Raw genomic sequence first — 72,089 nt, 5'->3', positions numbered from 1 at the left:
CCCATTTCCTGAAGCTCCCAAGTAACAGTTCTGGTACTGACGGTGCTTCCAGATGCAGTTTGGAAGTCGATAGTGAGTGTTGCAACCGAGGACAGACGATTTTTATGCACTGCGCGCTTCAGTACTCGCCGGTCCCGTTCTGTGAGGTTGTGTGGCCTACCACTTTGTGGCTGAGCCGTTGTTGCTCCAAGACGTTTCCACTTTACAATAACAGCATTTACAGTTGACAGGGTAGCTCTAGCAGGGCACACATTTGTAAAACTGACTTGTTGGGTTCCCGAGTGGTGCAGCGGTCTAGACACTGCAGCGCAGAGCAAGAGGCGTCACTACAGTCCCTGGTTTGATTCCGGACTGTATCACATCCGGCCGTGATTGGGAGTCCCATAGGGCAGCGCACATTTGGTCCAGCGTCTCCTGGATTTGGCCAGGGTAAGCCGTCATTGTAAATAAGAATTTGTTCTTAACTGACTTGCCTAGTTAACTAAATTTAAAAAACGTTAAGGTGGCATCCTATGACGGTGCCACGTTGAAAGTCACTGAGCTCTTCAGTAAGGCCATTCTACTGCCAATGTTGTCAATGGAGATTGCATAGCTGTGTACTCGATTATATACACCTGTCAGCAACAGGTGTGGCTGAAATAGCACTAATTTGAAGGGGTTTCCACATACTTTTGCATATATAGTGTAGATACCAATACTATTATACTAAAAATATGATACGTATATGATACGTATATGATATGTATATGCCGGTGAATTACAGTACCGACCACAGAAGGTTATTGGCACCTTAATTGGTGAGAACAGTGTTAATGACTGGAGCGGAATTGGTGGAATATTATCAAGTTTCCAGGTGTTTGATGCCATTCCATTTGCTCCGTTCTGGACCTTATTATGAGCCGTCCTCCCCTCAGCAGCCTCCTGTGGTGCCGACAGCCTAAAGATAAAAGGGCACCGATATTGACTTGCTGAAATCAAAGAAGTGATGACTTGGCTTGGGTCAGGGTTCGGTATGAGGGAAGGTCTGAATTAGCTGCAGCGAGGAGAACTGTTCTGAACATACCATGAAATTGAATGTCTTCCGCTGTTCTTCCGCTGCAGTAGTCTGGTTTCAAAGCACCACTGTGACTTGATCTGAAACTTCGCCTCTTTTTATCAGCCCAATCGCACGGGGTGAAGAGAAAACATATTACATTTTTTTGGTATCCACATTTTTTCAGAAGGGGGTTACAGGTGCAGGTATAACATTAAAAATCGTATTGAATCAGATATATTAATACATTCAGTTATAATACGTGCATTTCATATTTCATACTTTCAAACAATCAGAGAAATGCATACAAAGACAGAATACAAAGACAGAATACAAAGACAGAATACAAAGACAGAGAACAGCATCAACAGTTTTATAATATTCTGTATTCACGGAAAATAAACAAAATTGGCTCTTGTTTAAGAGATATACAGTATCAATGAACACCACTTCTTCCAGGGCAATGGGAGCCTCCATATTTGTCTCTGTTCTCAGCCAGGCAGTGGAAGAGTCATGTCTAAGCCAATTTATAATTTGGTGAAATGTTAGTGCTTGGAAATACAATTTAAAGTTTGGAAAGGATATCCCTCCTGCGTCTTTCCTTGTCTCTAAATGTGCTAGTTTAATCCGGGATCTCTTACCTTTACATATAAATACTGAAAATGTGCTGTGGATTCTATCCCAATAGCCGGACGGGGGAGACATAGGAAGCATTAAGCGCACAAAAATCAACCATTCATTTTCACAATTGAAATTCTGCCGGTTAGAGCGACTGCGATGTTAGTCCATCTACTGAGGTCTGATTTAATCAATTAGAACATTGTGTATAATTTTTTTGCAATGATTTTACCTAAAGAAGGTAAAATATCCATTCCTAAATATTTAAAACGAAAAATTATTAGGATTCCATAAGTAAAGACAGGTTCAGAAAATGGCTGAAGAATTGTAACATTTACCTGGAGCTAACTCTGCAAATAGCACTGCTGGATGATTTGAAGAGCCATAGTTATATCAATAATATAACAATACTCTTAGCAAACATTTTCATCTTTAATTTACAATCTGTAGAATCAGTGAGAATAGAAAGGTTTACAGCACAGTTGAGAAATCGAAGAAAAATCTAAGATGTGCGAGGGTGAAAACACTGGGTGGTGTCCTTACCTTTTTTTAATAAAAGCTAAATTAGTGTTTATATCCATTTATATCCATTCCAAATGAACCTTTCTGAACGCCTGTGTTAATCATTGAGTAATAGTTGACTTAATTTGTTCCAAAGAGTTCAATAGACCCCAGGAGGAGTACTGACCAAACCAGGTGATATGCCTTTATTCATGCTATCCAATGCCCTTTTAAATTCATGGAGAGAGATTTGAGCTCCCAGGAAACCAGCTTCCTCAGTTGAGAGAAGAGGAGTTCTTATATATTTTTAAAAGGACTCAATCTGGTTTGGTGTGGATTTATAATCAGAGGTGTAGAATTCTTAATAGAATCTTGAGTTGATTAATTTGGGTTCTGATAGTAATTCACCTGATTCAGATTCAATGGTTGCGGTATCCACTAATTGATCATTACTGTGAAGATTGTTAGCCAACAAATTGTTTATTGAGAACTCTGTAACATCATTAACAACTTTTTCCAATTCTGATATCTTCTTTAATTGTGATTTATTCAGCCCAGATGTAAATGCAGTTGCATTGTTCTTTAATAAAACCTTTGATGGCGTCACATAAAATCTGAGGATCGTTGTTTGTTAATCGTTATGAGTTAATTCAATTCAGTTTCAAGTTGTTCACAGAAAGTAGGATTTTGTAGTAAGTAAACATTAAAGCGTCATCTTGTGTCTCTTTTAGTAGATTATAAAATGTGTAACTGGCAGTAGCATAATGATCAGATAGGCTCATATGTTGAATTTATATTTTCTGGATTAAAGAAAATAGAGGACTAGATAATAGTAATTCGATTGAGGAGAATGTTTTGTGCCTGTTGGAATATAAAGTGTACTCTTTGACTTTGAGGTTATGAGTTTGCAAGGTGTCAGTGAGGTTGTAATCAGAGAGTATTTGTTAGAAAGCATTAATTCCCTGTGGATTGTAGTTGGTCTTATTAGATGTGTCCAAAATGGCATTCAAGTCTGTCCCGCTAACTAGTTGGAATTCAGTTCATTCTAACAATATGCTATTCTGAGAATATATTTTTTTGAGAGGGGGTCATATCAATTTAGAGCATACACATTTATAAAGGCAATTTTATTTTTATTATGGATACATTTAAGGGAAGTGATTCTGCCTTTTTGGTCTTCACCTTTACCAGCGATCGCTCTGCAGATCCTAAGATGGCGCCGAAGAACATAGCTGACGTTTTATATTCTCCCAACCAGTTGTGCTATTTTGTTATTTTTCTTGCGTTTTGTGTAACTTATTTTTTTACTTATTGTGTACATAATGTTGCTGCTACCGTCTCTTATGACCAAAAATAACTTCTGGACATGAGAACAGCAATTACTCACCGCGGACTAGAAGAAACGTTTTAATTTAACGAGTCTGACGAGAAGGATATCCTGCTTTCACTGGAACAGGCCCAGACCCACGTCTTTTGCGTGAAGAAAAGATGCAGGAAAAAGGGCCGCAGATCGGGCAGCCTTCTGAGAATCCATAGGCAAGCGAGTAAACTCTCATCGCTATCCGTTCTTCTTGCTAACGTGCAATCATTGGAAAATAAAATTGATGACCTATTATTAAGATTATCCTACCAACGGGACATCAAAAACTGTAACAGCTTATGTTTCACCGAGACGTGGCTGAACAACGATACAGACAATATAGAGCTGGCAGGTAAGACGAGGGGTGGGGTTGTGTGTCTATTTGTCCATAACAGCTTGTGCGCGACGTCTAATATTAAAGAAGTCTTGAGGTATTGCTCGCCTGAGGTAGAGTATGATAAGCTGCAGACCACACTATCTATCAAGAGAGTTCTCATCTATATTATTCATAGCCATCTATTTACCACCACAGAACGAAGCTGGCACTCTCAACCAACTCTATAACGCCATAAGCGAAGAAGAAAATGCTCACCCAGAAGTGGCACTCCTAGTGGGCGGGGACTTTAATGTAGGCAAACTTAAATTAGTTTTACAAAATTTTTACCAGCATGTCACATGTGCAACCAGAGAAAACAAAATCCTAGACCACCTTTACTCTATACACAGAGATGCATACAAAGCTCTCCCGTGCCCTCCATTTGGCAAATCTGACCATAATTCGATCCTCCTGATTCTTGCTTACAAGCAAAAACTAAAGCAGGATGTACCAGTGACTCGCTCAATATGGAAGTGGTCAGATGACCCAATGCTACACTACAGGACTGTTTTGCTACATTTTCAACCACTCCCTGACCAAGTCTGTAATACCTTCATGTTTCAAGCAGACCACCATAGTCCCTGTGCCCAAGGAAGCAAAAGGTAATCTGCCTAAATGATTACCGCCCCGTGGCACTCATGTCCATTGCCATGAAGTGCTTTGAAGGGCTGGTCATGACTCACATCAACAGCATCCTCCCGGACACCCTAGACCCACTCCAATTCGCATACCGCCCCAACAGATCCACAGATGACACAATCTCAATCGCACTCCACACTGCCCTTTCTCACCTGGACAAAAGGAACACCTACGTGAGAATGCTGTTCATTGACTACAGCTCAGCGTTCAACACCATAATGCCCACGAAGCTTATCACTAAGCTTAGGCTCTGGGACTAAACACCTCCCTCTGCAACTGGATCCTGAACTTCCTGATGGGCCGCCCCCAGGTGGTAAGAGTAGGCAACAACACATCTGCCACGCTGATCTTTAACAATGGGGCCCCTCAGGGGTGTGTACTTAGTCCCCTTCTGTATTCCCTGTTCACCCACGACTACGTGGTCAAACACAACTCCAACACCATCATTAAGTTTGCTGATGACACAACAGTGGGAGGCCTAATGTCTGAGTCTTTGAATGAAATTAAGTTTATGTATATATAATTTGATATACAGAAGAATATACATAACTGTCTTATGATTTCTATTATCTTGTTTGATATTGTAAATTTAATTGGCCCTGGCCTATAGGGTGGAGGTCAGAGAACTGGCAGTGTGGTGCCAGGACAACAACCTCTCCCTCAATGTGAGAAAGACAAAGGAGCTGATCATGGACTACAGGAAAAGGTGGTCCGAACAGGCCCCATTAACATTGACGGGGCTGTAGTGGAGCGGGTCGAGAGTTTCAAGTTCTTTGGTGTTCACATCACCAATGAACTATCATGGTCCAAATATACCAAGACAGTCGTGAAGAGGGCACGACAAAACCTTTTCCCCCTCAGGAGACTGAAAAGATTTGGCATGTGTCCCCAGATCCTCAAAAGGTTGTACAGCTGCACCATCGAGAGCAACCTGACTGGTTGCATCGCTGCCTGGTATGGCAACTGCTTGGCATCTGACCAGAATGCGCTACAGAGGGTAGTGCGAATGGCCCAGTACATCACTGGGGCCATGCTTCCTGCCATCCAGGACCTATACAAAAGGCAGTGTTAGAGGAAAGCCCTAAAAATTGTTGTTAAGGGATTTTTTATCAATAATGACTAATTATGTATACATTTCAATCAGGACTGACTAATCAGAAAACGATTATGTTACTGTATAGATGTATGAATTTTCTTTTAACCTTAGTACTGAATATAATGTGTGTAAATATAATCAAGAATTAGAACAATGACTGTCTGTTCCTTGGTATAAATGAATGAACTTATTGCCAGACTGGCTAGAATGCTTATCTACACAGGCAGACCTTGGCTTGGGTCGTAAATTATCTTAGTAGGGAAAGACGATGTGGGAAGGCTTGAGAACTATACAGCCATTGTACTGCTGGTTGATGAGACGGGGTAGTACGAAAACTAATGACGTCATTTTCAGTTTATAATCTGTGGTAAACTGTATCATGTTCAGTACTCTCGAGAATAAACGCTGCTGGTTGATTTTTGAGACTGGTCTCTGTCCATTTTATGCAAATAAGAGTCTTACAAATTCTTAGGAATTGACAGAGTGTTTAATTTTAATTGGGTATTAAAACATAGAGGACTATAATTCCTGTAACAATTGTCAGAGACTCCATTCACCCAAGTCAGACTGTTTTCTCTGCTACCGCACGGCAAGCGGTACCGGAGCACCAAGTAACAGCTTCTACCCCCAAGCCATAGGACTGCTGAACAATTAATAAAATCGCCACCGGACAATTTACATTGATACCCCCCTCCTTTTTTGTATACTGCTGCTACTCGCTGTTTATTATCTATGCATTGTCACTTCACCCCTACCTACATGTACAAATTACCTCAACTAACCTGTACCCCCGCACCCAGACTCGGTACCGGTGCCCCCCATATACAGTATAACCTCGTTATTGTTATTCTTATTGTGTTACTTTTTATCATTACTTTTTATTTTAGTCTACTTTGTAAAATACTTTTTTAACTCTTCTTGAACTGCACTGTCCTGCAGTTCAAGAAATTAGTTAAGGGCTTGTAAGTAAGCATTTCACGGTAAAGTCTACACTTGTTGTATTCGGCGCATGTGACAAATAAAGTTTGATTTGATTTTGAGTTTCTGATGTATCATAATGATTACACCCTTAATTTTATTTGGGGCTGATGAAAAAGCAGCCCGTTTGTACAAATGGTTCTCTATTCATTGTGCGTCAATTTGGAGCAGGTGTGTTTCTTGGAGCATTGCTATATCGATATGGTTTCTTGTTGGAATATCAAGACAGCTGGAACATTTAATTGAATTATTGAGGCCTTTCAGATTCCACGAGAAAATAGCTAGAGTTGCCATTGTTTTTCTAAAATGTAATTGTTATCTAGAGTTGAAATAAACCCATGGATGTCAAATAAAAAGCAGGACCCACAGGGAAACCCACCCATTGGTCGCTCACCACTCAGAAGATCCTCTCTACAGGCCATTGCCCCTCTCCCCTTCCCTGCATCGTTCTTCCCTAGCCCCCAGCTCCCCCTCCCCAGTTCCCGCCGCCCTGCACTATCATTACAAGGTTGCAGCATAACGGCGAGTGGCAGCCTTAAACATTAAATTTCTTTAGCAGCATTTCTTTGGGTCTGAAGGTATTAAGATAATAAAATAATAATAATGAAGTAAAACATAAAATAAGTAACCAATTCAGACCTTTACAGTTAACTTGACGGGTAAGAGTGGGTATTAAAATCTAATAAAATATTGAAAACAAAAATAATATATGACATAACTATGTAGGTTTAAGGTAATTCAAATAATATTGCTAATAATAAATGAAGATGTATTTTTGACTAAAAAATAGGACAGCTGTAGGACCAATAGCACTTAATCCATGATTTTCATTTATAATCAGCAATATGCTTTGAATTACCTTAAACCTTCATTTTCCCTCTAAGTTCTATATACTCTGCACACAAAAAGAACAAGGTATGGGCAAAAAGGGGGACAGGAATCAACGAGAAGAAGAGAAAAACTCATTGTACCTGTAAATTGTTCTAGATAAGAGGGTCCAATGACTAAAATGCAAATGTAAAAGCAAAAAAGCAATTCTCTAGTAGTTGCCAATATGTGACTGGCCATCTCTTATTGCCAGTAGCAAAAAATATAAATATAAAATTAAATAAAAACTAGTAGAGGAATAGCTACCAATTTATATTGCCATATTTGGCCCACATATATTCAATGCACTGTAGCCACACAAGAAAGCAGTCCCATGACATATGACACCTCCATATATGGTGCATTGTTCATTAATTAGCATGGTGTCATCACTGTGTAAATGCCCTAGAACACAGGCAAAATAGCAAGTTCAATGCTCAGCATCAATAGTTATATTGTTCTTTGTACCCAAACATGAGAGGTGTCCTCATCCTAGTCTTATGCTGAGGGCAGCATCGTAGCCATAGGCTAGGCTGCTTGATTGTGCATGGATAGCATACCTGAATAATGAGCCAGCCATGGGGTACCATCTGTCAGCTTGTCCCCTTGTGTGTTGGGTTTGATGTGCTTCTCAAAGAAGTCTTGAGCTTCCTCTGCAGTGGAAAATGTGTGTGTGTTGTGTTCTGGAAGGTCAAGATGAGTTTTTCCTGGTGGATGAAGCCTCATCTCAGGTATAGCTTGTTTAGATGGGATCTCACTTCATGGATACCTATTGGATACCTACCTGCCATGGATACCTACCTGCAAGGCAAACAATTCCGCTTGACTTCAAAGCTGTGGATCCGTACAATCATACAGCAAGAGCAGTTGTAGAGTTGACCCATGCGGTGCGCGATGTTAAACAGCAGCATGGAATTCAGCTTCTCCTGCACGAACAGTTCACAGAAAATATTACTTATGAAAGACGTTGCCCAATTCCACACCAGTTTCAAGTCCTGAGACCCGCAAATTGAATTTACGTGAATTTTTGAGGGATTCCGTTTTGTCTATTAGGACTTTGATGATCGTTCCTTTGATGATCCTGTTTCCAGGTCATGGAGTTGTACTGTACCTCTGTTACATTGGCTGTCTTCTCCAGTCTTTCCACTTTAGTTGAATAGGTATCCATAGTGAGCACTGCCAATTATTAATTTACTGGTTTTAATTGTAAGTCGAGGGCAAACCCCTCACGAACAATCTCTCGTATAGTAGCGCTCAGCTCTTTCTGTTGTCTGGTGTTGAAAGCCGCCATGTTCCCACAGTTGAATTGTGGATGGGCAAATTCTAGCTGCTGAAGGGAAATAGACCTGCTAGTTATTACCTGTCACACAATTAATGTCCCACACGTTAATATGATGTTTAGTATTGACAAGTTTTAGGAAACAAGTCTTTTAATTCATAGTCATTTGCTAAAGAACCCACCGGAACTGAATATCCAGATGGTGTCCTACTTCAGAAAATATATTTTTAGAATCTGAACACTTGCTGAGTTTTGTTGAGGTTTTACCGGGGATATTCTGAGCTCTTTCCATACAGTGACTGATTCAAACGTCATAGTAGGATTTGGTATGAGAATAAAATAGCATGACAAACTGTCAACATCAAGCTATGGATTCACCCACCAGAATAACCCAGCACCCATAATCCCTCAACTGTGTCAAGTATATTCCAAATTATGTGACAATTGACACTTCCATCACAGGAGTGGCCCTCTCTCTCACACACACTCTCTTGCTCTCCTTGATAGCTATCATATTGAAACATTGAATATTTACTCCTTCGTAAGAATGAAAAATTCCCAATGACATAAGTATAGTATTGTGCCTGTACGTACACATAACAGGGGCACCTTCTGTCTTTGTATTATGTGCTCCTGTAAATGTCAAAGGGATTGCAGAGAGGCTGCTTGACAACAATTTAAGCACCCACAGCTATCATGTGACTGCTACTTGAAGTGTAGTGTAAAATGTCAGAATCACAACCAACCATCAGCATTTTTTTTATTCAAAGAACAGTTCATAATTAAATGTGTGTCATAATGTAGCTTTTATTTTCTGTGTTCATTCCATACAGTGACTGATTCAAACATCATACTAGGATTTGTTATGAGAATAAAATAGCATGTCAGTCAACACCAAGCTATGGTTTCACCTCTCAGAATACCCCAGCACCCATAATCCCTCAACTCTCAATAATATTCCAAATTATGTGACAAATTACACTTTCATCACAGGAGTAGCCACCTCTCACTCTCTCTCTCAATACTCTCTCAATTCAATTTCAATTTAAGGGCATTTATTGGCATGGGATACATATGTTTACAATGCCAAAGCAAGTGAAATAGATAATAAACAAAGTGAAAAAATCAAGAAAAAATGTACAGTAAACATTACACTCACAAAAGTTCCAAAGGAATAAAGACATTTCAAATGTCATATTATGTATATATACACTGTTGTAATGATGTGCAAATAGTTAAAGTACAAAAGGGAAAATAAATAAACATAAATATAGGTTGTATTTACAATGGTGTTTGTTCTTAACTGGTTGCCATTTTCTTGTGGCAACAGGTCACGAATATTGCTGCTTTGATTCCACACTGTGGTATTTCACACAATAGATATGGGAGTTTATCAAAATTGTATTTGTTTTCACAATCTTTGTTGGTCTGTGTAATCTGAAGGAAATATGTGTATCTAATATGGTCATACATTTGGCAGGAGGTTAGGAAGTGCAGCTCAGTTTCCACCTAATTTTGTTGGCAGTGTGCACATAGCCTGCCTTCTCTTGAGAGCCAGGTCTGCTTATGGCGACCTTTCTCAATAGCAAGGCTATGCTCAGTCTGTACATAGTCAAAGATTTCCTTAATTTTGGGTTAGTCACAATGGTCAGGTATTCTGAAACGGTGTACTCTTTGTTTAGGGCCAAATAGCATTCTAGTTTACTCAGTTTTTTTGTCAATTCTTTCCAATGTGTCAAGTAATTATCTTTTTGGTTTTTCATGATTTGGTTGGGTCTAATTGTGTTGCTGTCCTGGGGCTCTGTGGCGTCTTTGCGAACAGAGCTCCAAGACCAGCTTGCTTAGGTGACTCTTCTCCAGGTTAATTTATCTGTAGGTGATGGTTTTGTTATGGAAGATTTGGGAATCACATTCTTTTAGTTGGTAGAATCATTTTCTTGATATTGATAATTAGCGGTTATTGGCCTAATTCTGCTCTTCATGCATTATTTGGTGTTTTATGTTGCACACAGAGGATATTTTTGTAGAGTGCTGCATGCAGAGATGCAATTTGGTGTTTGTCCCATTTTGTGAATTCTCGGTTGGTGAGCGGACCCCAGACCTCACAATCATATCTGATTCAATAATTTTTAGCCAGATCCTAATTGGTATGTCAAATTTTCTGTAGCTTTTGATGGCATAGAAGGTCCTTCTTGGCTTGTCTCTCAGATCGTTCACATCTTTGTTACCTGTGGCGCTAATTTTTAGGCTGAGGTATGGACAGTCTTTTGTGTGCTCTAGGGAAATGTTGTCTAGATGTAATTTGAATTTGTGGTTCTGGCAACTGGAAATTTTTTGGAACCATTATTTTTGTCTTACTGAGATTTACTGTCAAGGCCCAGGTCTGACAGAATCTGTGCAGAATATCTAGGTGCTGCTGTAGGCCCTCTTTGGTTGGGGACAGAAGCGCCAGATAATCAGAAAACAGTAGACATTTGACTTCAGATTCTAGTAGGGTGACGCCGGGTGCTGCAGGTTGTTCTAGTGCCCTCGCCAATTCATTGATATATATGTTGAAGAGGGTGGGGCTTAAGCTGCATCTCACCCCCCAGTCCTGTGGGAAAGAAATTTGTATTTTTTGCCAATTTTAACTTTTCACTTGTTGTTTGTGTACATGGATTTTATAATGTTGTATGTTTTTCCCCCAACACAACTTTCCATCAATTTGTACAGCAGACCCTCATGCCAAGTTGAGTCAAAAAGCTTTTTTAAAGAAAGCAAAGCATGGGCAAAGCAAAGCATGAGAAGACTTTGCCTTTCTTTGTGTTTGTTTGTCAATTAGGGTGTGCAGGGTGAATACGTGGTCTGTCATACAGTAATTGGGTAAAAAGCCAATTGGACATTTGCTCAGTACATTGTTTTCGCTGAGGAAATGTACTAGTCTGCTGTTAATGATAATGCAGATGATTTTCCCAAGGTTACTTTTGATGCATATCCCCCGGTAGTTATTGTGGTCAAATTTGCCTCCACTTTTGTGGATTGGGGTGAGCATTCCTTGGTTTCAAATATTGGGGAAGATGCCAGAGCTTAGGATGATGTTAAAGAGTTTAAGTATAGTCAATTGGAATGTGAGATCTCTATATTTTATAATTTCATTTAGAATACCATCATTTGTATTATGTGCTTCTACAAATGTCAAAGGGATTGCATAGAGGCTAAAGAATAAAAAACAGAGGTATCATGTGTGATGCTACTTGAAGTGTACAAAATTATCCTTAACCATCAAAATGTCTTAATTCAAACAAACATGGCACTTACAATTCCCACGGGGGACCAGTACAAACAGATATGAAAATGTACTGAATGCACTCACTACTGTAAGTCACTCACTCAGATAAGATCAGATAAGATCATCTGCTAAATGACATAAATATAATCCAAGATGCATTTCAATGTGGGTGCTGGACTGATCTACTCCCGTATAGTTCAACGTAACTGTTAAATCAGTCATCAAGAGCCAGAGGAGCCACAGGCATCATACAATATGCATTTCAATGTGAGTGGTGGACTGGTCTACTGTTTATCCATCTTGGTTTCACTAGAGAGTAGTGCTAAGGTCGACAGCACCTCCCATTTCTCATTTGGAAAGTAATTATGCTGGACTTACACCTGTTATATTCCTTAAGAACCAAGTGCATTAATGAGCATAGTAACATTGTCAAAGCTTAGTATGGTGTACCATAACATCCATCCTACAGTCTTTTCCTGTTTTATTCAAGAAACTTGTCGAGAAACCTGTCAACCAGTCAATATTTCCTCATTTTATGACAGAATACCCACGCTATAAGCAAGGATATCGTTCCAATACAATCAGGTCTATGGGTTGGACTGACTGGCAGAAATATTTTTTGTTAGACGTTTTCCACTCCTCTGTTGAGGTTTTTATCATGCTGCAGAGGACCTGCGTTGACATGGGGAGGTGTCTGTAGGTGGAGAGCCTTGTTATTTTCCCACCCTGCACCTCATTAGTGTACTTGTGACCTTTCCAATTGAACAGAACAATGTTCAGGAGCCTTTTTAAATACTGAAATCTATCCCCCTGACATTTGAGAGAGAAAGAAAGGACATTTTCCTGGATTCTGCCACCCTTAGTTTAGTTTGGGCTATTCGAGGATAAAGGCTAGAATTTTTCTGACACCTTCAGCCTTTGTAGTCCAAACATTTCTCAGTATTGAAAAGTCAAGGTGAGTCAATTACGAGACACATCAGGTAAAGACAAACCCTACTACTGACAAATTTAACCTAATTCAAATGTTTGGACTCCCATGCTAGATGTCTCTCATGCTAGATGGCATAATCCCAATCAATGGGGTATTCAATATTGAACTGTAAAGAATCATCAGCTTTTTCCACATTGTTCAAAGGGATAACTTCCAATGCCCAGTATACTCAGTACAGAAATGGCTACCGATCCATTCCAAATATCGCTTCCTCTGCACTCGGCTGTAGTGTTGTCTCGTCTTTGACCTTGATAGTTTGTTCTCCACTTTGCATTGTGCATCTAATTAGAGCAAGTAGGACTTGTCGCCTCTCAATCCCTATCCCAGTCTGCTGTCCCCACATGCTTCAAGATGGTCACCATTGTTCCTGTTCTCAAGAAAGTTAAGGTAACTGAACTAAATGACTATCGCCCCATAGCAATCGCTTCAGTCCTCATGAAGTGCTTTGAGAGATGAGTCAAGGATCATATCAACTCCACCCTACCTGTCACCCAAGACCCACTCCAATTTGCTTATCACCCCAATAGGTCCACAGATGATGCAATGACCATCACACTGCACGTTGCCCTATCCCATCTGGACAAGACGAATACCTATGTAAGAATGCTGTTCATTGACTACAGCTCAGCATTCAACAACATAGTACCCTCCAAACTCATCATTAATCTCGAGACCCTGGGTCTCGACCCCGCCCTGTGCAACTGGGTCCTGGACTTCCTGACGGGCCGCCCTCAGGTGGTGAAGGTAGGAAACAACATCTCCACTCTGCTGATCCTCAACAATGGGGCCCCACAAGGGTGAGTTCTCAGCCCTCTCCTGTACTCCCTGTTCACCCACGAATGCGTGGCCATGCATGCCTCCAACTCAATCATCAAGTTGGCAGACGACACAACAGTGGTAGGCTTGATTACCAACAACGATGAGACAGCCTACAGGTAGGGGGTGAGGGCCCTCGGAGTGTGGTGTCAGGAAAATAACCTCTCACTCGATGCAGGCAAAACAAAAGAGATGATTGTGGACTTCAGGAAACAGCAGAGGGAGCACCCCCCCTATCCACATTGATGGGACAGCAGTGGAGAAAGTGGAAAGTTCCTCGGTGTACATATCACCAACAAACTGAAATGGTCCATGCACACAGACAGTGTGGTGAAGAAGGCGCAATAGCACCTCTTCAACCTCAAGAGGCTGAAAAAATGTGTATTTTTGTCACCAAAACCCTCATTAATTTTTACAGGTGCACAATTGAAAGCATCCTGTCAGGCTGTATCACCGCCTGGTACGGCAACTGCACTGCCCACAACCGTAGGGCTGTCCAGAGGGTGGAACGGTATGCACAAAGCACCACTACCTGACCTCCAGATCACCTACAATACCCGATGTCACAGGAAGGACAATAACCACCCGAAACATTGCCTGTTCATCCTGCTTCCATCCAGAAGGTACAGGTGCATCAAGCTGGGACAGAGAGATTGAAAAACAGGTTATATCTGAAGGCCATCAGATTGTTAAACATCCATCACTCACACAGAGGCAGCTGCCTACCTACAGACTTGATATCGTTGGCCAGTTTAATAAATGGAACACTAGTCACTCTAATAATGCCACTTTAAGAATGTTTACATAGCTCACGTTACTAATTTTATATGTACAGTTGAAGTCTGAAGTTTAAATAGTTTAACTTAGGTCAAACGTTTCAGGTAGCCTTCCACAAGCTTCCCAAAATACATTGGGTGAATTATGGCCCATTCCTCCTGACAGCTGGTGTAACTGAGTCAGGTATGTAGGCCTCCTTGCTCGCACACACTTTTTCAGTTCTGCCCACAAACTTTCTATAGGATTGAGGTCAGAGCTTTGTGATGGCCCCTCCAATACCTTGACTTTGCTGTCCTTAAGCCATTTTGCCACAACTTTGGAAGTATGCTTGGGGTAATTGTCCATTTGGAAGACCCATTTGTGACCAAGCTTTAACTTCCTGACTGATGTCTTGAGATGTTGCTTCAATATATCCACATAATTTTCATCCCTCATGATGCCATCTATTTTGTGAAGCACACCAGTCCCTCCTGCAGCAAAGCACCCCCACAACATGATGCTGCCAACCCCGTGCTTCATGGTTGGGATGATGTTCTCCGGCTTGCAAGCCTCCCCCTTTTTCCTCCAAACATAACGATGGTCATTATGGCCAAAAAGGTAATTTTGTTGTTTCATCAGACCAGAGGACATTTCTCCAAAAAGTATGATCTTTGCCCCCATGTGCAGTTGCAAACCGTAGTCTGGCTTTTTATTGGCTGTTTTGAAGCAGTGTCTTCTTCCTTGCTGAGCGGCCTTTTAGGTTATGTTGATATAGGACTCGTTTTACTGTGGATATAGCTACTTTTGTTTCCTCCAGCATCTTCACAAGGTCCTTTGCTGTTGTTCTGGGATTGATTTTCACTTTTCGCACCAAAGTACGTTCATCTCTAGAAGGCAGAGCGCGTCTCCTTCCTGAGCGGTATGACGGCTGCTTGGTCCCATGGTGTTTATACTTTTGTTTGTACAGATGAACATGGTACCTTCAAGCATTTGGAAACTGCTCCCAAGGATGAACCAGACTTGTGGAGGTCTACAATTGTTTTTTAAATATTTTCCCATATTGTCAAGTAAAGTACATCCACAAGTACACCTCCAATTGACTCAAATGATGTCAATTAGCCTATCAGAAGCTTCTGAAGCCATGACATAATTTTATGGAATTGTCCAATCTGTTTAAAGGCACAGTCAACTTTATGTATGTAAACGTCTGACACACTGGAATTCTGATACAGTGAATTATAAGTGAAATAGTCTGTCTGTAAACAATTGTTGGAAAAATCACTTGTGTTATGCACAAAGTAGATGTCCTAACCGACCTGCCAAAACTGTAGTTTGTTAACAAGAAATGTGTGGAGTTGTTGAAAAACAAGTTTTAATGACTCTGACCTAAGTGTATGTAAACGTCCGACTTCAAATGTATATACTGTATACTGTATCCTTCACTATCTATTCTTTACTATCTATTGTATCTTATCCATATATTTGATATGTATATATTCTTATCCCATTCCCTTACTAGATTGTGTGTATTAGGTTTTGTTGTGGAATTTGTTAGATATTAGGTTTTGTTGTGGAATTGTTAGATATTACCTGTTAGATACTGCTGCACTCTCAGATCTAGAAGCATAAGCATTTCGTTATACTTTCAATTACATCTGCTTACCATGTGACCAATACAATTTTATTTTATTTTATTTGATTGTGGTCTGGTCTGTCCCCGAGGCATTCAGACATGGTTCCTAATAAGTAGTGCTAGTTTGGCAGCATAAGACACTGAAAAGGTTAGCCTCCTCTGGCTCAACAGGCCACTCATTAAAGCTGGTACCCTAATGCAAGACAGTGGGGGCAAAAGATGGGTAATTGAGAAGCTGGTGGCCAGTGATACAGAGGCCCAGTCGGTAATTGAGTGCACATTTAATTTCCCCCTGTAAAAGATACTCAGACACAGTGATTCCTGGATACACATCTCTAGATCTGAGAGATGCCCTTGGCAGGATGTCACTATCTCGCCCCTCTTTGGTCAGAGAGACAGACACAGGAGGAACTAGCCATGGGATAATGTTTCAGGAAAATGAGGAATGTCTGCACTCAGTGTTTTCAGTGAAAGGAAGAAAAATGTATTCCATCTTCATTTGACAAACGTTTCGCCCTTTTCAGTAACAATGTGTACCGACACTGTAGTTGCATTGTTACCGTCTATGTAATAACACAGTTTTAGACTTTATTAGGCATATCCAGAGGGCATAAACTGTATGATTAGGTCAATTGTTGCGTAATGGGTTATCATAACAATATGTGACTAGATGTTCTCCCACGACTGTAGATACATACACGATTCTTTGCATAATGTGACTTTGTCCTCCAACACTCGTTGCCTGGCATTCCGAAAATGTTCTGCAAAATAGAAAAATCTACTTTAATTTCCGGAAGACCTATTTACCACTGAGAGATAGAACATGTAATAGATCAATACATTCCAAGGTTTTATTTCCAATTTCATGCTTTTCTGACTCTATCAAAAATGTGTTCCTCACTGATAAATCCCTTCCATAACTACTCCACTGTCGACAGGATTTATAAGCCGAATCCTGACTGTCATTTCTCAGGTGTCTCATCCTAACAAATTCAGGAAACCTATTTATTAATCAAACACACTAATATGGGCCATAAGTAATATGCCATGGTTTTGGACATGGATACATATTTTCATTCAGGCAGTAGATGGAGAAAATGGGACAGCCGTATGATGGAAGACCTTGCAGCAATGGTCTATCAAGCTAGCACATGCAAGGAAGTGGGGGGAGAGACTACCACTGCATGGCAATCCATCTTGGTAAATTTCCATTGCATTTCTCAATCTGTGAAAAACATCTAAATAGTTAATTCATGTATTATGAAATAAACACTACGGGCAATGATAGAATTGTTTCTTTGCTTTATTTGCTTTCAAATATGTATGATTTGAAAAAAAAAACATGTAAGTAAGTTATTCACCCCCGTGGGACATAAACACTCACTTTAAAATGAAAACCAGATATGGTGACTTTATTCAATTGAGTTACAAAGACTGAACAAAAAGATAACATTGGTTTTGTACTGAAAAGAAACAATATATTTTCTCTCACAACATCTCCATAATACAGTCTTTGATTGTTGCCCGTATTGAAAAGTTGCTTCTGATGAAGTGCAGTACAAACATTTTCTTCTTAGAGCTCTGGATTGTGTCAAAGTTGTGAATGTCTGACTGTGGGATTCAGTTGGAACGGGAGCCAAGTTACTCTACATATTTCCCTTGGTGGAAGTGTCCCATACTGATGTTCCTATAGTGCATCATAAATGAATAGTCCAAAGGGAACCTTGCTTCCTATAGTAACCCAATTAGAAAAACTGTCCACTCCCCACTAATCCATGGGCCATCATTATGATGAGCCTGACAGCTCTCCTTTTCTCTGCAGGGTCCCAAATACAACCTCAATTAAGACGTTCCCCAGGCACATCCTCCAGCGATGTGTCCTGTGATGTCAGTCCTCTTTTCATATAGACAGTTTAATTCCACACACTTTGGTTTTCTATGTAAAATCAGGTCATTGATTGATGGTAATCTGGGATAATCTCTGCGTCGATGGAGAATCCTCATGATACATGCTTATCACTTAATTTAATCTTAAATACTGCTTCTTTTCCTGAGGGTGGGCAGAAATATCCATGAGAGTGAGAGAACACTGTTATGCTTGGCAAAAGTACCACTATTAGCAACTGTAACATCAACGACGATTACAAGAGCTGGCATACTTTCTTCTTGTTAATGCTTGACACAGTAGCTCCAGTATTTGCAATTCACTCATTAGCAAAAGCTAATTATCTAATTATCTGTATCTAAACCATGTCTGAGTGATTTTGACTCCGTTTACCTTACAGTAGCCAACATGTCTAGTACTGTGTTAGGAGATGGAAGTGAGATTATTTTTCTTAGATATTTGTGTGAGAGATAAAATAGGGAAGCACACACGCATCGGGGAAAAACACCAAAGGAGCTTTCACAAAAATAGCACCCGCACTTCACAAACTGGAGAAAGGTATTGAATCATGACATCAGTTGCAGAATGTCATTCATATCTCTTCTCTTCATGGGGCCTCTGCATATACCCAGAATAATGACCTGGCGGATGTCTCCCTCAATTGAAAAGTGAAGTCTTAAAGTGCTCCTGTAAAATCTCACTACGGTCTAGGAATACATGGAGATAGAAACTGTATGACACCTCCAGAGATGATTGTCAGGCAGCTCACGAAACCCCTGGGGGAAAAATGCAGGAGCAACACCGCAAAATAAAGAAGTAGTCAATGCTAACATGCTGCATTGTGACATCTTTCACATTTCAATTTAGTCTCAAGCCAGAATAAATCAGATCACAGACCAAACATCATGCCATTGGCTTATTAATGAGTTAAGCCCATGAAAAAAGGTTGCTAAATTTGACATGTTGTATTATCTATCACATTTCCTATTACGTCCATCCGCCCATGATGAGGAACTTGACTCATGCTTTGTATCGTAATGTCAGGTCAATTTATTGGTATTCTTCATAGGTTAGGGGATTAAATACAGCTCTTTGTTTCTCCCAGAAAGCTTTCTCATTTACATTTTTACCTCCCCAACACATAGCTTCTTCTCTGTCAATTATAATCCAAAAAGCCTATAATTGCGTAATCATTTCCAATGATCTCATTAGCCTCAGCTTTAAATTGATCTGAATAATCATCACGTGCACACCGAGTGACCTCTCAGTAAGCCTCTACTGATGTGGAAGATAGCTATCCAAGCCTCCCCGGGTGTTACTTTGTTCAGTCAAGCATCACAGAATGAACCGTTCAATATTACCTCAGGACAAAAGAAGAAATGGTAGGCTTAACAGGTGCTGCCATATGAAAAGGTTGAGGAGCTTAGATCTATAAATGTGAAACTTAGTTTGAGGGCTACAGTGAAAGTCTTGTGGCATGACATTTGAAGGAGAACTGTTGCTTGGAAAATGTAAGCTTTTATGGTACAGAAATCACAAGCCATCAGCGAGGAGCTGTGAATACGAGTGATACTGTGATATTTGGAAGAAGTATTGAATTGGATCATCTACTCACTACTACAGAAAATACATGACAGTACACAGTCATTTAGGAGAAATGTGTGAACATACTTTAAAAAACACTTTAGGGAAATAAATAGAATCATCATGAGGTTCGAAACGACATGAAATGAAAGAGAAAATTAGTTGTCTATTTTGTTGTGGCTTTATACAAGCTGAATGATTAATATTGTGGTGTAGAATGTCGGCACACACAATATTTCATACTCTCTGTTCCAAGTCCTCCCCGTAAAGAGTGTTTTGGGAATACAGAAATAGGTTCCAGAGCAGAAACAAATTAAGTCCTTGTGTGATTTTAACTTGATATCACCAGCCAGCAATAAAGTATCGCAGAGACTTCTCCGTCATGCCAAAAACTATGCACGGCTCATAGTTGTCCGTGTGACTATACTTATACCCAAGGGATGACATGTTGTACCTGTACTGTGCATCTATCAAACCACAGAAAGAGGTAAAAAATAACAACTGCAGTCTTCATACTGTATGTCAAGCACATACTGTACATAATCACAACCATAGACATCTGAGTGAAAATGTTCAGGGAGGAAAACAGCTAATCCATGTAAACACAAAAGGGCACTTATTTTTCTTTTTTTGTTTCCCCACTGATGCATTTCACCAATTATCCATATTCCGTGGGAAGCTCTGAGGCTGCTGCCTGCCTGTGCTGGGTCACGCTGTGCCTCCTGGATCCAGTGTTGGGCATTGGGTTGAAGTAGAGCAACAGTAAAGGGCTACTTGGCCGAGCGGCATTAAAACACCACAAACATGCAGGTTCATTGATTATTCAGCCTGGGAAAACACAGCTGTCAAATGTGGTTGTCTGGAGCATTGACAGTGAAAGGAGGGGATGAATGGCAGGACATTCTAATTTGTATGGTATGTTACGTTTGGTACATTATGTCTGGTATGGTTACATAAGACAGAAGGTTACAAAACTGGAAGGAGGGTGTTTGGTCGGTATAGATGAGTACGCATATAACGCGAACGTCTAGCAACGCAAAGGCCACATGTTTAAATCTTATGACAGACAACTTTAGCATTTTAGATAATTAGCAACTTTGCAACTACTTAGCATGTTAGCTCACCCTTCCCCTAGCCATAACCCTAAGCTTAACCTACCTCCTAACCCTAACCTCAACCCTAACCTTAACCTTAACCCATAGTCTAGCTAAGGTTAGCCACATAGCTACCTAGTTAACATAAGCAACAACAAATTGCAATTCATAAAATATCATATGAAATGGATGATGTAAATCTACAAATTAACACCGTACAAAACGTAACATATCATACAATTGAGTGTCCCAGATTTTTGTTTACTATGTTACATATACCCCTGAGTCCAGGTTGCAGAGTCAGGCAGTCATAAACAAGGCAGATTTTCCATGCACATGGCTCACCTCCTCCCAACACGGGACTACATTTTAGTCTAAAAGACATGGTTGAGCTAGGATGTTTGATGTGGTGCTTTCATAGCTTAGTGAGTGGTTTCTCATGAAATTTGGGGTGGATATGAAATAGAATATGCCCTTTTTAGGTTCCTTAGAGATTAAATTTTTCCGGGATATGCGAAGAAACCATTACTGTAATGGATCATTTCAACTAGAGCAGTATACTTTCTTCTCTAACACGTAATTCCAGGGGCAGGGTTTATTCCAACAAGTTCAAAGGATGCTTTGAGTTGGTTATTTTAAAAGTAGCATAATGAATGATTACATGAAGAAGGAGCTCAACAGTCACTGGGTGTCTGATCAAATTTCTCATTGGTAAAAGATAAAACATCCCTCAGAGTTCTGGTCCTATGGGGCCATTTCTAAAGGAACAATGCATGAGAGCTCTGGAGCTCTATGTGAAGAAGTAATTAAGAGTTTCAGACAGCTTTAGTTCACGGTTCCCACAACTGCTGGGTAGCTTGTGTGATTCATTAAAGCGCCATGTGGAACACGAGGCCTCAGCAGTTACCCCTGTCTTTTTCATCCCTCCAGTAAGTCCAAAAGTGAGCTCCCCTCTGTTACATCTAGCGAGAGGGCACCTTTGGCCACGATGGGAAAGAGACCATTGTGGACACAGTTTGTTGACCAAAAGCAATCTTCTCTATTGTGCCAAAATACCCCACAGAGATGTAAACATTACATGGAAGAATGGCTCTCTGATCAGCCAGGGAGATTGGATAGTGAAGGTCAATGATTTCTCCAGCCCATTGGAGGAGGGGGGCCAGTGGAACATTTTACAAATGGCTTTGGAAGGAATGGCCTTAAAAGTACCTGTCACAGAGGATAAGCTTGATCTCTTCACTGTCTCCTACCTGTGGAAAGAAACACATTCGCCACAATGGCCACAGGTGTTAGCAGTGATAAAACCTTGAATGATCATGTTCACTGACACATGTTTTTAATGGGGGGTTTTGGGGTTTTTCCCCAAACTTTAATCTCTGTTTAGTTCATTGTGCGTGTCTCATATAAGCAGAGATTAAATACTGAACAGTCTCTCCATGGTCCTTTGAGATCAATGGACATCTACCCTGCGGTAATAAGAACCTTGTACATTGTCAAACATGGTACAATTAACATTTCTCCAATAGATTGTGTGCCTTATATGACAGTAAGAGTTGACGTTATTAATGGACATGTATTATTACACACTGTAGAGTGTGTTATTGTGTTCACATACAATTATGTATAGTGTGATGAGTCCTGTGGGAGTTCATGTGACCTTGATTCCATATACCCCTTTATGTCTTGTATCCATATACAGGGAGACTAAAGAGATCTGACACAGTCATAGAAGTATAATGCAGGACGTCCGTGTGGCTTTGTTGTCTAAGACACTGCATCGCAGTTGCTAGCTGTGCCACTAGAGATCCTGGTTCGAGTCCAGACTCTTTTGCAGCCGGCCGCGACCGGGAGACCCATGGGGCAGTGCACAATTGGCCCAGTGCCGCCCGGGTTAGGGGAGGGTTTGGCCGGCAGGGATGTCCTTGTCCCATTGCGCTCTAGCGACTACTGTGGCAGGCCGGGCACATGCACGCTGGCACAGTCGCCAGGTGTATGGTGTTTCCTCGGACACATTGGTGCGGCTGGCTTCCAGGTTAAGCGGGCATTGTGTCACGAAGCAGTGCAGCTTGGCTGGGTCGTATTTTCGGAGGATGCATAGCTCTCGACCTTCACCTCTCCCGAGTCCGTACGGGAGTTGCAGCGATGAGACAAGACTGTAGCTACCAATTGGATACCACGAAAAAGGGGTAAAAGTAAAAAATAAATTAAAAGAGAAGTATAATGCAGTGTGAGATGTCATGTTCACTGATTGAAAGAGTGTGTGAAAGTGTTCCTTCCTGTAAAACTAGAGGAAATATTTCACATCCCTACAGCAACTTCGTAACTTTTTGTTATTCTTACGAGGAGCCTTTTTCATTATCCTGGGGTTACGTTGCAAAAAAAACCCTCATCATCAACTAGATTCAGACAATTTTTGCTTGAGCGGATGGTCAGATGGCCAGAACATAGGAATAATTTGTACACTGCAAATTGAACGCAAGAATCCCCCCAAAAAACAAATAATTCCACACATTGATTACATTAGGTTACATTAGACATATGTCTCTCTGTTTATGTGTGGGAATACTTGGGAGCAGGTTTCCTAAATTGAAATCACTTTGAGCTGATTTCCTGGTGATTTTACAATCTTACTGTATGTCCAACAACAAAAACGTGGATACATGTGAATGTAAGACATAGCCTCCCATCCATGTATCCTAATCCAAGCATATCATTAGGCGTGACACGCCTACTCCCACTCTCCCTCTGTAGCGTTCGAGGGCGCCTGGCTGCCCTTCATTATGCACACCTGTCACCATCATTATGCGCAGCAGCGCTCATTGGACTCACCTGGACTCCTTCCCTTTGTTGATTGCCCCGTCTGTAACTGTCTGCTCCCCCGTTTGTTCCCTGTGGCTGCATTCATTTCGTTATGTGTTCATGTCCAGATGCTGTCCTGTCCTGTTCCATGTCTGTTGGTCATTAAATGTTCACTTCCTGTACCTGCTTCTCGTCAACAGTGTCAAACCTTACAAGACGAGCATTCCCTATTTCAAGTAGAAAACGTACATTTTCATACATTCTTATGCAAGTATACACAATTTGCTAGGACATTGCAATCTTAATTTAAATGCCAATACCTTATTTTTAAGCATTAAGTTTAAGCTGTTATGGTATACAATATGCCATAAAGAAGGGATCGGACTGAGTCACTTCAAATTTGTTTGGAAATTAACATGATTTGCTCAACTAACTTTGTCGTGCTTTGCAAGTATGCTAGACACATGCTACTACGCCCAGCATATAAATGGAATTCAGAATAAGTATACATTATTAAGATTAAGCTAAATGACAGCCAACTCACAATATTTGCTCTTCAATATCTCCTCAATTACCAGAAGTAATTTTAGATCTACATACAATGTTTCATTTGTTCTCCCCGTTGACATAGCGTGACATAATACTAAACATGGGAAGGTTCTTATTGGCTGCCTGGGCATGTCAAGCTCTATCTGACTATCTGAGTGAGATTGTAGGCGACACTCCATCTATGGAAGATCAAAGAGGTTCCTTGCTTTGCTTCGCCTTCCTGAAACATAATTAATAATGCAACTTCCTCTTCTACCTACCTGCGTGTCACATCAATGGTCCACAGCACATTTCGATGTAGGGCAGAGGAGGCTGGTGGGGAGAGCTATAGGAGGACAGGCTCATTGTAATGGCTGGAATGGAATAAATGAAACGGAGTCAAAAATGTTGTTTCACTATGTTTGATGTGTTTGATACCATTCCATTCCAGCCATTACAATGAGTCTGTCCTCCTATAGCTCTCCCCACCAGCCTCCTCTGATGCAGAGCCCATTGAGAGGAGAAATGATAGACGGGAGATTTGGCTGTTTCCACAGTATGTCACACTAGTGCAGGTGATCCCTCTCGCTGAGCCTCTGACACAGCGAGGAGATAGTGTGGAAGCTATGGAGGGCTGTATTCAACCATGCTGCAGGATGAGAATGTATATGGGTCAGTGACACCAAACACACCGAGTCACACACGTACACACACCCAGTCACATACATGGCTGACACACACGTACACACACACCCAGTCAGTCACACGTACACACACGGCTGACACACACGTACACACACATGGCTCACACACACGTACATTACACACACCCAGTCACATACATGGCTGACACACACGTACACACATACCCAGTCACACACGTACACACACGACTGACACACGTGTACACACACGGCTGACACACACGTACACACACGACTGACACACGTGTACATACACGGCTGACCCCATTCACTGGCATTTCCTGACAGACAGGATATGACATGACATATAGGCCTCACCTGTTTCTGGTCCCGTATGCTAGAACCCACATAGTCCAGGCACACACACAGATACCTTGCAACTAAAGAAAAATGGATGACAGGTGTTATGCGAGAAAGAATCAAAAAAAGCTTTTGCTACGTCAACATGCAGTATGTACAGACAGGTCCATAATTATTGGCACACTTGATAGGGATGAGCATAAAATACTGTATAAAATAAATTACACAAATACTGACCTATGTTGTATGCTACATTTTGGGGGGAAATTATATTATTTTATACTAATAAAATTGCTCAGAGAAAGTCATTTTGTTGAACAAGTAATACAAGTAAATCTAAAGAAGATAGTGGTGAATTTATTGGCACCCCTGTTTTCAATACTAAAGGCACCCTCTGCCTTGCGAGGAAAACGCCACTGAACTTTTCTCTAAAATGTTTTATGAGATTGGAGAACACGTTGGGAGAGATCTTAGACCATTCATTCAGGTATGGGATACCCAAGACCTTCATAAACACAACCAAATGATTTGTCCTATAGCATACAGTATATGAAATGTATTTTATAAGACTGTTAGAATGTTTGAGTCAAAATGACTGCTCATTGGCTCAAAGGGGGGTCCCTCGAGACCCAGCTTTTCTAGTGTTAAGTATGATAACGGGTACTCAAATAGCCATTACACTGCAATCACTGTTGTGTAAGTAAAGGTTATATACAAAAACTGTGGGTATAAAAAAAATCTAAACTTATTTGATTACTTATGTGATTATCATGACAGGAAAAACGTGGTCTGCAGAGGCAGTTTGTGGTGACATTTTGTTGTTACTGTGACCTAGTAGGATTCTGCAGTCTCTGTTGACTACGTCATGTAAGAAACACTATACAGAGGTAGGATCTTCATTTCAGCCAGTTTGCAACAGTGGGAAATTAATCTTGCAGCAACAGGAAATGTGAATTATTATGTGGATTATAATTAATGGACATTTTTGTAGGGGTTGATACATTTTTCTTAATAAGGGAAAATCCAGTCTGAAATTTCAAAGTGGAAATTACAAACTTCAGAAGCCTTTTTAATCCTCAAATACACTACAAGTTTAACATTTCCTGGATTTCAGGAACGGTCTCCTGCAACAGGGAAATCAAATGAAAATCCAACTGCACTGTACATCCGTAGTTATCTTGTTCATACGCACATACTGTATACGCTGTGAACAAGGCTTTTCTTCCTTAAAGACCCATCAATTTACACACACTTCGGTGTTTGAGCTTATCACAGTCTCTGCCCTATTGCCTATTGACACTGCATACAGACACGCACACACACGCACGCACGCACGCACATACACACACTAAACAAATACGTACCTAGTTAGTCTCTGCCCGTCACTTGTGTATCAGACCAGGAAAGAACAGGGATTTATCATGCATGCACACTCCGACACACACACCTGCACACTCAGGCTCGCACAATTAGACATGAAAGCGTAACTAAACTGGCCCCTAATAACAACAGGGTTCTCCCCTACGTTCGTCCTCTAATAGACGACAGCAGTCACAGCTGACGACTGCCCCCAGCTGGAGAGCCAGGCCTAAGATCTCAGCACCTGTTCTCAATATTCTCAGCTCTGTTTGGAGGGCTTAAGAGGTCGGAGGTCATGTAATGGTCCCCAACCCTAACAGAGAGGAGCAGTCAGGGAAGGATAGGGGCCCGGGGACCCCAAACACCCAGGCAATCACTGGGATCAGAGGAAGGTCTGCATCATCTTCTCCAGGCCTCTTGATGGATGGCGCTGATCAGCCAGCCAATGGTCAACAGTGCCGTTGAGATGAATCCGGCAATAAAAGGCCCATTACCTCAGCATCACAGGTTCGTTCTTTATTGCAAAGGACTCTTTATTTGAAGCCTGGCGACCGAGCTCCTCTTGGCCCAGCTAGTAGCCACCCAGTCACAGCCAACACCACTACCCACTAACCTGCTCTTAAATGTCTGTCAGCGCACTACCCTCTATTCTAATCTCTTAAATGAGTGGTGGATACCTAGTCAGTTGTACAACAATGCATTCAACCTAACTGTGTCTTCCGCATTTAACCCATCCCCTCTAAATCAGGAATCAGGAGAAGCCGGAGATGGAGGCCATCACTGAACTCCATGAGGGAATTGATTGCACTTCAATGATGGTGGCATTTCTTTGTCATCACGTCAAATCAAAATCAAATCAAACGTTTTGAACGAAATCTGGACACATTTAATCACCTTCATTATGTTACAAAACTTTACTATGGGGATTTTGTGTGTCATGGAAATGGTACATGACTTGACATATTCATTCAACATAATCAATTAGCACACTAGCAGCAAATGTTCATAATAATTCCAAAGTAATTTAGCAGACTATACTTAGTGACTATACAAAAAACATGTTCAGTATAGGGTTGATTCTGACTCAGGAATTTATGCCCTTCCTATGCACTTCTCAGTATTTTGAATTAAGACTTACCTTATTCAGTCGTGTAACACGCTTTGCACGTGTGACTGCCTCGCACTTGCTGGCCAACAGATTTTCTTGTGGAGTTTTCATTCAATAAGGTTTTCAGTACATTTGTCAACAGACTCAAAATAATATATCTACTGAACGGATTCAGAATACGTGACTCACCACCTGAATTCGGTCTTTTGTAGCAAAATTTGGACATTGGATAAAAGTAGAGACTGAGAGCTACAAAATGGTACATCATACACAGCATTTTTTAGGAACATTGGGAAAGTAATTCTGCTTTGAAAGTTGATACACTTGTAAACTCACTTTTGAGAAAAGGGCCATTGAATTGAATGTTTTGGTACCTAGTGGTTAGAGCGTTTGGCCAGTAACCGAAAGGTTGCTGGATCGAATCCAGGAGCTGACAAGGTAAAAATCTGTCATCCTGCCGCTGAGCAAGGCAGTTAACCCACTGTCCCCCGGCGCCGAAGACATGGATGACGATTAAGGCAGCCCCCCGCACCTCTCTGATTCAGAGAGCTTGGGTTAATTGCGGAAGACACATTTCAATTGAAGGCATTCAGTTCTACAACTGATTAGGAATCACCCTTTCCCTTCCCTTTCCCTACGTACCTGAGCACTCTCCTTTGTCTACACCCATTCAGCATTGTTCACACCCTCTTAAGCCAGACCCACCCAACTCTTTAAGAATCGACATGAGATCATGAGCTAAACAGTGAGTAGTGTAGTAAAAATTAGTAAAGACTAAAAGTTCAGGTTAACATTCCAGGTAATTCCAGGTAAACAGAAGAAAAAAAATCCAGGTAAACAGAAAGTGGCCAGATAAAAAATATTTTATAAATATTAGATGATGCTTACCCAGACACACGTGTCTAAATTGATGGGTCATGTTTTATTTTTTTATTTTGTATTTCACCTTTATTTAACCAGCTAGGCAAGTTGAGAACAAGTTCTCATTTACAATTGCGACCTGGCCAAGATAAAGCAAAGCAGTTCGACACATACAACGACACAGAGTTACACATGGAGTAAAACAAACATACAGTCAATAATACAGTAGAAACAAGTGAGCAAATGAGGTGAGCAAATGATGTGAGCAAATGAGGTGAGATAAGGGAGGTAAAGGCAAAAAAAAGGCCATGGTGGCAAAGTAAATACAACATAGCAAGTAAAACACTGGAATGGTAGATTTGCAGTGGAAGAATGTGCAAAGTAGAAATACAAATAATGGGGTGCAAAGGAGCAAAATAAATAAATAAAATAAAATAAATACAGTAGGGAAAGAGGTAGTTGTTTGGGCTAAATTATAGGTGGGCTATGTACAGGTGCAGTAATCTGTGAGCTGCTCTGACAGCTGGTGCTTAAAGCTAGTGAGGGAGATGAGTGTTTCCAGTTTCAGAGGTTTTTGTAGTTCGTTCCAGTCATTGGCAGCACAGAACTGGAAGGAGAGGCGGCCAAAGAAAGAATTGGTTTTGGGGGTGACCAGAGAGATATATACCTGCTGGAGCGCGTGAAATAAATGTAAATAAATAAATGTGAAATAAATGCTATAACCCCCTGCCACATCCAGTGGTGGAAAAAGTACTAAATTGTCATACTTGAGTAAAAGTATAAATCATTTCAAATTCCTTATATTAAATGAGGCTGCACAATTCCTTTCTATTTTTTATGTTTATTGACGGATAGCCAGGGGCACAGTCCAACACTAAATACTTCATTTACAAATGAAGCACTTGTGTTTAGTTAGTATTCCAGATCAGATGCAGTAGGGATGTTCTCTTGATAAGTGTGTGAATTGGACAATTTCCCTGTCAAAATGTAACGGGTACTTTTGGGTGTCAGAGAAAATGTATGAAGAAAAAAGTACAATATTTTCTTTTGGAATGTAGTGAAGTAAAAGTAAAAAGTTGGCAAAAATATAAATAGTAAAGTAATGTACAGATACCCCCCCAAAATACTTAAGTAGTAGTTTAAAGTATTTTTACTAAAGTACTTTTGACCACTGCCCAAATGCCTTCACACCAGTTCATTAGCATACTTTATATACTTTACACACGCACTTATCACATAGTATTCGATACATAAGTTAAGGCCATGCAACCTGAGTTGAAACCTGAGTGAGATACACATGTACAGTACATGAACAGATGCATGTGCCATATATTTATGTTGATGCGCCATATATTTATGCGGTGGACAGTTTATACGGTCACATGATGTTGTTCTGGCATGTCACAAAATCATGTTACGACCACACATATCAAAATTTATTTTATATATCAATATTTTGCTAAGTCTTGCTATGTGGATGGATCTCTACAGGTGTAAATGGTACAGCCAAATGTTTACTTGCATAGGAGCAATATCATAAATAGATTGTGTCAAAATAAAATAATATACAGTATGCACAAGAACAATAACGATATAATGACATCAGTTCGAGGTAATTATATGCATTGAATCAGGGGTAAAGTGGCTGAGCAGCAGGATGAAAAGTAAAGGTGGCAGCAGTGTGTGGTGTGTGTGTTAGGAGAGAGTCATGTGAATAGAGTCACTGCAGGTAGTGCTGATGACTGGTCCGTCCGAACCACGAATGAACAAGGGAATCTTTGCCCTTGACTTTGGTGCAGGTCATGTGATGTCCATAGCCTCTTTGTCGCAAAACTCCCTGATCTACTCAAAAAGATACGTTCTATGGGAGGAAAAGATACCATCTATGGGAGGAAGGATGTCAGCATTGCAGCTGAAACCTGGTCCCAACAGTCCAAAACGCTCCTGGATCAATGAAAGAATACCATCTATGGGAGGAAGGATGTCAGCATTGCAGCTGAAACCTGGTCCCGACAGTCCAAACGCTCCTGGATCAATGAAAGAATACCATCTATGGGAGGAAGGATGTCAGCATTGCAGCTGAAACCTGGTCCCGACAGTCCAAACGCTCCTGGATCAATGAAAGAATACCATCTATGGGAGGAAGGATGTCAGCATTGCAGCTGAAACCTGGTCCCGACAGTCCAAACGCTCCTGGATCAATGAAAGAATACCATCTATGGGAGGAAGGATGTCAGCATTGCAGCTGAAACCTGGTCCCGACAGTCCAAACGCTCCTGGATCAATGAAAGAATACCATCTATGGGAGGAAGGATGTCAGCATTGCAGCTGAAACCTGGTCCCGACAGTCCAAACGCTCCTGGATCAATGAAAGAATACCATCTATGCATCTTTGTCTCCGTTTCAGCATCAAATTTCCTCCACTCAGATAATGAGGGCACACAATTGAAATTCTGAATTACGGCACAGCTATTTCCCCGTGGAAAAGGGACCACAATACATGTCATGTTGATATGATTTTCAGTTTGCTTCCATATGGCTGGCTTCACGTGTCCAGGGATTATAAGGAAAAATAATCTAAAACAATTGCTATATTGAGCTCTTATCAATAGGCCTAGCTCTTGTGCATGTATAAATTACAGTGCATGGAGAATGCTGTTATTTCTTTCTGAAAAAAATAAAGTAGATGCTTTTTTCACTTGGAACCGGAAGGTTCGCTCAACCTTATTCATGGTTTCCTTTAGCATAAAGGTGGTGGAATTATGAGGGGAATTAAGCCAAAAGTCAGAATACAGTGTATCTCTCCTGAGTGGCGCAGCGGTCTAAGGCACTGCATCGCAGTGTTGCGGCCTGGGGTTCGATCCCTGTGTCATTACAGGCTGTGCCCAAGAGTCTCATAGGGTGGCGCACAATTAGCCCAGTGTCGACCGGGTTAGGGTAGGGTTTGGCTGCATAAGCTTTACATGGCTCACCGCGCTCTAGCGACTCCTTGTGGCGTGCCGGGTGCTTGCAGGATGACTTCTGTCGTTAGTTGAACTGTGTTTCCTCCGACACATTGATACAGCTGGCTTCCGTGTTAAGTGAGTGGGTGTTAAGAAGCACGGCTTGGCAGGTCATGTTTCGGAGGAAGCATGACTCGACCTTCGCCTCTCCCTTGCGGTTGGGGAGTTGCAGCGATGAGACAAGATTGTAATGAGGTAAAAATAAAAATACAATATATATGTAGACACACCTCCTTAATTTATTCAATCTCCATCCAGAACGAATAGCGGTTTAATATTTTCATGCTTAAGTTCAAGGTCAGAATACGCATAGAGAGAAAAAGTGTATAAAAAGGGAGTTACCTTCCATTAATGCTGTAACGATCGTCGGTAGTGGAAGAAGAGGAGGACCAATGCGCAGCGTGGTAAGTGTTCATATTTTAAATATTTTAATGAACACTGAAACAAAACAATAAACAACCAACGAACAGTCCTGTAAGGTGCAACACAACACTAAACAGAAAATTAACACCCACAACATAGAAGTGAAACCAGGCTCCCGAAGTATGATTCTCAATCAGGGACAACGATTGACAGCTGCCTCTGATTGAGAACCATACCAGGCCGAACACAGCAATCCCAAATCAATAGAAAAAAGAACATAGGCAATCCACCCAACTCACGCCCTGACCATTCTAAAACAAAGACATAATAAAATAACTAAGGTCAGAACGTGACAAATGCGAGCTTCACTCAGGTCTGAATCGAGCCCGATGTGGCCTATACAAACAACATACTGCATATGTGACTGACTATGAATGTATATGTAAGGAATGTGTCTTTGCACTGTTTCCTCTGTGAAATCGTCTGCTATGTAACCTGTACTCAATGCATGCATAATATGCATCCTTCCTGGAAAAACGACATCCTGGATTGACAGTTCTCTCTGGCCAGTCTGTCACTAGGCTAGCCAAGCAAATGCCAGATTGTCAGATTGCAGAGGCTTACGAAGGCATCTGCTGCTTTTATTCTTAATTCTTTATTCCATTTCACAGACAGAAATCAATTCCTACCCAAATACCATTTGGACACAAGGGGAATCCTAAATGATGTGGAGCTCTGCTTGAATATTTGATTGATGAGGGAAAAAATTATTTAATCCATTTTAGAATAAGGCTGTAATGTAACAAAATGTGGAAAAAGTCAAGGTGTATGAATACTTTCCGAAAACACTGTAGGCTAGTCCTTCCTTACATGTTGTATTGTACTGCTGGATATAAATATATAATACATTGAGGCAGCACATGAGCCTGTTTCCCTCTGGCCACAACTCCAGCTCCAAAACAACTGATCCCCACTGCTCGGCTGAGCAAGATCAATGTGTTTTCATGTTAGTGTTTGTTCTCCTGGGACTGTATGCTTTATGTTTCCCTGGCCCAGCCACCCCCCAAGCAAGGCTGTCCCTCTCTCCTTATAGACTTCCCACTGAGTGACTAATTCTGTCCGTCTCAGCATGGCCAAGACACCGGCACCAGCCATACAGCGTGAAACGGCTGGAGTTACGGAGTCTGTTTGGAGACTGACTCCGGACCGTCATAGCAGTGTGTCTCTCTAAGCCTCCCAGCCACACCACACCCGTCCTTCGACTTCATTAATCCCTTTCGAGTCCATTGAAGCACCGGTTCATCAATCTAAGTAACATAGTAAAAAAATCCCCATCGAAATTTGCCAGTTTAAGCTGGATATGTCTGTTTTTTTGCATTGGCTGCGTCGATGTTGCCGCTCACCATCTGCGGTGAAAGGTGTCAGATCTAGAGCGGTGTTTGTCAGACCATGAGACATTCTGAAAATCAGTCTTCTCATGAAAACATCTGTGGCATCCGTTTTGCTCTACAACCCCCACAAGTGTCACGGGACTCGTCTGAAGGCAACCGGCTCCAGTTTTAAAAAATCTATGGAAGTATTTTGGTAGTTTTGCATCTACCTTAAAAAAATAGGTTAAGTATATGTAAAAAATAAAATAAAATTTTAAAAACGAGGCTTTCTTATATCTCCTAGATTTAGGACACTTCTAAACCTGAATTGGACTGTGGAAATCCGAGGGTATGGAGGCTAAGAACACATTGGATGCGCTAGGCCTTCAATGCTCATCCCATCAACTTTAGCTTGATGTTGCCAGAGAGCGACGTAGATATTATGAAGTGATTTAACTGACATGCAATATGGGATTTCTGAAGAAAAGAAACCTTCAGCCATCTCCATTAGATCTCAGGGTGTTTATGTGACACAGACCACTATTTATAACTATCTGGAGGAAGGAATCATTCACTGAAACTTAAGTATAAAATGTGTCATGCTTCTTAGGCATTTATGGCAAAAGCATAGTCATAATGCATCTTTCAAGGCTGCATAAAGGAAAGAGAAAGCCTCCCATGCTAGCCATCTCAGTTTATTAGATGTTTCATGCTTCTTAAGCATATATTGCAAAATAACAGTCACGTTGTTTCTTTCAGGGTTGACGGAGGAATTAATGTGGCCTCGCAGGCAAGCTGTCTCACAGTAATATGGAATGGGTTCTTGAAGCATGCCATAGGCACATTTACTCCTCGTGGATCAGGGGTCCTACTTTTTCTGCTGCTCATAATACAGGCAATATTGTAGCCTTGTTTCTCCACTCAGAGCCAGCTCATTTCACAGTCCTGAGGAGTATACCAGCTAACTTGCCTAAATATTCTGAAATAACTATTTGTTTTTAAGATAAGCTTGAAATGGACATGGTCTAATTGATTCAACATCTAAAAACACATATCAAAGTTTAGCTGTCATAATAAAACAGAAAATCTATAGTTATATCTGGTTGTTTATCAAAGTTAGCCTGCTAACTCCTTGATACTGCTTTGTGGTATAACCCTCTGGGCTTAGAGTCCCATACTTCAATTAGCTCTGTGAGATGAGATCACAGCTCATATCAGCGCTGGCAAAGACATTTTGACCAACCTTGAAATGTATGTAGCTCCCTACCCTTCCAGTTAACTGTTTCCACTTTGCTTTATCTTCATCATGGAATTCTGCAGAATAGTGGTCTTTGTTTGTTTCTCTCTGCACACCTCTCTTCTCAATCTGCTGATGGAATCTCAGGGGTGGGTTCCCCACATGAAGAATAGCCTTTCCTTTACATGTTACGTAGGACAAAGATTTTCTGTCCATTTCAACAATAGAATGAAAAGGAAAGGCTATTCTTCATGTGGGGAACCCGCCCCTGAGATTACATCAGCAGATTGAGAAGAGAGGTGGGCAGAGAGAAACAAACAAAGACCACTATTTTGGAGAATTCCAGTCTCAATGCTATTTGATGAAGATAAAGCAAAGTGTTAAAAATCAATAATGTGGTCGATACGTCCCCAAGAGGGTTGACCACGGGATCCCTGTGTCTGAGGCATCATTTTGAGTTGCAGACTGAATGCATGGTGAGACTCACTTTCAATGCCATTGAAGCAGCAAACAGTAGTGTGAAATTAATATCTTGTGGAAAGGTTCTGCGTTTAAACCAAGATGATCTGTAGGGACTGAATAGGATGTGTAGGATAACAGCAGCTGTAGCAGTTCTGGTGTTTGGGTTTCACGTTATTGGTTATTTGGACAAATTACGATTTCGCTGGTATTAGCATCTTTCGAATTTCGAAAGGGGAGGGGACATTCGGCCTGTAACTTGCATAGAGAGAGAGTGGACATCCTCGTTTCGCTTCTGCTCCTCGTTCTAGCATTTCTTGATCTCTTGCCTTAACATACTGTATATGGACCCCAGAACACAATCGAGCAGCTAACCAATTACTTGACATTTTAGTTATGGGTTGACGGAGATTAGTGTGAAAAGAATGAATCAATTTGTCATGTTTGAATCATACCACCTGAATCAGTATCAGAGGCCTACAGTGTATGGGTCAAAGTTGTGGTCTGAACTACAATGCATGTTCTGTCTGTATGTGTGTTATGCCTGTATGGTACCTACTGTAGGCCTATGAGATATTGGTGGGATTCAGTTGTTTGTTACATGAAAACGACGCAGCTATTTTTCACAAACACTGTCCTCAATATACAGGTGATGTTTGTTCTCTCTGACAAGTAATACCCAAGGGAATGCATCGACAGTAGTTCTCTCTCCCTGGGAAGGAGAGGAGGTAGCTATCCCTTAACACACCCAATGTAGCGTATCCATGCAAACTGACTATTGATCCAGAGAGTGTGGACTGCATGTGGGATCGTAATGGCTTTACTTAGTGCAGGGCCATAAAACATAGGATCATCAACCAGGGATAAACTCGGGGATGATCAAATCAATGATATTGAGGGATACTCAAGAAATATTATACAGTGTCAGAATATGCTTGATGAGGTCTTGGGAGATTGGGCACCAATGGAATAGCATCGAAATCAGACAGATTGCTCACCAAACAGATGTAGGATCTTCATTTCAGCCAGTGTGCTACAGCAAGAAAATAATCCTGCAGCAACAGGAAATGTGAATTATTATGTGGTTTGGGGTTTATACAACATTTTGCATTGCAGGAAAGTTCTCCTGCAACAGGGTGATCAAATTAAGATCCTACATCTGTACTTCCAGTCCACAAAGCCATAGGGCAATTACATGAATGAACACATTTCTCCTGTTGTCTGTAAATCATGGAAAAAGATGACAAATATCTAACGCCGACATGGTATGTATACAGAAAGCAAACAATAGTATAACATATTAATGACCGCAGGGGTAACATATTTACAGAGGGATTCATATATTAGGGTGTATGGTAAAACTGTAATCTACTCACCATCTGATGTAAAACATTTTGACATTGATCCATATTAATAGATTCAAATTGTGATGTATAAGTCCAGGAAAGCCTTCAATTAATTGTCAATGCCAAGCGATGTGAAGGCACCATAGCTTAATGCATGAACAGTTCTAAATGAAATAATGCAGACATTACGATTACAACAGCTAGTTGTCATAGATGGCATATTGTATGCCCAAAAGGTTTTATATTTGATTCGTATAAGTGCACTTACAGTGCCTTCGGAAAGTATTCAGACCCCTTCACCTTTTCCACTTTTTGTTACAGCCTTATTCTAAAATGGATTTAAAAAATAAAAAATCCTCAGCAATCTACACACAATAACCGCATAATGACAAAGCGAAAAAAGTTTTTGGGAAATTGCAAATGTATTCAAACCAAAAACAGAAATACCTTATTTACATAAGTATTCAAACCCTTTGCTATGAGGCTCGAAATTGAGCTTAGGTGCATCCTGTTTCCATTGATCATCCTTGAGATGTTTCCACAACTTGATTAGAGTCCACCTTTGGTAAATTCAATTGATTGGACATGATTTGGAACACACCTGTCTATATAAGGTCCCACAGTTGACAGTGCAGGTCAAAGCAAAACCCAAGCCATGAGGTTGAAGGAATTGTATGTAGAGCTCTGAGACAGGATTGTTTCGAGGCACAGATCTGGGGAAGGGTACCAAGAACATTCTGCAGCTTTGAATGTCCCCAAGAACACCATGGCCCCTATCATTCTTAAATGGAAGAAGTTTGGAACCACCAAGATATTCCTAGAGCTGGCCGCCCGGCCAAACTGAGCAATCGGAGTAGAAGGGCCTTGGTCAGGGAGGTGACCAAGAACCGATGGTCCCTCTGACAGAGCTCTATAGTTCCTCTGTGGAGATGGGAGAAACTTCCAGAAGGACAACCATCTCTGCAACCCTCCACCAAACTGGCCTTTATGGTAGGTTGGCCAGATGGAAGCCATTCCTCAGTAAAAGGCACATGACAGCCCGCTTGGAGTTTTCCAAAAGGCACCTTAAGACTCTCAGACCATGAGAAACAAGATTCTCTGTTCTGATGAAACCAAGATTGAGCTCTTTGGCCTGAATGCCAAGCGTCACGTCTGGAGGAAAACTGGCACCATCCCTAAGGTGAAGCATGGGGGTGGCAGCATCATGCGGTGGGGCTTTGGGGCAAAAGCCCAGACTTGAACCCGATCAAACATCTCTGGAGAGACCTGAAAATAGCTGTGCAGCAACGCAACAGAGCTTGAAAGGATCTGCAGAGAAGAATGGGAAAAACTCCCCAAATAAAGGTGTGCCAAACTTGTAGCGTCATACTCAAGAAGTCTCAATGTTGTAATCACTGTCAAAGGTGCTTCAACAAAGTACTGAGTAAAGGGTCTAAATACTTACAGTGCCTTGCAAAAGTATTCATCCCCCTTGGTGTTTTTCCAATTTTGTTGCATTACAATCTGTAATTTAAATAGATTTTTGGGGGGGGATTTCATGTAATGAGCATACACAAAATTGTCCAAATTGGTGAAGTGAAATGAAAAAAATTACTTGTTTTAAAATATTTAAAAAATAAATAAAAACAGGTGCGTGCATATGTATTCACCCCCTTTGCTATGAAGCCCCTAAATAAGATCTGGTGCAACCAATTTTCCTTCGGGAAATCACATGATTAGTTAAATAAAGTCCACCTGTGTGCAATTTAAGTGTCACATGATCTCAGTATATACACCTGTTCTGAAAGGCCCCAGAAACACTAAGCCACTAAGCAAGGGGCACCACCAAGCAAGTGGCACCATGAAGACCAAGGAGCTCTCCAAACAGGTCAGGGACAAAGTTGTGGAGAAGTACAGATCAGGGTTGGGTTATAAAAAAATATCTGAAACTTTGAACATCCCAGGGAGCACCATTAAATCCATTATTAAAACATTTAAAGAATATGGAACCACAACAAACTTCCCAAGAGGAGGGCATTGATCAGAGAGGCAACGATAGCCCTGAAGGAGCTGCAAAGCTCCACAGCGGAGATTGGAGTATCTGTCCATAGCACCACTTTAAGCAATTCACTCTACAGACCTGGGCTTTATGGAAGAGTGTCCAGAAAAAAAGCCATTGCGTAAAGAAAAAAAATAAGCAAACACGTTCTGTGTTCGCCAAAAGGCATGTGGGAGACTCCCCAAACATATGGAAGAAGGTACTCTGGTCAGATGAGAGTAAAATGTTGCTTTTTGGCCATCAAGGAAAACACTGTATCTGGCACAAACCCAACCCCTCCCATCACCCCGAGAACACCATCCCCACAGTGAAGCATGGTGGTGGCAGCATCATGCTGTGGGGATGTTTTTCATCGGCAGGGACTGGGAAACTGGTCAGAATTGAAGGAATGATGGATGGCGCTAAATACAGGGAATTTTTTTAGGGAAACCTTTCAGTCTCCCAGAGATTTGAGACTGGGATGGAGGTTCACCTTCCAGAAGGACAATGACCCTAAGCATACTGCTAAAGCAACACTTGAGTGGTTTAAGGGAAACAATTAAATGTCTTGGAATGGCCTAGTCAAAGCCCAGACCTCAATCCAATTGAGAATCTGTGGGATGACTTAAAGATTGCTGTACACCAGCAGAACCCATCCAACTTGAAGGAGCTGGAGCAGTTTTACCTTGAAGAATGGGCAAAAATCCCAGTGGCATATCCCAAGAGACTTGCAACTGTAATTGCTGAGACTTTGGGAGGGTGAATAGTTATGCACGCTCAAGTTTTCTGTTTTTTTTTATTATTTCTTGTTTGTTTCACAGTAAAAAATATTTTGCAGCTTCAGAGTGAAAATCAAATGATACAAACCCCCAGAAAATCTATTTTAATTATAGGTGGTAAGGCAACAAAATAGGAAAAATGCCAAGAGGGGGTGAATACTTCCACAAGCCACTGTATGTAAATTTAATATTTCAATTTCTTATTAGTAATACATTTTCAAAAATTTCTAAAAACCTGTTTTTGCTTCATCATTATGGCATATTGTGTATAGATTGATGAGGAAGAAAAACAATTGAATACATTTTAGAATAATGGTGTAACGTAAAACAAAATGTGGAAAAAGTCAATGGGTCTGAATAATTTCCGAAGGCACTGTATTTACATTTTATCACATTGTTTGTCAAAACGCACCTGACAATAAACATTTACTGGAGTTGAAATACTTCAAGGTAACATTGCGTGATGTATTTGTCTTGAAGGCCTAGTGCAGCTGTTTAATATCAATATTAAATCATTTCTGGGTATCAATTAAGTACCTTACTGCAATATATTTCCATTAAAATTGACAAAAATAGCCAAAAACTATTTTTTTAATAATTTTTTTAGGACTGTCTGGGAGTGGCCCAGTGGTGAGGGGAAAACTGAAAATAGCTGTTATTGAAAGAGAGGTTTGGAACTATTGGTCTATTAACCAATTTACTGCATGCTGATGTCACCATGGAAGACCGAAACTCCGACCCATGCAAACCGTCTGATTAGAAGGCCCTGTATAGATTGTATTTTCAACCAGCTGCTATCAGGAAATAACACTGATCAAACGTTTTCACACTTTTGCAGTGTTAGTGTCATCAGATGTTGTACACTATGATATAAAACACAGCAATAACATCATTTTGACTGCCCTGGGCCTTTAATTGACACCATAATTGTTCTATATACTCATGAATGCCCTCTGCTCAAACATACTTCAATTCAATTTGGCTTCAATCAAGAAAAAAAACCTTCAAGCCTCCCAGTAGTGATTTCCCCTAGAGCGGAGCGGATTGTGTGGAGTAAATCAATGGCTGCCACCTTCCCTGTGTTTATTGTGCTGGGGAGTCCCTGCAGATGAAAGCATGCAGCAGGTTAAAGTGTCGTTCTTTGTCCCAGCGTGGCTCCAGCGGCATGGAGGCTACTGGAAGAGGTCATAAAGCCCATGTGTTATTGTTTAAAACACAACCTACATTTATAAATGCCCTATAAAAAGGCACATAAATCACTGATTTTGCTTCAATCCTTGCTACCTGTAAATCATTGTGATCTAGTATTTGGGATTTTATAGTTATGGCCTAATATCTGTGATGGAAGGGCGGCCAGTATATCATTGTGTGGCCTTGAGGTATGTGTACTGCACTACATAAACACCTGTTTCTTCCTAGCCTATATAGAGGTGTGCTGTTAAATACGGCTGTGCAATCGAGATGTCTTAAAAACGATGTTATGTTACTGCTCTCAAAAAATGACCTGAAGAGTTGTACTCAAACTGTACATATCAAAAGACATATCAGAAGATGTCTACACGTTTAAAGATAAAAGGTGTAAAACCAAAACAAACAAAAAAAGCTTTGTTAACATGGTCTGCTGCATCTACATTTTCCGAGCCACTGGGTCCGTAGCCTATCCTCCCCTCTTGTCGAGTCAGAGAGCACTTAACAGATGTTCTCCACCAAACTCCTTCACTTCCCTCCCTGTCACACTCACACCTGCTCCGCTACAGCAGCTGTTTACGTGGCATTTCCATTGGCGGCAGCAATTTGTCTGTATTTTCTGTTGTGGCTTCTAGGTGCTCTAAACATGGTGAGAACATCCCAGGGAAATGGTTTAGGGCAGAGGGGAAACAATTAAAGAGAACGTCAAGTCAAATTTGTTGTTGTCAAACTAGCCCTGGAAAAAAGAGCAGACCTTCCCTTTAATAAAATGATCTATACGCTTGGTCTCCGTGTTCATTTGAAAGGAAATGTATCAAACAAAATGACCAAAATATCCCTGAAAGGGTGAACAAATTCCTCTCACAGTGCCAGTGACTGGGGGTCTTGGTGATATACATGCATCTATATGCTGTTAACATCACCGCGTCTCCGTGGGGGTCTGCTGTTTGGCATTCAGTCCTGCTCGTCTCTGCTCAAACCCTGGGCCATTAGCATCACCGAGAATATGTGACACGCTCATGTGTTTTGAGGTCCCACTGGGGTTCACCTACCTACTAGGAGAATTAATAAATCCCGAAGCCAGAGGACTGCCTGCCACGTTACAATGGAATGGCAATGGCATTCTCCTGTCTGCATGTGACGTGAGAACTGTGATACAGATCCAGGTAGCTACAGTACACAGCTTCATTACCTTCAGGACACCACAGCAGGAAGACCAATTCAAGTGACAGATATTTTGACCTTTTTCACTACTTACCAAAAGTCAGATAAACTCATGAATACCATGTGTATGTTTCTGCATGCAGTTTGAAGGCAGTTGAAGGTGGTTTGTGTTATAGACAGATAAAGTGTGAATTTATTTTGTTAGGCTATTTCTTTAACTCAGGTTTAACTCACCTTTTTTTGTTCTAAATGAAATGTTTATCCTTTACATAATTAGGCTATCACAGCCTGAGATTGGTTTGGATGCGTGTTTGATAAGAAAGTATCCCATGCCAGGGCGCACGCAGGGCTACGTCTGTGGTCCAGTCTGACTCTGAATAGAGAGAGAATGTAAGTCTACCGCCCGGAGAATCATTGAAGAGAGAAGTTGTCCTGATATTTCTTCTACCTTTCCATGCCTTGCATCATCAATAAATCAGCAGCCTTTCAACATTAGGCTACAACATTTTCTATATGCTAAAATATTTTCCATACGCTTAAGCTATCAGTCCATCGAACACGCACACACACACACATCATGAACAGATGAACTTGGTAAAAATGTTTCTTTATTAAAGACAATAAGAAATAATGTATCATTAACTATGCATTATAGTATAACTTCATTATTTGGAAACAAAGGTCACTCAGCTTAATGCTGATAAATATAGCTTAATGCTGCAAAATAGCCTACTAAATAGGCCATGCCTTAACAAATAAATACAATTGTCTAAATAAACTAGTAAATTCAATAAAACAAATCAATGAAATAGATCACTTCTTAAAAACATTTTTCCCCTCTCCATATCCCCAATGTGCATAAATGATATCCATGCAGACATTTTTCCTCCCTGTGCTCTCTTTAATTCATTTTCTTCTTCACATTAGCAAAGAAAAATGCCGTGTTTCAGAAACTCTTTTATAGACTAGTGGCTATCACTCTTTTCCACTGTGTCCTCCCCCTCTCCCATATCGAGTAGATTAGTAGTGTCTCGTTTTCAGAAAGCGAATACCGATATGCAGTTTTGTAACGAAATGACATTTTGACAAATTTAGTTTGATGAAAGATAACCCCCCCCCCCTCCCCGACAATCATTTAAAACTTCAACATGCAACTTTTTTGAGCAACCTGGCCAAATTCACATAGAAATGTGAGTTATAGATCTTATGCTCATTGAATGGAAGTCTAAAAACCGGTAGAGCTGTTCTATGTGCCATATTTCCATGCTTTGAGTTCTTTAGTTTCGTTTTTGCGTCTTTTACTTTCGGTTTTGTACACCAGCTTCAAACAGCTGAAAATACAATGTTTTTAGTTATGGAAAATATATTTCCCAGCGGGATAGATGATTTAATGATTCTCTACACTTTACTTGCTTGCTTTGTCACATAAACTGAAATTAGGCGACTTTAGCAACCAGGAAATGGTGGAGCGATTTCTGCATAGTGGACATTTAAGATGATACAACTGTAGGCTATGTAACAGTAAACAAATGAAAAACAGCAAGAAAGAAATTGAAAATATTTCTTTAATATAATCATTTATTCAGAAGGTTAAACCCATAAAACTGTCGACAATACGGCTTTATTTTGTAGTCTTACTGTAAGCCTACCAGTCTGGAGTAGATGTGCTCTAAGATGCCCTCTGGTCGTTTGAATGAGCATTAACAGCAACAACGGCTGACAGTAAAACACACTGTAACGTGCCATACCATACTGTGGCATACCGCACGTTTTAACATGATATGACGCAACTACTAAATGAGGCCCCACGGTAGTTTCTGGAGCGATTGCTAACTAGCATTAGCACAATGACTGGAAGTCAATGGGATCAGCTAGCATTAGCGCAATCAGCTAGCTGATCCAGTGGACTTAAAATCATTGTGCTAATGCTTATAGCAACAGCTCCAGAAACTTCCTACAGACATACAAATGGAATCCATGAGTTAATCTGACAATGGGTAAGTAGTTGGCATACATCTTAGTCATTTAGCAGATGCTCTTATCCAGAGATACTTACAGAAATCAGTGAGCACATACATATTCATACTGGTCCCCCGTGGGAATTGAACCAACAATGCTGACATTGCAAGCACCATGCTCGACCAACTGAGCCACACGGGACCATCTTGAACTATCCCTTTAAGTCAGTATTACTTTCCAACTGTAAATAATACCCCCATTGCAGGTCACTGAATCATCGATCTCCTGCTGTTAATAACACCTTTCTCCCTCTCCAACAACATCTCACTTATTCAGTTTCTATTCACACCAATGCTAGGTCTGTATTGCAGAAACAGTCAGCTTTGATTGTCTACTCAGAGCTGCAGTACGCAGGTGTAACCTTTGGTTCAGACTTTGAGAGACTATCAACACCCTAGCTACCAGAGACCAGTCATTTTCAATGAAAGGAGGAGACATGAGGAGACTAGAGAGCATCACATGTTTGTTTGTTCCTTTCATTGTTTGGACAGATAATAACCTTGCCTATTTATCTTGCCCTTAAGATCCCCGAGGGAACAACAACAACCAAGAACTCTTTCTTCAAGTAACACTGATTAATTATGAATAATGGTCGTGTCTGAACCCTGTACTGAACCCATGATTTAGTCAATAACTGTGGGAGTAAACCTTAGTAGAGTGTACGGATACCTTGCTTATTCATTTTTCAAGTTTATTTTTTGTCAGTCTGCACCAACTTTTTTGAATGTGCTACTCTACTCATCAGCACTGGGTCAAAAAGTATAGATTTACTTTACTGTCGTTTTGGAACAGGCAATACTCTTTTATCTGTGGCGATGGTGTTTCTGCATGTGATATAACCAGGGATTGGAACCAGTTCAAGGAACAGAACCGGCACCTGGAACTAAAGTGATCCATACTGTTCCGGATCAGAACCGCTATTTTTAAAGCATGGGGACCAGTTAATAATGTTATTTTACATTCCAGGCATTTTCTTCTAGTCCCACAACAAAACGCAACACAATGGCTATGCAAAGCCCTCGCTCTGTCAATTCAAAACGTATTCCAGTGGCAGACTGCAAGCTGAAAATCTTTACCTGTGTGTTTGTAGGCTACCTGCTCTTGCCCCCTCTGAAGCACAGTCTACTGTACTGACTTTACAAGCTTGATTCAGAAGATAGTGAGCGATTGTATTATAACCTTGTATTTTTATAACCCAAACACCCCACAATAAATGAAATCTCTTAAGTGTTTTAGCAAGGTTACTTTATCCCAATGTGGAGAGGCACAGTTGCTTACCCATCAGCGTAATAAAACTAAAGCGTCTCAATACTCTTACACACTTATAATTGTCTTGCTTGAAACGGTTGTTTGCCATCAAAAGCACAAGCTGCACACCTCATAGCATAGTGTTTAATTGTAATAGCTATTAAATAGTCAACTACTTAACACATTGAGTATGATGAGATCACTCGATGCAGACATTAACATGACCTATTCTCTGTATTTGTCACAATGTGTATAAGAATTCTGTCTGTCAGGGTCATCTCTCTCTGTTGGGTGTCTTCAGGCTCCAACTCAACATTCTAGTTAAAATCATGACGCTCCAAAACTAATTAGGGCCCCATTACTTATTTAAATCTAACTTGTTTATGAGAGAGCAGAGGTATGAATAATCCAATAGAGATGGCCTCTAGGGGATTTGGACCCAGCTTTATTAACACCAACTCGTAAGGACGATTTTACGGCAGACCAATTATTTCTAGAACCCCAGCCAGGAACCATTTAGGAGAAAGAGAAGTGTATGACTTAACGACACAGTTTTAAAGACTCTCCCTGGACATATTTTATTTGAACCAGGGGACAGTTTCACCCTAAATGGAAGCAATTGAACTAATGCAAACCAATCATCTTCAATCTCCATGACAACAGAGTAAGTATGGCAGCCAGGCCATGCTGTGTCCAGATGGACCCACTCCTGAGACTTCAAACTGGGTCCATTTCCACATCTTGGTCTGGGTGAAGAGTACAGTCCACTCTCCATGTAAATCATATCAACCTAACCAAAGGTGCTCATGCAGACGCTTTTGCTTCCTGAACAGTGTGTAGCCTATTACTCCACAAAACACCCTGTTAAATTCCTCTTATTCTACTGAATACAATAATGTCTCAGCTCCTCGAGTGTGGCAGCAGTTGACCCTGTTCAGAAGGCAAGGGCTTTGTCAGTGAACAGCTCTCTCATTCGCTAAGCTACTCTATTGTACCTCAGTGAGGGGCTCTATAATGACTTCAATTACAGGTTTCATCATGTCACACACACATCACCACCGATGTAGGGAGTTACAACCCGTGTCTACAAGGAAAAACATACATTACCCCTATCCAATTGTGGTCCTGACTCTTTCAGCAATGCATCAACGTGTTTACGCAACGCTTGTCATATGTGCTTACTCCACACAAAGCAAACATGTTGCCAACTCTTCTAAACTCAGCAAAAAAAGAAAACGTCCCTTTTTCAAGACCCTGTCTTTCAAAGACAATTCGTAAAAATTCAAATAACTTCACAGATCTTCATTGTAAAGGGTTTAAACACTGTTTCCCATGCTTGTTCAATGAACCATAAACAATTAATGAACATGCACCTTTGGAAGGGTCGTTAACTTCTTATGGCTGGGGGCAGTATTGAGTAGCTTGGATGAATAAGGTGCCCAGAGTAAACTGCCTGGTACTCAGGCCCAGTTGCTAATATATGCATAATAGATTTGGATAGCAAATGCTCTGACGTTTCTAAAACTGTTTGAATGATGTCTGTGAGTATAACATAACTCATATGGCAGGCAAAAACCTGAGAAAAAATCCAAGCAGGAAGTGGGAAATCTGAGGTTTGTAGTTTTTCAACTCTTTGCCTATCGAATATACAGTGTCTATCGGGTCAAATTGCACTAACTAAGGCTTCCACTAGATGTCAACAGTCTTTAGAACCTTGTTTGATGCTTCTACTGTGAAGGAGGGGGTAATGGGAGCTGAATGTGTCCGTTGTCTTGCAAAGTGGCATGAGCTGGTCACGTGCGTTCATGTGAGAGTTAGCTTGCGTTCCATTGCATTTCTGAAGACAAAGGAATTCTCCTGTTGGAACATTATTGATGATTTATGATAAAACATCCTAAAGATTGATTCTATACATCGTTTGACATGTTTCTACGAACTGTAATATAACTTTTTGGACTTTTCATCTGAACTAAGCAATCGCGCATTGAGCATTTGGAGTACTGGGCTAAACGCGCAAAACAAAAAGGAGGTATTTGGATATAAATTATGGACTTTATCGAACAAATCAAACATTTATTATGGAACTGGGATTCCTGGGAGTGCATTCTGATGAAAATCATCAAAGGTAAGTGAATATTTATAATGTTATTTCAGACTTCTGTTGACTCCACAATTTTTTGTAAATTGATGTGGCTCTCTGCAAAATCACCGAATGTTTTGGAACTACTAAACATAACGTGCCAATGTAAACTCAGATTTTTGTATATAGATATGAACTTTATCGAACAAAACGTATTGTGTAACATGAAGTCCTATGAGTGTCATCTGATGAAGATCATCAAAGGTTAGTGTTTAATTTTATCTCTATTTCTGCTTTTTGTGACTCCTCTCTTTGGCTGGAAAAATGGCTGTGTTTTTTTGTGACTAGGTGCAGACCTAACATAATCATTTGGTGTGCTTTCGTCGTAAAGTCTTTTTTGAAATGTGGTGGGATTAACAACAAGGTTATCTTTAAAATGGTGTAAAATACTTCTATGTTTGAGGATTTTTAATTATCAGATTTCTGTTATGAATTTGGCGCCCTGCACTTTCACTGGCTGTTGTCATATTGATCCCGTTAGCGGGATTCAAGCCATAAGAAGTTTTTAAGACACTAACAGCTTACAGACGGTAGGCAAGTAAGGTCAGTTATGAAAACTTAGGACACTAAAGAGCCCTTTCTACTGACTCTGAAAAACAGATGTGCAGATGTGCAGATGTGGCCAGGACAATAAATTGCAATGTCTGTACTGTGAGATGCCTAAGACAGTGCTACAGGGGGTCAGGACGAACAGCTGATCGTCCTTGCAGTGGCAGACCACATGTAACAACACCTGCACAGGATCGGTACAGACTGTCCGCAATAGGCTGAGAGAGGCTGGACTGAGGGCTTGTAGGCCTGTTTTAAGGCAGGTCCTCACCAGACATCACCGGCAACAACGTCGCCTATGGGCACAAACCCACCGTCGCTGGACCAGACAGGACAAAAAAATGCTCTTCACTGACGAGTTGCGGTTTTGTCTCATCAGGAGTGATGGTCGGATTCACATTTATCGTTGAAGGAATGAGCGTTACACCGAGGCCTGTACTCTGGAGCGGGGTCGATTTGGAGGTGGAGGGTCAGTCATGTTCTGGGGTGGTTTGTCACAGCATCATCGGACTGAGCTTGTTGTCATTGCAGGCAATCTCAACGCGGTGCGTTACAGGGAAGACATCCTCCTCCCTCATGTGCTACCCTTCCTGCAGGCTCATCCTGACATAACCCTCCAGCATGACAATGCCACCAGCTATACTGCTCGTTCTGTGTGTGATTTCCTGCAAGACAGGAATGTCAGTGCTCTGTCATGGCCAACGAAGATCCCAGATCTCAATCCCATTGAGCACGTCTGGGACCTGTTGGATCGGAGGGTAAGGCCTAGGGACATTCCCCCCAGACATGTCCGGAAACTTGCAGGTGCCTTGGTGGAAGAGTGGGGTAACATCTCACAGCAAGAACGGGCAAATCTGGTGAAGTCCATGAGGAGAAGATGCACTGCCGTACTTAATGCAGCTGGTGGCCACACCAGAGAGTAACTGTTACTTTTGATTTTGACCCCCCCCCCCCCCCCCCTTTGTTCAAGGTCACATTATTCCATTTCTGTGAGTCACATGTCTGTGGAACTTGTTCAGTTTATGTTTTTGTTGAATCTTGGTATGTTCATACAAATATTTACACATGTTAAGTTTGCTGAAAATAAACGCAGTTGACAGTGAGAGGACATTTCTTTTTTTGTTGAGTTTATTATCCACCGTCAGCCCTATTTCTTCTCTGCTTGGCATATACCACAATAGCCAAATAAACTATAACAAAGTATGCTAACATCATGAAACATGTTATTTTTGCAACCTGACAACCGTTCTTGATAATACTATATTTCTGTTACTGGGCTTAACCCATGCACATGGACAGTAAAGGATGCACTAAGAGATGTGCCAAATGGAGCAAGCATCTGTTCAAATAGCATCACTAACCGAGACAGACACAATATCCCTGGCCCTTAGTCAACTGAGCTACAATATTAATCATTTGAATCTTGTTTGTACCACAAACTGGTACGTGTGATCATTTGGCGCCATTTAGGTGTGTATGCCTCAGGAAGGATTTTCTCCTTCGCTACATCTCCTCTCCCCTGAAGTAACCCTCAGCTTGTGTTGTAGCAGCCCACCACCTGTGCTGTCACCATCCTCTCTTTCGCTCTGCCTATTTCATCTGAAGACGTCACAGGTCCATCCAGCTGGCGGTGCATCTGCCTGGGAGTAAGGTCAATTGTACATGCACAGTGTACATTATTGGGCCCGTGCAATATTAATGCCTATATTTGATGAAGATCTTAGCGATTGCAACATTACGCACATCTCTTTGTGAGATGACAGGAGTGATAAATGCATAGCAATGGGGCTTTGGATCATTTTTTTCTCCCATCTCTCTCTCTCCATTGTGGGAGAGAGCATCGATAATGAATTCTACAACAAGGTACTGTATGTATGGTATCGAAAACACATTAACTACAGTGACAGGCAGAACACAGGGGAGATATCAATCAAGCTATGGCATTGCCAAGGTGGCATCATCCTAAGGCTGAGTAAAAACCATGGCACATAGACCATTACCCCAAAACACAAATCCATCATAGAACAAAACAGGCGGCTTCCCCAGAAAGCCTGCAGATACCACTGAGGTCGCTTTAGTGGGTTTTTCGACAGATTGAGTTTAGACCACGTCTGCGCTTTGTTCACAAGCCATATTTCACCAAGCAGAGAGAGAAAATGACAAAGTGAGAGAAACAACAGGAAGAAAATAGAAAACAAGGATGGGTAATTGTGCCAGTACACTTTGCCTGCACCTTGGGATTTTTTCCAGTTTCTTTGACTACTTTGTGCCAACTTCTACAAGTGGAAAGAGTGACTTTGAAAATGTTTTATGTGGTCAAAGTAGTAAAGTCGTGTTTTTTTTGCTGGGTTCTGGAAGGAAGTGAACTTTAATTAAAACGGATGACCCATACTTGGCCTATTGACAAGCAGACATTTTGTCTTCATTCGCTGCTTTCGTTCACAGTGCCTCCTTCATAAAATGGATCTAAAATAATTTTTGAACTTAACCTCCCATTGACAGTGACTCTTACTCTCTACATCCCATCACTAATGATGACCTGGACTTTCATACTTGGCTCCCAGGCAAAAAATTTGCAGAATTTACAGAATACTTCAGAAACTGCCCTTCAGACAGATATGACATTAACTTCAAGAATGGAATCCAAGTTTGAGAGCCTCAAACTTTAGACAATGACCTTGTTGTGGTCGGGTGTACACAGTGGGTGGTGATAGGGGTCATCTTTCAAGAAACCATTACCGAGGCATTGCCCTCTCCCATCGCAGTGGGTTGCTATGTAAGTGTTTCCCTCCCTGGGAGAGACTGATATAGCAGAGATGGAGCAGCTGTTTGTCTCCTGACTCTAAGATAAAATGCAGACATTGCACTCTTACAACTCTTGTGTAAATTAAGCTTAGTTCCTGTTAGATGTTCTGACCAGCACCGGACAGTTTTAATCCTCTAGAGAAACCTTATTCTGCTCTTCTCCCAGAAAAGTAATTATAGCCTAGGAACTTTAAATATACTATTTGCTGATGCAGTATCAGATCATCTTGTCTGTAGAGAACTTGTGGAATAGGTCATTGTCATTTTACAGAAAATGTGTCCTTTACTTTCAATGTCAGGGAATTGTAATCATGCAGTAGTTACATAATGATACAGTGTAGCTTCTACATAGTTTGCCATTTCCTGTATTCATACTGTCACGTGTGCTCCCTCACCGGCCTCTAGGTCACCAGGCTGCTCGTTATGGGCCACACCTGTCACCATCGTTTCGCACCTCAGCGCATTATGACACTTACCTGGACTCCATCACCTCATTGATTACCTGCCCTATATATGTCACTCCCTTTGGTTCCTTCCCCAGATGTCATTGTTTGTGTTTCTGTTTCCTGTCTGTGCGTTGTTTGTGTTTCTTGTTTTGTGATATGTTTCATTTATTTATTAAAACACTCACTACCTGAACTTACTTCCCGACTCTCAGTTCCGGCAGCTAGAGGGGGTGTCAGGGCCTGTTTCTTCTCTGTCTGCAGAGAGAGGAGAGGTGGATGGAGCTGTGTGATTGAGCCATTCTGACACCCCCAAGGTCATTTTGTATAATTTCCTCCCATCCCAGTCTTCTCAGCAGCACCTGGGAGGAAATCCTTCACATCTAAATTGAAGCCTGAGATTGGCCGTCTATGCTGGCAGTGGCCCTCTCCATTGCCTCAGCAAAGCATTTCATCGCTGTCCATATGCAGACTTGGCTGGGGGTGTGGTTTGTGGGTTTCACACCTTGGGAATTGGCTACCTTACACAGTTGGGTTTGGCTGCCTTCTGATTAGCACCCTACGGATGGCCACACACACACACACACACACACGCACGCACGCACGCACGCACGCACGCACGCACGCACGCACACACACACACACACACACACACACACACACACACACACACACACCTTATTCCAACAAATGCCACACTCAGGGCTCTATAGTGCGACCAATATGGTCGCATATGCGATTAAATATTTTTCTATATGACCTGGAGTTTTATTTTGGGAGCACCAGTATGTCGAAGAAAATCCAATACAAATGTTGAACAATATTTTGCCGCAACACTGTTCTCTACACTGCTCAAACAACAGCGGCTGCCTCCCTCAGCTGCTTGCTTCAAGTTCCCAGGTCACATACACCAAGCCCTGGCACCTGTCACTCAGCACACAGTTCCTCCATGCTGTTTAGTCTCTCAGCATGCTGTCAATTCATGCACTAAACATACTGTATTCTTTCAAAACAAAAACTATTCTGCTCTCCATGTTGCTTCTAAATACGAATCAACCTGTTTTCTCTATTGTACTATTAGTCTGTGTATCTTGCTCTCTGCATGACGCAAGTTAGTTAGTTTAATGGAGCTGGAATGTTCCAAAAATAATACTAATTGCTAATGGTAATCGCTAACTAGCTAAATGTACTAGCTAGGGCAAAGCAAATGTTAGCTCTAATACAAGTTGCTACCAGTGGTGTTGTAGATTAGCATGTTCCTGCAATGGCGTGTCCTGAATCAGAATAGTGTTAGAAAAGTACATTGTTTCAAACATATGTCTAAAAATAAGCAAAATCAGAAAGCGTACTTTTGAGATATTAGTATTTATATTTTTTATGTTGAATAAATGTATGTCAAACATTGTATTTCAGAATATATAAATACTTAAGAGCACACTATAAAGAGTATAATGACATCAAGATGTTGTCTGTATCATGTACGGTTCACAGATCGTAAGGTCTTACAGGAGGCATGTGTAGGCCTAAAAAGGGCCTAAAAAGGCAACTTCCATCGTGATTTTCTCAGACATGGTTTGTGATACAAATGTAAAAAGCATGTTAAACATCCTTTCTCCCAATTCAATGTTTATGTGAGAATTGCCAGAACAATCTGTGATTCCAAAAATATTTTCAGGCCATGCTGGCGTGGAATCACCTTAAAAAATTAGCAATTATGCAAGCTCATGTTGCGGTAAACTATACTTAATTTGACCACCGGAAACAATAACTCAGTCAAAAGTGTGTAAAGTCTCTTCATCATCAGCTCCTGGTGTATTAAAGGCAACGTTCACCAATATGGATGAACTTCCCCTTTAACAAAATCAATAGATTCTCATTTCAAAGTCCTGGCATACTCCCAGTTGTCAGGCCAGGGTTTAAATGAGCTGCCTCACAATGTGTCATATTGTTTCATCGACACCTCTCTCCTCCACGCGCCTCTTCACCAGTCACACTGACTCTTCACGCAGCAAGACTCCACCAGGCGAGCAGGAACATCTGCCGAACGCACCCGTCTCAAGCACACCATGACTCATCACTTCATCAACAGTCTTATGGAGAGAGAGAGCTGAGAAGAGAGAAAGAGAGAGGGATCCCTGCTGCTGTGGCATCACTGGAGGTGCTGTACCCCAGTACCGGCTTCCTGCCTTTTAATACCAAACTGTCAGCCTAAACTTAATTGGGTGGAGCGTCATCCTCAGGACATATCAATCTCAAGGTGCAGTGTGCACTCTATTTCCTTCTCCCTTTATTTAGATTTTAAAAAAGTGTGACACGACTTCTTGTAGTGACGGAAGACAGAGTGACCAAACATGACTTTGAGGTGTAGTTCTGGCAGCTAGAGGGGGTGTCAGGGCCTGTTTCTTCTCTGTCTGCAGAGAGAGGAGAGGTGGATGGAGCCGTGTGATTAAGCCGTTCTGACACCCCCAAGGTCATTTTGTATCATTTCCTCCCATCCCAGTGTTCTCAGCAGCACCTGGGAGGAAATCCTTCACATCTAAATTGAAGCCTGAGATTTGCCGTCTATGCTGGCAGTGGCCCTCTCCATTGCCTCAGCAAAGCATTTCATCACTGTCCATATGCAGACTTGGCTGGGGGTGTGGTTTGAGAGGGGTGGGAGCAGGACTCCCACTGTGGTTCTGGATGTATTGTGGGTTTCACACCTTGGGAATTGGCTACCTTACACAGTTGGGTTTGGCTGCCTTCTGATTAGCACCCTCCGTATGGCTGCACACACACACACACATATTTTTACACACTCCCACACACCTTATTCCCACAAATCTGCCACACTAAAGATTAAAATAGAGGTAATTGTTCCTGTGCCATAGCTGCCTCACAATACGATTCAATAAATATGCTATTGTGATTGTTTTCCTGAATGGGCTGAATATGTTGATGGTAGATCATTTTGATGTCTCATGTCCAGATGCAGACCCTTCAGCCCTATTCCAAGAAACATTCATCAGCCCATACCAACCTAGTAACCAAATAGACATTGAGGAAAATGGATGATTTATGAAAAACCAGTCCAAATATGTTGGCCGGTCAATGAAATGAGCATATGCCTGGTTCATGTCTTTAAAATGACCTCATAGTGAAAAGACCTGGTGTGGAAGAACTATCTGATCCACCAGATGGTCAGGAGAAGCAGGAATCTGCCATCAAACTGAGAAGGCCCCCGGACACATCCTTATGGAAGAACAGGAGTGACATACAGACTCCTGGCTAATACTTCTCCCCTCTGATCAAATAAATATGTAGGTGATACATCATGATCCCATTTCTTTGTCATAGAATATTCATGTGTCATGATTTGATTCACAACATAATGTGAAGGCAATACGTCTTTGTGAGCAACAACCTTAACTTTAACACTTTAACACAGTGTTTTATAATAGGAGGCTGCAATGTGAACCACTGTGAGTTTCTCTTCTGTTTAGGTCTCTTATGTGCACTTTATGACCCAAAATGAAATTCATTTATTCAATAATAACCCACTTTAGCAAGCTGTTCCCCACTCATGGCTTTAAGGCTTTAAGGCAAGCCAATTATGAATGTTAGATGGGTACCTAATATGAGAAACTGCTTCTAACCAGATTCCTGGAAAGGTCACACATCTCCGGTCTGCTTTATGCTGCTCCCAGACAAGTAAGAGATAGAATCAAGAAATGGCTTCACTGTCACCACTACAGCGGTTGCAAGTATAATGGAAATTCTCCTTCATGCCTTCCAGCAGAAGCCTCACGCTACCTAACTAAGGCTCTGGTATTAAAGAGAATTTATTACATGAGACACTTCTGATCTTTCAATGAATAAACACATTATCAAAAAGAACAGCCAAAATGGTGACTAACTGTGCAGATTATTCACTGTTGGAGATGAAGGCAAATGGCCAATAACTTTCTCCCCATTAGGCTGATCAAACTTGAGGGAGGATAAATTATGTGCGTACATACTGTCCCATCGTCTGTAATCACATCTTTGCACTGTATGCTTACACAATTAGCCGATTAGCCCACTCTGGACGGTGCCATTGAAAACATTGCCTCCATTACCACTCAAAGTGTGTTTATGTGTGAGGAGCTCTCAACCTCTCAGCGAGTGACATTTCATATTTAATTAGACTGGCTCTACATCATTAGCTTACTGTAAATGAAGTCAATAATCTTCCAGATCTCTTGTCTGGGGCGCGATGAGGCAACATTTAGGCTTTTAGCGCCTCCATTAAAGACCCAATGGCCTCAGTATCACATCAGGAGACAGAGAAGCAAAATGGATGCTGAAACAGTACATTTCATCTGTCTTCTAAGTTATTTTTGCATGTGTAATTAACCCTTCTGCAATTTCCACAGACCCGCGGAAATCTAGTCAACATAACAAAAAAATCTCCATCAAAATCTGTGTTTAAGCTAGAGATATCTGTTTTTTTTGCATGGGCTGCATCTCAATACACCACATCCGCCGATATCGCCGTTCCGCATCTGTGGTGAAAGGTGGTAGAGCTAGAGCGGTGTTTGTCAGACCATGAGACGGTCTTCACACGAAAACTTCTAAAGCGTTGTGACCCCTCTGTGAAATAAAGTTGACTCATGAACACGATGGTGTTCTCCGTTTTGCTCTATGACCCACAAAAGCGTCACAGGACTCGTCTGAAGTTGGTACATCCTCTTCTGCCAACTTCTGTCTGTAGCGTCCCAACAGTTTCGGCTACACTAACATGACCCCCTCTGTGGAAAGGTGAGTCTCTCACGAACACGTACATGCTTATTGTTTTGCTCTAGGATTCCCAAAATCCTCACAAGACTCATGTCAATGTTGTTTTAAATAGTTTCCTGATCTTTCTCATCCCTCAGCTATAGGACAGACACTTCAGAACAAACTTCATATGAGATTGTTTTGGGGACTATCTATTATTCCATGTAGTGAATCTGTTATTCAATGTGTTGCTATGGGCTAATAGCAGTAATGCCACATTCAATGTTTAATCAAATCATTTTGTAATAATTCTAAATCAAATAGCTAAATGATCCTTGGTATGACCATCTAAAAACAATTATAGTAGAACCCCCCTCCCCCTGCTTCGACAGGGCTTAGACTCTGGAGGGTTTCATTTAAAGGACACGGTACATCTGCAAATGTATCTAATTTGTAAACTTCTTTAGCATACCATTCATGTGTCATATTGACATATTTTGTATGTTGTTTTCAATGTCTTGCTAACCTCTGGAAGTCTTAATTCCGTATCAAAGTTAAAACAAACTCATTAACTCATAGAAATGCTAATGAAATGATTACTGGCCCAACATGAATTATACGCGACTATTTAGACATGGTACATGTTATATTAAGAACTCTCTACAAGAATACTTAATGGGCCAGGGGAGTTCTGAGTCAGAGTGATCATACAGGGTGTTGGCCAAGCAACACACTTCAGAATATTCTTGCCTAATTGGCAAACAAGACTAAATGTCCAGGTAAATATGCAGTGCAGTGCAGTAAAAAGTCCCTTAGTAAGTAACCTCTCAGGGGAGAGCAGCGACAGCCACTTCAGGAGATTGCTGTGCCACCAAAAGGCCATAATTAGCAAGGACACTTATATAGCATTTGTGTCCATGGCTCAGTGCATCCTGACCAGGACAAGCAGAGGAAGAACACGGCCCATGGCGGGACTAGCAGAAAAATAACACAGCCCATGACGGGACAAGCAGAGGCAGAACACAGCCCATGACGGGACTAGCAGAGAAAGACCACAGCCCATGACGGGACTAGCAGAGGCAGAACACAGCCCATGACGAGACTAGCAGAGGCAGAACACAGCCCATGACGGGACTAGCAGAGAAAGACCACAGCCCATGACAGGACTTGCAGAGAAAGACCACAGCCCATGGCGGGACTAGCAGAAAAATAACACAGCCCATGACGAGACTAGCAGAGGCAGAACATAGCCCATGACGGGACTTGCAGAGGCAGAACACAGCCCATGACGGGACTAGCAGAGGCAGAACACAGCCCATGGCGGGACTAGCAGAAAAATAACACAGCCCATGACAGGACTAGCAGAGAAAGACCACAGCCCATGACAGGACCAGCATTGAAAGAACACAGCCCATGACGGGACCAGCATTGAAAGAACACAGCCCATGACAGCTGAACATATGAAGAACTAAGAGAGCATTTGCTAATACTCAGTATGTTGTTACTAAGACCTACCGCTGGAGCTGTCAAGTCCAACTACTGCATAGGAATTAGCCAAACTAAATATTTATAATCCCTATGGGTCGACGGGAAGTAAGTGGATCCATTTATCAGGGCTATTCTAACTTCGAATCCGTCCAGACTGGAGCACAAGGAGTAATGTATTTCTATGGATGTCTGTGCTGTGAGCCAGGTTGAAATCTTGTCCTGTAAAACATAAATTGCTGCAGTTCATTTAGTGTCAAGTGACTGATGGGAATAATGTAATCAGGCAAGGTGGGGACACCGTTATGCAATACTATGTTGACCCAGCAAGGCCACGTTAAATCTCTGTTGGTTTCTGCTCTTTTGGCAATATAAGAGAACCGTGTGGTGCCTCAGTGAGAGAGAGAGAGAGAGAGAGAGAGAGAGAGAGAGAGAGAGAGAGAGAGAGAGAGAGAGAGAGAGAAAGGAAACATCACTGGCAATCTCTGTGTTAATGCTGTCGGCTGGAGGTGCAAGCAGGCTTTGGACAGACTAGATCAAGAGAGTTAGGGAGTCAAGGAGAGGCCCTAGGGAGATGAGAGGAAGGTTTCACCTGCTTCTACTGTCCGACTTTGACAAAGTGACAAACTCCCAAAACTTCTAGCAAAATAGTTTGCCTCGCTGTCATAAATAGGTTTTTTGCATAGGTTTTTGTGTGTTTTGAGTGAAAAGCTTCCACTAGGCACAAGATCATAAAGTCAATGTACTAAACATTTTCATCAATATTTTATCTTATGTCTTATTACCGAACAACAGCTTTACGGGGATAGTATTAGAGTATTTCTCTAGACAATGAAAGCGAGTCAAGGGCTTTCAATTGGCTCATTCATCCCCTCTCTTCTCCCCTGTAACTATTCCCCAGGTCGTTGCTGTAAATGAGAATGTGTTCTCAGTCAACTTACCTGGTAAAGTAAGGGTTAAAAAAATAGCCAATCCAACCATGACCTAATTGGAACAGTTTACAATGTATATTTTAGTCATTCAGCAGACACTCTTATCCAGAGCATTTAGGGTTGTGTCTTGCTCCTAGCCAGCTCAGGGATTCAAACCAGTGACTTTTCAGTTACTGGCCCATTGCTCTTAAACACTAGGCTACCTGCCACCCCAATGAGCCAAAGAGTGTTTGTCCATTTGACCCATATTCCCTCTGAAATAGTTTTGTCCAGAAACATTATGTTTATAATCCTCCCTGGCTGTTATTCCTCTTATCTAAGAAACCTGGGCATGCCTGTTTCTCAGCATTTAACTGGATAGGACATGGAAAACCTGTGTTATCACAATGTATCATTGAGATAAGAGTGAAGATTAGGGTGAACCCTGCATGTATGAAATAGCTTTGCATCATGGAGCTGAATGACGGGAAGGTGAAAGTCAAGAAAGAAAGAACAAAACAGATTTGACACAGAAGCACGTTAGCATTTATTGGGATGACCCATGTTCTGGAGGCAGCTCTGCAGAGTGGTCACCAGCTGGCACAGTCATCAAATCAGAATTTTCATCATTTTTTTACAATATAGCCCAATCTTACTTTGCAGCTGGCACATCTAGTGGAAATCGCTCAGTTCTGCCTCCAGGACAAGACTATACCTCAACCTGCGACACAGAATGCTGTTTTTCATACGCATCCTTGAGATACATACACCTCCACTTAGCCTCATATGGTTCAACTGACAATGGACATTTTATTTCTCAATGGAAAGGAGAGTTTAATGGAAAATTCTCCTTTAGTATTGTATAACTTGTTATGGGTGCAATACAATGAATGATCCACTTCATGTGATAAGAAATCCTTGTCCACAAATCCTTTGGAGAACAGCTTAAAATGATATCTTTCCAAACACAGAATAAAGTGGAAGGCATGTTCTATTACACTGCAGTATGGGACAGACTTAGTTTGGCCAGTGGATACGCAAAGCTCAGATGATCCTACGTGGATTGCAGTTACAGAAAGACCAAAACTAATATGAAGCATAGTTGGAGATAATGTCTGAAACCGAGCCACTACTCACAATATTGAGAGAAGGACACTCAACGAGACAAATGATCTCTTTCGTTCTCTCCCTTTTAATTTCTCCCTCTCTTTCACTATCTACCTCTCTAACAATGGTGTAAAGTAACTAAATAAAAATACTTTGAAGTACTATTTACTGTAAGTTGTTTTTGTGGTATCTGTACTTTACTTTACTATTAACCAACACTTGTACTTTGGGAAGTAATACGTTTCACGGGCTGGAAGTCATCTATCAGCAGAGTAGTGCATTGGAGACCTGGGTCTGTAATGATCCTGTTCAGGTTGAGACATTGAGAGAAAAAATGTTTCCACTGCCACAGAGGTCACAGAGCATTGATGGACAGCCAGGGTCATTGGAACCGGAGGGAACCGTGGATTTGGGAAGCCGCCCCAAACCGAGTGACTCCCAACAGCCTCCTTTATTTTATTAGTGAAACAAAGGGACTATAATACCACAGGTGATTAACACACACTTCCTGACAGCTCTCCCAGCGTGCATGGCTCACAGAGCTGCACACACATGAGCTATTATTTCACATCAGCAAGACCAGTGAAGTTAAAGAGAGCCATCAACGCCCTCTCCTCAGACAGAGTGCACATTTCCTCTCACACCCATAAGGGGAACTGCAAGGAATCAATATGACAGGGCTATCCAGTGAGGTGTATATATAGAAACATCCATTAAAATATAGATTATTTAGCTTTTGTGCAACTGTGTACAAAATTCAGATGTGAAACCCCAAGTAGACTTTGAGGCTGTTTGGCATGGAAGCAACACTGTCGTCCCTGAACAAAGACTTAAGTATAGTATTTGGACATTATCCAGCTATATTTAAATATAAAAACAAACTTCATTTTAACAAACATTTTCTTCTAAATACTGTAACAGAAACACAAGCGAGTTTAGACATGGCCATCATCACCACCCTAACACATTCTCATCCGGGTAGAGAAACTTTCCCAAGTCCTTTACATCCGATGACCTACCTCAATCTAATATTGTGTTTCTTGTGTTCTGACCTAGTTGCTAGTTAATCTTGACTCTGATACTCTCTAAACTCAAGCACTCATCTCTCTGTCCTACAAAGCAGGTCCAGTTTGTCCACTTCTCCTTAAGATGGAAGCAATAGGCACATAGCATACAGAAACACATGCTATGACAAATTACTACACATACACAATGTTTACTGTAATCAATACTTTCTGAACCCTCAGTGGTATGAATGGCTTTCCTCTACAGTTGTTCATTACTTTGGATGTTCTCCATCTCTGAGGGAGCAATTTCAGACCTGCAGCGGTGAACAGCAACGTTGTTTTTCTTCCTGGGATCTCTCTTAGCCTCCATCACAGCCCAGGGGATTTATCAGCTGTTTTTCTCTGCTCACTGAGCATCTCTCAGTCCTCCCTCCCCTCTGCTCCGCTCTCTCTGGCACCACACCCATGCCTTGGCCGTGACTTCCCAGTGCAGAGCAATGCAGAGGAGTTTTGTTCAGGTGTCAAAGAACTCCCAGAAAAGTTTGTTGGCCCTGCTTCCTTCCAGTTCTGTTATCAGGGGCCGGTTTAAAGGGCCGCAGCACTCAGCAGTGACTAACTGCACCTCTCCCCTGAAGGACTCAAATAGGGGAGAGGGCTTAAGGAGAGGCTTGGCAGCCACTGAATCGTTGTCTTTGTCCTGGCTTAAATAGCTCCCTCAGAGATGGAGAATATCCAAAAGAATGCTCAGAGGTAAATGGAGAACTGCCTCTGGATGCTGGAAAATTCCCCTTCTCAGCGCATTGTAGACAGGCCTCTCTGAGGGCTTTACATATGATTTTGTCAGACTCACAAAGACTAACAAGGGGAGAGTAAGACCAAGAAGAAACAAATCCAGCTAAATGCTGTGTGTTTCTGGTGTGGCCAGGTCCTGCTCTCTTCTCAGGTGGGACGGTGTCATGTAGAATCACAGAGGGATGATAGAGAGGTGGCTCTTTATTCACTATGTTTGCCTTACATATGATACTAATGTACCTGCATGACTCTGTGCTGTATGCAATGTCTGGTGTATATAAGTCTCATAGGAGATGAATCTCCTCATCTAAAGCAGAAGTTGTGAAGTGTCCACAGAGGGACATATGTTACGTGGGTTGTCAAAGTGCAGCATTAGAAAACAGCAGTGATTCAATCTGAGAGAGGAGCTGAGCCTCACAAGGCAATTAAAAATAATCTCTTTTACAGATACACTCTCAAGGCAGGATTTTAATTTGCACTCCATGACACTGTGGGTAAATCTGCAAGTTCATTTAATGTTTCATTACATTTTGCTGTGAAGTGTTTTTATATTTAAATTTGTTTCTAGGTTAACACAAATTGACGAGGACGAGGTCGGTGGGTGTTGGTTTGAAATTCAAGGGTGCCGTAGTCATGGATACAAAGTTGTTGGAATATGGGTCTGGCTCTGTTTTCCCTGCTAGCAGGCTGTGCAGAGGCTTGAGGTTGCAGAATCCCAGTTTATCTATTGCTTATTCATGGGCCTTATTTCTTAAAATGTAATAATATGCATCAGGGTCTCTTGCAATGAAAAGACCTGCCCTAATTGCAACCTGCTTTCTATGCAGGTTCCGTGCCGAGAATCGACTTTAAAAATTCTGTTGAGAGCGAGAAAGGGGAACATTCTGTGTCTTACCAGAGAGGGGGAAGGGTGGGTGTTATTACAGCAGGCGCCTTTTAGGGTTTCCATTTGTATAATTCTATTAATTTAACATAATCCATCTGGGTTTGATTATTTTTTAGGAGGGCTCTGCACGGTTCACAGCCAGGGAGACATTTTTTTGACATTGTATCTGGGACACATCATTATTTTATATTCAAGGGCAAGTGCATTCAGTTAAAGTCACTATCTAGGTTTTGACAGATTTTCATGGGACTATTCTAAAATCTGCATAAAAATAATACGTGCATTTTCCCACCAGATGAGTGTATCCATCAAACTGACTTGCGGATAAAAGGCTGTGCTTGATGAAGTTCTCTCTTCACCTATTTTCCCCAGGCGTGGCTGTGAGATTGCTTTGAGCTGTCACCATGCTGTGTGTGAGAATGGGACCGCTCTCCATAGTCCAGGCAAGGTAATGCATTGGTCTCTGCTGCTCAGTCTGCAGGTGCAATGTCAGATATTGGAGGACATTTTAAGATGGTTTGCATGCATGAGTCCATCCACTGCTGAAGAAAGAGAGAGAGAGGCAGGTTTAAATAGAGCACAATGACGCATGAAGTCAGCCAGGACATATGAGACATTTACCAGATGCATGAAGTCAGCCAGGACATATGAGACATTTACCAGATGCATGAAGTCAGCCAGGACATTTGAGACATTTACCAGATGCATGAAGTCAGCCAGGACATTTGAGACATTTACCAGATGTATGATGTCAGCCAGGACATTTGAGACATCTACCAGGTGCATGAAGTCAGCCAGGACATTTGAGACATTTACCAGATGCATGATGTCAGCCAGGACATTTGAGACATCTACCAGATACATGAAGTCAGCCAGGACATTTGAGACATTTACCAGGTGCATGAAGTCAGCCAGGACATTTGAGACATTTACCAGATGCATGATGTCAGCCAGGACATTTGAGACATTTACCAGATGCATGAAGTCAGCCAGGACATTTGATTCACCTGATTTCTCTCCTTTTCTTCATATCATCAAAAATAAAAACCTGCCAGTGCACTGCTTCTTTCCCAGACCCCTAAATTCACTGGGATCTTATGAGGTGAGTTCACACTTCATATTCCATAAGGCAGAGTTTGTCTGATGCCAGTCGCCAGCAATATTCCCCCTCTGATGATGTTGTGAAACTGCACTGATCTTTGTGGAAGATCAATGTCCTTATCGCTTTAACTAACCACATCTTTGAGGCGTGCATATTATTATCTTTGAGACCTCTGAGATTATTTTGATAGCAGACAATACCTGTTTAATTTTCTGCCAGTGGAGGCTGCTGAGGGGATGTCGACTCATAATAATTGCTAGAATGGAGTGACTGGAATGGTATCAAACACATTTGTGTGTTTGATACCAATGCAAACACTTCATTCCAGCCATTATACTCAATTCCAGCCTTTATTATGAGCCATCCTCCCCTCCGTAGCCTCCACTGCTCAACTGTTAGGTAAGGTAGATACAGGTAGATCATGCATCAGATTATCTGTCCTCTCTTCAGATTGATTCTCAGCTGTCAGGATCAATCGTCTGAGAGTACTTTTTGATAACCAGTCTATGGCGCAGTCCCTTTTTTGTCTGTCTCTGTCCCAATAGAAATCCCTCTGTATTGGGTAAGCTCTGATCTCAATCGGGCCATATTCTTCACAGGATAATCATGCATTCCAGTAACTCAAACACTGCCCACAGACAGAAAGTCTTGAAAAGTTGTCTTCCAAAACTTTCCACTAACTGTATTGAGAGACTACTTACTCTCTCCCTCACACACTCTTCTAATGTGTACATCAATCATCTCATGTTATCATCGGAATACATACAATACTTTACTAGATTGTGTACATCAGTGGATGGGATTTGGAGCCAAAACTCCCTTTGGAATGAGATCTAAGAATTGCCTGTACTTATTAGAGATCTCAATTACTGTACAAGTTTTCCGTTTCTGGGCTTCCGTCTTACAAAGGAAACTAAAGGAATCGATATTCTACAACAAGAAGCACATCTCAAAAGCATTCAAATTGTCTAAAATGTGTAACTTTGTGTGGAGTGTGGAAATGTTTTGGCCCATTTCTGCTAGTTTGTTCATGGAAAGGATGTTTTTGGCAGTGAAACAGCTCTTGACCTCTCTGTCCTTGCCCTGTCTGGAAGTATTGCAGGTTTCCAGCACTCTAGTCAACTGTGTGTACTGCCCTCCATGGTTCCCTGCCATGGTCAAACACACACAAATGTGTTCATAATGGCAAACAGACGCAAAGTCATTGACTTGTCATTGAGTGAGGCTCGAAAATAAAGCCAACATCACTTTCGAATGAGATACTTCAGCAAAGCAAAGAGTCATGGGTTTGGCCTCAAGAGCTAGAACACTACAACACTTGGGAAAATCTGTGTGGTTGTTTTTGTGTATGGTAAGGGGGAGGGGGGGGTTGTTGTTTGAATATAATTACCAATCACAGATGAATCACTTATAGAAATTAACTGAAACTTCTCCCAAAAGTGTATCTAATTTCCAACGACAAAACTTGTCCTAATTAGTATTTCCGTCTAAACGTATCAGCAATTCAGTTGGAAATTATTTTCCAGTTGGTTCTATGCGATAAGTTTCAATAGAGAAAATAATAAAATAATAAATATGCATGTATTTTATTTTTATTTGTGTTTAGTGTTCATGTTGAGTGTGAGATAGCAATGTGCTCTGTCCCTATCCAGTGGAGTCAGCAGAGCAGAGGCTGGTGAGGATGTGTTATTTTTCATCTCATTGGCCTAAAAGTAAAAGGGAGAGAGAGCTAGATAATTAGCATATAGTCGCATACAAGCGCAAACACACACACATGCCCTCCCCTCTCAGAGTATTGAAATGAAACTCGATTTGTGAACTTACACTGCTCTCTTTTCATAAGTTTGCCACGTCAGAGAGGGAAGTGCATTGGCAGTAAGGAGTAATATAAATTGACATAAATGTCAATTATTTAAAAATAATCATAATCGCTTTCTCAGAGAGTGCTGTGGTTAACATCTCAGAAGGTGCAGGGCAAGGAAGCTCCGAGATAACACCATCACAGTTAAAGTGCAGGGAAAAGTCAAATCTCCCATCAAATAAGCACCAACTCAAAGCCCAGTGAGCCCCTTGCCTAAATCAAACAATGAAGATTAGAGTGAACACCAAAAAACACCTGTCATGATGTCACAGAACAGGGAGCATAGTCAGTTGGAAACAGCATGGGAAGGTTAGATATGTCACCTAACATCTAAAATCACTTTTCAGCTTGCTCGGATAGTACAGTAGTAAATTAGCAACCAGTGATTGCATGGCAATTTGTGTTTAATACAGCCATTAGCTACAAAGCTTATGGTTAGCATTCTATTGACACATACTTTCTGTTGATAAATGACTGTACAGCCTGCGTCATTTTTTAAGTTATGCCAAAACCATTAGCAGTTAGAGAAATATATTTTAAGAGTAAATCATTTCTGAGGAAAAATTAGATATGAGAAAGTTTAAGAATACACCCTCACGTTGTCTGCCACACCTCTACATGATAGGACTTCAGACTGCATAGTTATAATATATATATATTTATATATATTTAGAAGCCCTTAACCATCAACATAGTTTTAAGAAAATAGAGTTAAGAAAATATTTACTAAATATAAAAATATATATTGATACATACAGTGGGGAGAACAAGTATTTGATTCACTGCCGATTTTGCAGGTTTTCCTACTTACAATGCATGTAGAGGTCTGTAATTTTTATCATAGGTACACTTCAACTGTGAGAGACGGAATCTAAAAACAAAAATCCAGAAAATCACAATGTATGATTTTTAAGTAATTAATTTGCATTTTATTGCATGACATAAGAATTTGATCACCTACCAACCAGTAAGAATTCTGGCTTGTTCTCCCCACTGTATATATATATACGTTGTTGGTTAAGGGCTTATAAGTAAGCATTGCACAACTGTTGTATTCGGGGCAATGTGACAAATAAAATGTGATTTGATATTAGAAACCACTAGGTCTTGCTGGCGATCCTAGCCAGCGAAACAGCTCGCTGCAGACCAGGTGGATAGAGTGTTGCTGCTGTTGCAGCTCTGCTCCCAGGCCTCATTAATGAACCCAATCTCCTGTGACATGACCCATGACCACCCAGCTCTGGGAACTGAAACGTAATGTAATAAGATGTATTGCTTTTCTGACTGTTCCCTCCACCCCCCCGCCTCCACCCCTCTGCCTCCACCCCTCGGCCTCCACCCCTCTACCTCCACCCCTCTACCTCCACCCCTCTGCCTCCACCCCATACCCAAACCACCCAGCCAGCCACCCTCATCAGGAGCTCCTCAGTGGTGACTGGAGGTCCTTTCCTAACAGAGGGCACATCCACATCCCTCACCGCTATCAGTTGCAGGTCCGATTGACACAACCGTAATAGAGAAATCCAATCAGGTATCCCACCTGCACAATGGCCAATATGGGGCTGCCTTAAAGAGATTATATTCAGCTACGGACAAAGTAGAAGAGGGGAAAGGGGGAATTGATTTTTGGGGACAAAGTGAAATAAGACCTGGACGAGCGTAATCTCCACAAGTTGTGGTTGGGGTTGAGGAGGCGGCTCTGAGGAGAATCACTGACACCCAGAACAGGGCTGACCCATTTGTTCCTCATTGTGATGTTGGCAGCTCTTTGTACATCAATATAAAAAATAACTATCTGGAAACCGCTGGCTTGCCTCTCAAACTAATTATCAGGGAACAAATGGCTTATACTGTAGCCCCCACCTGTTTGTGTTCGCTTTCTGCATTCCTCCAGGTTTCCCAAGTTCACAAATCAGCACTTTACCTTGTGCTTAAAACAGTCCTGGATCTTTTTTGCTCTCATTTTCCCTCAATAAATGTGAGATATGACAGCAGGGGGATGCTCGCTCATTTCAAATCAGTCATGCTGCTTTAGTGAGCCAAAGCCCAAAGTTCACCAGGCCTCAAGCCTTCAAGCTACCTTGTGTCCAACGCTTCACTTGTTCCCAGAGAAATGGGATTTCTCATCACAGATAAGGCCGTAATAGCTCTATCTACAGAGTGGATTTCCAAGCCAACCATTTACTTTAGGAGAGGTCTAAATCGCTAAATCAATGCGGTCACTACAGCTTGGGGTTATGGCATTGCCTGAATGCTATTCTCCTGATAATTAACTGAAAGTAGTGCTTTGTGCTGTACAGTCCAACCCCTTCATTTGGGCTAGGGGTAATTGTAGGCACAAACACAATTAGCAAACAGTGTTTATCGTCCTTAACTACATCAAAAAGCTCTCATGATCAGTGAAACAACAGCTAAAATCCTTTTTGAAGTTCCCATCAAGGACTATTCCAAAGACACTTGATAGTTGCTTTTTAGGGTCTTGAAAGCTCCATCTCTCAACGTCAGGTAAACTGTGTCTTCTTCTAACAGTAATCTCATGAGTAATCTCCCCCCTCTCTCTCCTCTATCCTCACTCTCTCTCCCTGTCTCCATGTCTCTCTCTCCCTGTCTCTCTGCCTCTCTCTCTCCCTGTCTCTCTTTCTCTCTCTCTCCCTGTCTCTCTCCCTGTCTCCATGTCTCTCTCTCTCTCTCTCTCTCTCTCTCTCCCTCTCTCCCTGTCTCTCTCCACTGTATTCATAAATAGATTAGGTAAGCAGAGAGATTACCTTTCAATACCAGTGTCTTCAAAAGGTATGAGATGCAATCTGGGCTTACTATCTCACCCCACTGTTACGCATGAAAACAATATACTTTGTTGTTTCTATAGCTAACAGCACAGGCACATATAGAGAGTTATACATTTTGAGGATCTTAACAATTAAAACAGCTTGGTAGCTTGCTGAATAATGTCACTGGCTTGTGCAGATTGAAGAAGGGGAACTACAGTTGGTAATACACATCTAGCTAGTTGTGTATTTGCCTTTTTAAGTGCAAATTACATTGTAACCATCCATACAGTTGGAGCAATGTCAATAACGTTAAACATCTAAACGGTCTAATACATTAGAAAAGACAAACGCTTATTGATGAAAATGAACAGCTTTCCTATTTGAAGAGTTGTTGGGGGGGGGGGTATGCAATTACAGTCTCATCACATTGACAATAGATCCAGACAAATGGAGGGTTGAGATAGGTGCTGTTTGGCTTATTCTTCCTTTGTATTGAACCATGGCCTGTCATTTGAAATGGGACTAAAGAGGGATTTTTCAGTAGGTCCCTTCCACGTCTCTAAAAGCTCGTAAGGGGTTTACCTTTTTTTGTTGCAACTCGCACAAGGACAACCTGAATGACTACTGTCCAATTTCCATAAGGAGAATAGGTGGTTGAGGATGACACATAAGAGAGGGAGGTCTGACACAAAGGACACCAAGTTAACCTCAGCTAGGTGGATCAGATGAACTGTTCAGAAAGGCACAATCCACTCCTTTGTTGTCAGTGTGAACAGATACAATACCAAGGTACGGGTTCAGATGAATGTTCATTTAATTTACATAAACAGCATATACTTAGCTATGTTTTTTTCATATACTGTAGTTGTCATGACCTTGTTATGAAGGCCCTATGACTATTCTAGTAATGCAGACTCTATTGTAAGATTATCTGTGTTTGTTCCTGAACAGTTGTGGTTAAAATCTTTATAGGTTGTTAGAATATTTTTTCATATCCAGGTGAACCCAGTGCCGTGTTATTTAGGTCAACAACCTTGGCTGGAGCAGAGGATTTGCTGCCAGACATTGTGAACCACAGACCAGACTAAACAGCAGTCTATCCACCCAAGCTCTCCTGTTAAATGCCTGTATAAAAAGGGCATACATGCATATGTATGGTACAAGCTATTCAAATCAAATCAAATCAAATTTTATTTGTCACATACACATGGTTAGCAGATGTTAATGCGAGTGTAGCGAAATGCTTGTGCTTCTAGTTCTGACAATGCAGTAATAACCAACAAGTAATCTAACTAACAATAGCAAAACTACTGTCTTATACACAGTGTAAGGGGATAAAGAATATGTACATAAGGATATATGAATGAGTGACGGTACAGAGCAGCATAGGCAGGATACAGTAGATGGTATCGAGTACAGTATATACATGAGGTGAGTATGTAAACAAAGTGGCATAGTTAAAGTGGCTAGTGATACATGTATTACATAAGGATGCAGTCGATGATATAGAGTACAGTATATACGTATGCATATGAGATGAATAATGTAGGGTAAGTAACATTATATAAGGTAGCATTAAAGTGGCTAGTGATATATTTACATCATTTCCCATCAATTCCCATTATTAAAGTGGCTGGAGTTGAGTCAGTGTCAGTGTCAGTGTATTGGCAGCAGCCACTCAATGTTAGTGGTGGCTGTTTAACAGTCTGATGGCCTTGAGATAGAAGCTGTTTTTCAGTCTCTCGGTCCCAGCTTTGATGCACCTGTACTGACCTCGCCTTCTGGATGATAGCGGGGTGAACAGGCAGTGGCTCGGGTGGTTGATGTCCTTGATGATCTTTATGGCCTTCCTATAACATCGGGTGGTGTAGGTGTCCTGGAGGGCAGGTAGTTTGCCCCCGGTGATGCGTTGTGCAGACCTCACTACCCTCTGGAGAGCCTTACGGTTGTGGGCGGAGCAGTTGCCGTACCAGGCGGTGATACAGCCCGCCAGGATGCTCTCGATTGTGCATCTGTAGAAGTTTGTGAGTGCTTTTGGTGACAAACCGAATTTCTTCAGCCTCCTGAGGTTGAAGAGGCGCTGCTGCGCCTTCTTCACGATGCTGTCTGTGTGAGTGGACCAATTCAGTTTGTCTGTGATGTGTATGCCGAGGAACTTAAAACTTGCTACCCTCTCCACTACTGTTCCATCGATGTGGATAGGGGGGTGTTCCCTCTGCTGTTTCCTGAAGTCCACAATCATCTCCTTAGTTTTGTTGACGTTGAGTGTGAGGTTATTTTCCTGACACCACACTCCGAGGGCCCTCACCTCCTCCCTGTAGGCCGTCTCGTCGTTGTTGGTAATCAAGCCTACCACTGTTGTGTCGTCCGCAAACTTGATGATTGAGTTGGAGGCGTGCGTGGCCACGCAGTCGTGGGTGAACAGGGAGAACAGGAGAGGGCTCAGAACGCACCCTTGTGGGGCCCCAGTGTTGAGGATCAGCGGGGTGGAGATGTTGTTGCCTACCCTCACCACCTGGGGGCGGCCCGTCAGGAAGTCCAGTACCCAGTTGCACAGGGCGGGGTCGAGACCCAGGGTCTCGAGCTTGATGACGAGCTTGGAGGGTACTATGGTGTTGAATGCCAAGCTGTAGTCGATGAACAGCATTCTCACATAGGTATTCCTCTTGTCCAGATGGGTTAGGGCAGTGTGCAGTGTGGTTGAGATTGCATCGTCTGTGGACCTATTTGGGCGGTAAGCAAATTGGAGTGGGTCTAGGGTGTCGGGTAGGGTGGAGGTGACCAATATCTCTACCTGTACATAACCATCTGATCATTTATCACTCCAGTGTTAATCTGCATAATTGTAATTATTTGCCTACCTTCTCATGCCTTTTGCACACAATGTATATATAGACTCCCCTTTTTTCTACTGTGTTATTGACTTGTTAATTGTTTACTCCATGTGTAACTCTGTGTTGTCTGTTCACACTGCTATGCCTTATCTTGGCCAGGTCGCAGTTGTAAATGAGAACTGGTTCTCAACTAGCCTACCTGGTTAAATAAAGGTGAAATAAAATAAAATAAAAATATGGTCCTTGACTAGTCTCTCAAAGCACTTCATGATGACGGAAGTGAGTGCTATGGGGCGGTAGTCGTTTAGCTCAGTTACCTTAGCTTTCTTGGGAACAGGAACAATGGTGGCCCTCTTGAAGCATGTGGGAGCAGCAGACTGGTATAGGGATTGATTGAATATGTCCGTAAACACACCGGCCAGCTGGTCTGCGCATGCTCTGAGGGCGCGGCTGGGGATGCCGTCTGGGCCTGCAGCCTTGCGAGGGTTAACACGTTTAAATGTCTTACTCACCTCGGCTGCAGTGAAGGAGAGTCCGCATGTTTTCGTTGCAGGCCGTGTCAGTGGCACTGTATTGTCCTCAAAGCGGGCAAAAAAGTTATTTAGTCTGCCTGATTTCTTCTTGTAGTCCGTGATTGACTGTAGACCCTGACACATGCCTCTTGTGTCTGAGCCGTTGAATTGAGATTCTACTTTGTCTCTGTACTGACGCTTAGCTTGTTTGATAGCCTTGCGGAGGGAATAGCTGCACTGTTTGTATTCGGTCATGTTACCAGTCACCTTGCCCTGATTAAAAGCAGTGGTTTGCGCTTTCAGTTTCACGCGAATGCTGCCATCAATCCACGGTTTCTGGTTAGGGAATGTTTTAATCGTTGCTATGGGAACGACATCTTCAACGCACGTTCTAATGAACTCGCACACCGAATCAGCGTATTGGTCAATATTGTTATCTGACGCAATACGAAACATGTCCCAGTCCACGTGATGGAAGCAGTCTTGGAGTGTGGAGTCAGCTTGGTCGGACCAGCGTTGAACAGACCTCAACTCTACCATGCATAATCATTCATGAATAATATATAATACTACTATGTAAAGTGTAAATCCTTGTATACTGTGCATTCGAAAAGTATTTAAAACCCTTGACTTTTTCCCCAAAAAATTACGTTACAGCCTTATTCTAAAATGGATTACATAAAAAATGCTCCTTTACTTTTTTATTTACTTATGTAAATAAGGTATTTCCGTTTTTTTAAATTTGTATAAATTTGCACACAAAAAAAAATGTTTTTGCTTTTTCATTATGGGGTATTGTGTTGATTGATGAGGGGGGAAAAAACGATTCAATCCATTTTAGATTAAGGCTGTAATTTAACAAAATGTGAAAAAAGTAAAGGGGTCTGAATACTTTCAGAATGCACTGTATGTAGTTAAAAAATTATTGCACGGTAGGCAATCTTTAGAATTAGCCTTTAACAGCTAAAAGTAAGAAAATACTAGGATGTGTAAAGCATGGAATAGTCTCTAACACAAAGAGTTGAGCTAGTACACAAATTAAAGTCACCTAATTCATTGGCCTAGAATATCTACCTTTATACCTTTGCAACAAAATGTCAGTTTCATGATGATTTATAACACAGTAACCTCTATGCATTTCAATGAGCGACTAGAAAACACACAGCGAAAACCATTTCACTGCTTTGCCCAGATTAACAATCACAAGGTCACAATATGACTTCTAGCAATAATGACTGGAGCTGCAAATGAAATGTGGTTATTTCATCTGTATCTTCCCGGTAGAGTCGGTTTCAATGCAACTGCTATCTATAATGATATCTGTGGTCATTTTGTATGAAGAACTACCATGCTAGGTTTGTGCAGACATACAGACAGACAGACAGACAGACAGACAGACAGACAGACAGACAGACAGACAGACAGACAGACAGACAGACAGACAGACAGACAGACAGATAGACAGACCTGTCTTGGCCTGCCTGGGCTGATATAGCACTTGGAGGACAGCTTAAGCCTGGTGTCA

The sequence above is a fragment of the Oncorhynchus mykiss genome, chromosome 10, assembly GCF_057628025.1.
Source record: "Oncorhynchus mykiss isolate SJ-2025 chromosome 10, ASM5762802v1, whole genome shotgun sequence".
Taxonomy (NCBI): domain Eukaryota; kingdom Metazoa; phylum Chordata; class Actinopteri; order Salmoniformes; family Salmonidae; genus Oncorhynchus; species Oncorhynchus mykiss.
Note: the sequence above shows the minus strand (reverse complement) of the source record.